Source organism: Zingiber officinale, chromosome 3B, assembly GCF_018446385.1.
Source record: "Zingiber officinale cultivar Zhangliang chromosome 3B, Zo_v1.1, whole genome shotgun sequence".
Lineage (NCBI taxonomy): Eukaryota > Viridiplantae > Streptophyta > Magnoliopsida > Zingiberales > Zingiberaceae > Zingiber > Zingiber officinale.
The window spans coordinates 91,889,680-91,961,768 of NC_055991.1; the positions used below are offsets into that span (position 1 = coordinate 91,889,680).

General features: G+C 37.9%; 3 protein-coding genes and 1 long non-coding RNA gene across 7 annotated transcripts; 2 read left to right on the forward strand and 2 right to left on the reverse strand.

Moving 5' to 3' along the window:
* Positions 1-15,917: 15,917 nt before the first annotated feature.
* LOC121967089 (benzyl alcohol O-benzoyltransferase-like) lies at positions 15,918-17,442 on the forward strand. 2 transcript variants are annotated; one of them, XM_042517102.1, is made up of 2 exons: positions 15,918-16,433; positions 16,515-17,442. In XM_042517102.1, the coding sequence occupies exons 1-2, from the start codon at positions 16,014-16,016 to the stop codon at positions 17,337-17,339; spliced, it is 1,245 nt and encodes a 414-aa protein (XP_042373036.1). In that variant the 5' UTR covers positions 15,918-16,013; the 3' UTR covers positions 17,340-17,442. The 2 variants fall into 2 exon arrangements, with proteins under 2 accessions (XP_042373036.1, XP_042373035.1); XM_042517101.1 differs by having other exon boundaries at positions 15,920-17,442.
* A 2,218-nt stretch (positions 17,443-19,660) lies between these two features.
* On the reverse strand, positions 19,661-48,185 carry LOC121967090 (THO complex subunit 1-like). Of its 3 annotated transcripts, none has more exons than XM_042517104.1 (23): positions 47,686-48,185; positions 45,694-45,839; positions 44,313-44,396; positions 41,858-41,932; positions 37,567-37,660; positions 37,327-37,472; positions 37,156-37,227; positions 32,186-32,258; positions 32,039-32,104; positions 31,892-31,938; positions 28,385-28,456; positions 28,170-28,301; positions 27,878-27,943; positions 24,430-24,471; positions 24,061-24,102; positions 23,751-23,867; positions 23,559-23,641; positions 22,177-22,243; positions 20,975-21,046; positions 20,746-20,796; positions 20,536-20,595; positions 20,290-20,439; positions 19,661-20,103 (listed from the first exon to the last, which is right to left on the reverse strand). In XM_042517104.1, exons 2-23 carry the CDS (start codon positions 45,796-45,798, stop codon positions 19,840-19,842), a joined length of 1,980 nt encoding a protein of 659 aa, XP_042373038.1. In that variant the 5' UTR covers positions 45,799-45,839; positions 47,686-48,185; the 3' UTR covers positions 19,661-19,839. The 3 variants fall into 3 exon arrangements, with proteins under 3 accessions (XP_042373038.1, XP_042373037.1, XP_042373039.1); XM_042517103.1 differs by having other exon boundaries at positions 47,709-48,184; XM_042517105.1 differs by lacking the exon at positions 24,061-24,102 and having other exon boundaries at positions 47,709-48,183.
* A 15,891-nt stretch (positions 48,186-64,076) lies between these two features.
* Positions 64,077-65,535, forward strand: LOC121968444. Its single transcript, XR_006108145.1, has 3 exons — positions 64,077-64,119; positions 64,200-64,237; positions 65,427-65,535. It is a non-coding gene; the product is annotated as an uncharacterized LOC121968444 (long non-coding RNA).
* Positions 65,536-65,739: 204 nt separating this feature from the next.
* LOC122055030 (glyceraldehyde-3-phosphate dehydrogenase B, chloroplastic-like) lies at positions 65,740-66,460 on the reverse strand. The gene is made up of 3 exons (XM_042616429.1): positions 66,210-66,460; positions 65,993-66,106; positions 65,740-65,916 (listed from the first exon to the last, which is right to left on the reverse strand). Exons 1-3 carry the CDS (start codon positions 66,294-66,296, stop codon positions 65,740-65,742), a joined length of 378 nt encoding a protein of 125 aa, XP_042472363.1. The 5' UTR covers positions 66,297-66,460.
* Between the last annotated feature and the right edge of the window lie 5,629 nt (positions 66,461-72,089).

A 72,089-nucleotide genomic window follows, 5' to 3' on the forward strand; every position in this document is an offset into this window, starting at 1 on the left:
GGAGGTGGAAGCATCTTCCTCCTCTTCTTCTCTTGACCCGGATGTAGAAGCTTCTCCTTCTTCTTGATCCGGCGTCACCAAGGATTGCTCCCCCTCAATCCTAGAGGTGGAGGCTTCATCAACTTGTACATGGAACAAGGAGTATGCTCCCTCCTTGTTCCTTCATTGCATTCCCTCGAAGATGAAGCTTCTTCTTGGACTTCTTCTTCTTCAGAAGTTGAGCATCTCTCAACTTGGGAATCCTCCTCTTGGTCTTGCTCCAATGAGTCGCCCTCTTTGGATTCCTCTTGATTCGGTATAGTGGAGGGGATCTCATGAATAGTTGCCAACTTGCTCCAAAGCTCCTTGGCATCTTCAAATTGTCCAATTTGAGCCAAAATGTGGCTAGGCAATAAGTTGACCAAAAGCTTAATCACTTTATCATTTGTCTTGCTCCTTTGAATTTTCTCCGAGCTCCATTTGCTTTTCTTAAGGACTTTTCCCTTGGAGTTCTTTTGAGCTTCGAAACCTTCCATAAGAGCAAACCATTGCTCTATCTCCACCATCAAGAAATTCTCGATCCTTGATCTCCAAAGATCGAAGCTTGTAGATGTGTATGGTGGAGCCACCCTCGTGTCAAATCCAAGTCCATCTTGGAATTGCATCTTGAAGTTGAGCTTCTTGAATTCTTTGACTTTTGATGAGTTTGCTCCAACTTCTTCACCCTCTAGCTTTGCTTGTTTTGTTTACCCCTTCCGGCGATGATTCCGGTGAAGAGCGACCTCGCTCTGATACCACTTGTTGGGACCGAAAAGTAGCTAGAGGGGGGGTGAATAGCTCATCGCGTGCCAGGTGCTCGTCGTTGCTTGTTTCTTCAGAGATATGCAGCGGAATACAAGAAACAAAAACACGCAACGCTAACAAGGATGGTTTACTTGGTATCCACCTCACAAGAGGTGACTAGTCCAAGGATCCACACCTACTCACGCACCCTCCATTATGAAACACTCCTTTATGGTAACTACCAAAGGCGGAGAAGCCCTACAAGACTCTCAATACAAGAAGAAAGGGAAAGGTAATGAAATACAAGCACAAGCTTACAATGAGTACAAAAGCCCTAACCCTAGCTTCTTCTTCTTGCTTTTGATCCGCCTCTTGACTTGGAAGAACCTCCAAGAACCTTCAAGAACTGGCGATCTGGAGCTTAGTGAGAGCTGTGGAGTTGCTGGTGAAGATCGTGATTGAACAGTAGAAGTTCTGCCGAAGAAGACGCACGCCAACGGCCTTTATCTGCGCCAACGGTCAGATCCCGATCGATTGGATTGCTCCCAATCGATCGGGGAGGCTTTGGATCGATCCACGGATCGATCCAGAGCGCCTCTGTGCTCTGGAAATTCGCCTGGATCGATCGGCTGATCGATCCAAGGCTTATCGCGACATACAACACCTTCCCAATCGATCCACTGATCGATTAGGACCTCTGGATCGATCGGCTGATCGGTCCAGAGGCACTCTGTGCGCTCGCGACTTCCTCCCAATCGATCCACTGATCGATTGGGACGAAGGCTTCTCGCAGGGACACCCCAATCGATCGACCGATCGATTGGGCTCCAGCCAATCGATCGGCTGATCGATTCGGCTTCTGGTTTTTGCCCAAAACCAAGTCCCAAGCCTCCCAAACAAACATCCGGTCAACTTTGACATGTTGGTTCATCATGCCTAGCATCCGGTCACCCTTGACCTGCTAGGACTCTCTCACCAAGTGTCCGGTCACTCCCTTTGACCCACTTGGACTTTTCTTCATCTTGCCAAGTATTCGGTCACTACCTTGACCTACTTGGACTTTCACCAGATGTCTGGTCAACCTTGACCCATCTGGATCTCTCCGTGCCAAGTATCCAGTCAATCCTTTGACCTACTTGGACTTTCACCAGATGTCTGGTCAACCTTGACCCATCTGGATTTCCCCGTGCCTGGCTTCACTCACCAGGACTTCCAATCTGCCTAGCTTCACTCACTAGGACTTCCAATCTGCCTAGCTTCACTCACTAGGACTTCCAATCTGCCTAGCTTCACTCACTAGGATTTTCACCTGGCTTCACTCACCAGGATTTTCTTCTGCCTGGCTTCACTCACCAGGACTTTCACCTAGCTTCACTTACTAGGATTTTCCTCACTGCCTAGCTTCACTCTCTAGGTCTTTCCTTCTGCCTAACATCCCAGTTAGGACTTCCCAGTCAAGTATCTGGTCATCCTTGACCTACTTGACTCTTCTTCAATCAACCTTGTATTGTCAAACATCGAAACCCAAACCAAGACTCAAGCTTGGTCAACCAGGTCAACCTTGACCTGAGGGATGTTGCACCAACAATTGGATCTCAATATTCTTGTAACTTGGGTAGTAATGATGTGTTGCTAGATACCGCTCATTACTTATGCTTCTAAATGAGTTTAGGAGCATTGCCAACGTTATAAGAACTTATAGGGTCACACACAAAGGGCAATTAGATGGAGATTAGGTTCATTTGATGAACCTAAAGGATTAGGTTCATGTGATGAACCAAATTGGATTAAGAGTAATCCAAATTGAGCTAATTGAGTTGGACTCAATTTGGTTCATGTGTTAAGTGAGTTTAATTTGGACTTAGATTCATTTAATTAATTTAATTCAATGAATAGAGATTCATTAAATTAAAATTGACTTGACCAATGGTTAGATTAGATCAACCAAGTGAGAGAAGTGGTCAAGTTTGACTTGACTTAAGTAGGAAGATGAAGAGTCAAGTTTTGACTTGACTTTGACTTGACCAATGCCACATCATCAAGGCTTCTTCATTTGGTCAAGTTTGACTTGACCAAATGCCACCTCATGGAGGAGATCAAGAGACTTGACTCTTGATATTCCATGGGGGTTACAAACCTCATGAAGTGGCCGACCACTTTTAGTGTGGAATGAGTTGTTTTCATTCAAGTGAATTCATTTCTTCTTCTTCCTCTCTAGGTTTCTTCTCTCCCTCTCCTCTCCATTGTCGAGACCTTGCATGAGTGCTAGCACACTCTAAGGTTTCTTCTCCATCTCTTGCTTGTGTGGATACACATAGAGGAGTATCTACTTTGATACTCTCGAGATCCGGCGAATCTTGGACAAGCGGAATACGCGAAAGGCTTCGCTTCAAAGGTATACCCTCTGATCTTGTAGATCTAGTGTAGATCTAGGAGTAGAAAACATGTATATGAAATTTTAATACTTTGCACGGATCCGGTGGCATGAGTTTCAGGGTTTCCGCAACGCAAAAAGCGATTTTTGCGGCCCAAAAAATCCAACACTTACACATCTATCCAACTTAGATCCATTTCGAAAATCAAAGTTGAGATCGTGACTAGATTCTGGTCTCGAGGAGATGGAATCTAATTACTACTCCATTTTACTGTAATTGTGTTAACTTTTGTTTTGCAGTGTAGTTTAGCTATCATTATCATTTTACCTCGGACTAACTCTTTCTTGCAGGAGAAAGACTTTATGGAAAAAGGTGGTCCGACGCCCGGAAGGCAAATTTTATCCCCGCAAGTCATCACAATGTGGAGCTTACTGGTTGACTGGGCTACATCACAGTCCAGGCGCCCGGAAGGGATTCGGGCGCCCGGAGCCTCCTATATAAGGAGGGTGAGCCCTGAAGCAAAGAACAACAACGACATCTGCTCTACTGCGCTGTGCTCCTGCGTCGCTGCAAAGCTCCTCTGACAACGTGCTGCAAAGAGTTTTTTCTTCCTTTATTTTGTTGTCGATATTTCTTTTTAAAGTTTGTGTACTTGCATTTGTAATCTTTTGCGAACTGTTAGTGAATTGCCCAACGAAAGCACTCAACGAGTACGAGCCTTGGAGTAGGAGTCGACTAAGGCTCCGAACCAAGTAAATTGGTTTGTGTTAGCGTTTGTGCTCTCTTTTATTTTTCCGCTGCTTACTCTTACTTAGCTATGAATAATTTTAAATCGATATTCACCCCCCCTCTATCAACTTTCACGATCTAACATGATGTACCTGATGAGTTATATACGACAAGAGTTAGCCTACACAGTTAGTAAACTGAGTAGATACACGAGTAATCCCGATGTTGAGCACTAGAAAGGGATAACAAGAGTACTGAGATACTTGAGGTATACTCATGAAGATGAACTGCACTATACAAGATATCATACTATGATCGAAGGATACAATGATGCGAGTTGGATATCTGACATAAAAGGCTTTAAGTCTATGAGTGGATATGTATTCACTTTGCGAGGTATAGTCATTTCGTGGAAATCTTCTAAGCAAACCGTAATAACCAGATCAACAATGAAATCTGAGTTTATAGCTCTTGACAAATGTGGTGAAGAGGCTGAAGGACTATGATAGTCAAAACCTATGCCGGTAATTTACATACATTATAATAGTCAATCAACAGTTAGTCGGGCACAGAGTCATCTGTATAATGGTAAGTCTAGACATATATGTCATATACATAATATCATTAAATAACTACTCTCCACGGGAGTTATCACTGTTGATTATGTGAAGTCAAAGAATAACCTAGCGGATCCACTAACCAAAGGGTTAAATCAAGAGTTAGTTGCAAGCTCATCACGAGGAATAAGTTTGATACCATTGTCAACGATTAGTACAGAGGACACCCAACCTATGCTGATTAGAGATCTCAAGAACTAGATTTAAAGGGACAACTAATTTGCATTGACTAGACATACTGTGGGGGATGCCCCAATAAAACAATGACCGAACCAAAGTAAGCCGATGGATTTTTAATGATCAAGAAGAGTAGATGAATACTTTTGAGAGATTATCTATGTGAGAAAGAAGTGAGGTCGTTTCGAAGAGAATTGGAGGCATAATTCTTAAAGTTTCTCACAGAACTAGAAGTGTTCATAGTCAAGAACAAATACACTCATGAGAACTAAGTTGTATCACAGAGAGTCATGGATGAGATTTACTAATACTTACACAGACGATAGAACATTCAAAGACATCATGTCTACTGTCAGCCAGTATACAATAGATCTTCACAAGGGAAGGTTTAAAGGGTAAAACTGTTAGTTAGATCCCTAGAGCCAATCATTTGATGATTGTATGGACTCATTGTATCATATTCTTGTATTTTAATAAAGGCATTTGTTTGGTTATTATACTTGTTTGTATTAGTGCCAAATAGACTAAGTATAATAGTGTCCTTGAGTAGAAGGTTCATACCTATATCAATCGATTAGTTGAATCGATAGTGAGATGATATAGGGAACACTACTCTAAATCATTCCTAGTCGAGTATTAACATTCAGGGACAATGTTAATGCAATAAGACTAGCATGTAGGTCAGCTCGATGACTTGATCTCACAAGTTATGGATATAGAGATATCAAGCTGACACATGTGTATACATTGGAGAATGTATACTGAATGACCCGCTATGAGAAAGTATCATGGATCGTTATATGAGTGTCATATACTTTCTCATGTGGCTATTAGTATGACTATTAGTCCTTAGACCTGAAGTCACCATGGATCCCTACATAAGGAGTTATGTACTTTGATTTCGTCAAACGTCACCCGTAACTGGGTGGACTATAAAGGCGATTACCGGGTATGTAACAAATTATGCAGAGGGATGTGAGTGATGTAGATGAGATCTATCCCTCTCATATGACGGGAGCGACATCAATATTCTTGATAGAGTGAGATCACTAAGTGCATGACCATGCCCAAATGAGTCAACATGAGATGTTGAGCTCATTTGATTGAGTGAGTCTACTTGGGGTTCAAGATTTAGATTGATTAGAGGATGACACGGTCTATGCCTCATATTGATCAATCTAGATGTCTAGGATAGAAGGACACTTGTCATTATTTTGTGAGGAGTCACAATTGGTAGTCACAAGGTGATGTCGGATCTCGACATTCTTGTAACTTGGGTAGTAATGATGTGTTGCTAGATACCGCTCATTACTTATGCTCCTAAATGAGTTTAGGGCATTGCCAATGTTACAAGAACCTATAGGGTCACACACTTAGGACAATTAGATGGAGATTAGGTTCATATGATGAACCAAGAGGATTAGATTCATTTGATGAATCAAATTGGATTAAGAGTAATCCTAATTGGGCTAACTTGAGTTCGACTCAAGTTGATTCATGTGTTCAATGAGTCTAATTTAGATTTTGACTCATTGAATCAATTTAATTTAATGAATTAGATTCATTATATTAAGTTGGCTCGAATCAAATGGTTAGATTAGATCAACCATGGTAGAGATTGAGTCAAGTTTGACTTGACTTGAGAAGGAAGACCAAAGGTCAATTTTGACTTGACCTTTTGCCACCTCATTGGTGAGTTGGCATTAGGTGGACCAATAATGATGTTCCACATCATCATGGGTGCCACCTCATGGAAGTTACAAAGTCATTCTCTTTAATAGCTTCATATTAATTGCAATTAATGCAATTAATTTGGGTGTTTTTTGAGAGTGGCCGGCCACTTTGTGTTTGTGTGGGAATTCATTTTTGATTCAAGTGGTGTAACTCCTTCTTCCTTGTGTTCTCTCCTTGCTCTCCCTCCTCTTCCTTGCCGTGACCTATCAAGGTGCTAGCACACCTTTGTTTAGGTTTTCTCCATCAAGAATTGTTCGTGTGGATACTTCTAGAGGACCGACGCTTGACGGTCTAGAGATCCGGCAACTTCTTGGACGAGCGGGAACGCGAAGGGCTTCGCTACAAGGGTAATGATCTTAACTTTAGTGTAGATCTAAAGTTTTACAAACTCGTACAAGAAAAAGTTTTTCGAAAAGTTTTTGTTTACGAATCTTTGCACGAGATCCATGGCTTTGGGTGACTCGGGGTTTCCGCGACGCGAAAAAGCGGTTTTCGCGGCCCGACGAACCTAACAGTGGTATCAGAGCCACGTGCAAAGACTTGTATGAGTTCGTTTGTATTTTTATGAAAAATATACCTTCTGTGGTTTTCTGTAAAAATTGAGTTTTTAGAGTTTTTATGAGTAATTTTTCCGTAGAAGCGAAGCACAAGTGTCTCGGCACTTTTCCCAAAACGACTTCGTTTTGCCCCAAATCCGTTTGGGACAGCGGGGTCGGGTGCCATTAGATCGCAAAGGAGCAACTCACGATGGTTAGATCGTGGGTAGGGGCATTGCCCCTAACCCCGCAAGGGAATTTGCTTCGCGATTGCACCCGAAATCGCTAAAAACGAACCCGCCGGGAAGATTTTTCCGAAACGGCAATATCTCGACCCAAATCATTTTGGGACAGCGGGTTTAGGCGCTGTTGGATCGCAAAGGAACACTCGCGATGGTTAGATCGCGGGTAGGGTTGCTGCCCCTGGGCCCCGCAAGGGGATCCGTTCCACGATTGCGCCCGAAACAGCTAAACGGGACCGCCGGGAAATTTTACTCATAAAAATTGTAAAAATTATTTTTAAATTACAGAAAAATTATGAAAAATATATAATTTTGAATTATATATTAATTTGTGATAGTCATGGCCCAAAATACCCAATAAGATTGGATTTGTGTTGTAATTCATAATACGGCCTGCGTGTCGTCATATGATTGTGTGTGCTGTATTTTTTTTTCCACGGCCTGCGCGTCGTGCCTTTCTCTTATTCTGGTTGTAAATTAGATTTAGACTCGAATGTAACTCGAGTTTCAAATTGTAATGTACAAATTGGAGAGGTGGAGGGTCCACACGAGACGGAGTTCCGAGGCGGGCACGAGCAACACAAGGTGGTCAAAGGGAGAAGCTTGGAGAAGCTATTGACCCTAGGTTGACCAATCGATCTTCTCATTGGCTTGAGAAGATCGTAGTAGGGACATGACTAAATTACAAATAGATTAATTAATTGCTTGTGTATGTAATGCATATTTAATAAGTAGTTAATTAGTTAGTGCCTTACGATTAGATTAGATCTAAGTCGTGCACTTGATGCACCCTTGCGATTAGATTAGATCTAAGTCGTGCAAAAGATGCATCCTTTTTCGATTAGATTAGATCTCAATCGAACCAACTCTAAATGCCTAACCGTGTCGTGATACCTATCACTACCTCGATCACATGTATTGTTGAATCTGCCAAAGCAGAGCAATATATATTATCTTGGTAGGGTACGGAGGGACAATCTTGGTCCCGCCTATCAACGCATGGGTGAATACAAACTCAATTAGATTGAGTATTCCTAGATACTCGGTTGGATCGAGTCAACTATAGGCATTATTCCAACGGTTGGAAAAGATAGGTCAAAATCACATCTATATTAACTCTCGGGCGTATTAGCCAAAGCTAACTCGAGTTTTAATATAAATGCGGATATTGATTCTATAAACAAGAGTTGCATAGAGATGTAATTGGTAATCGTTACCTATCGATCATACTAAGCCTTGGGCGTATTAGCCAAAGCTAACTCAAGGGTTAGTATGATGTGGATCTTGTCCCACATGAATTATAGTATTCAGTGGGAGCATCATTTAGTTAAATACCTAATTAAATGATTTTTTAAAGAATATGATATTTATTTCTGCAAATTTTTCTGTTGTAGATAACCATGACGTCGAACACGAATTTCTTCTCCCTGCGATCTGTCCTTGAGAAGGACAAGCTCAATGGAGCGAATTGGACCGGTACGGGAACTTGAGAATAGTTCTCACCGAGGAGCGTAAGCTGTAGGCAGCCCATTCCGGAGGCTCCTCCCGCCAATGCCCCGCGGCAGACAAAGATGCTTACAAGAAGCATCAAGGCGACGCATTAGATGTGTCTGTCTAATGCTCGCGACCATGAACTCGAGCTTCAGAAACATGAGTTAATGGCGCTACGATATGGTTGAGCATCTTCGCCAACTATATCGAGACAAGCGAGCATGAGAGATTTGAGATATCTAAAACATTGTTTCAATGCAAGATGTCGACGGGGCTTCTGTAGGTCCTTATGTACTCAAGATGATTGGGTACATAGAGAACCTACAAAGACTGGGGTTCCCACTTGGCCAAGAGCTCCTTGCCGGATAGCTATAGTCAATTCGTTCTCAACTATAACATGAGCGAGATTGACAAGCCACTGCCGAGCTACTTAGTATGTTCTGACTGAGATTAACCTTGAAGGTTAAGCCCATTCGATGGTCCGAAGCACAAGGGCAAGGGCAAGCCCAAAGGTAAGGAAAGTCCCAAACCAAGGGCAAAGGCAAGGCACTGAAGCCTAAAGGAGGGTTGCCAAGGATGCTACTTGCTTCCACTGCGGTCATTTGGAAGAGGAACCGCAAGGTATACTTGGAGGATCTTAAGAAGAAGCAGAGTGAGACTTACTTGGTATATATGTTATAGAAGTCAATCTATCTATTTCTACATCATGGGTATTAGATACTGGATGTGCTTCTCACATTTGTACTGATGTGCAGGCGCTGAGAAATAGCAGAGCATTGGCAAAGGGCGAGGTGGACCTACGAGTAGGCAATGGAGCACGGGTTGTTGCTGTTGCTGTAGGAACTTATCAGCTATCTCTGCCCTCTGGGCTTGTACTAGATTTAGATGATTGTTGTTATGTGCCTGCTCTTACTAAGAACATAGTTTCAGTTTCTTGTTTAGACAAGAAAGGATACTCTTTTATAATAAAAGACAAATGTTGTTCTGTTTATTTGAAAGATATGTTCTATTGTAGTGCACCACTAATAAACGGACTCTATATTCTAGACCTTGAGAGCCCTATCTATAACATTAGTACCAAGAGGTTTAAGTCAAATGACATGAACCAAACCTACCTCTGGCACTGTCGCTTAGGTCATATAAATGACAAGCGCTTATCCCAGCTCCATAAGGATGGTTTGCTGGACTCATTTGATCTAAAATCATATGAGATATACGAGTCATGCCTACGAGGCAAGATGACCAAGACCCCTTTAGTGGGCATAGCGAGAGAGCAACTGATTTGTTAGGACTCATACATGGTGATGTATGTGGCCCTTTCAATGTTGCTGCTAGAGGCGGTTATAGATACTTCATCACATTTACTGATGACTTCAGTAGATATGGTTATGTGTACTTGATGACACATAAGTCTGAATCCTTTGAAAAGTTCAAAGAATTCAAGAATGAAGTACAGAACCAGCTTGGCAAGAGTATTAAGATACTTTGATCAGATCGAGGTGGAGAATACCTTAGCCATGAGTTTTGTGACTACCTAGCTGAGTGTGGGATTCTATCCCAACTCACTCCTCCTGGAACACCACAGTGGAATGGTGTATCCGAAAGGAGGAATCGTACCCTATTAGATATGGTACGATCTATGATGAGTCACACAGATCTTTCGACATATCTATGGGGATATGCTCTAGACACGACAGCTTTTATACTCAACCGAGTTCCATCAAAGGCCGTGATAAAGACACCATATAGGATATGGACTAAGAGAGATGCCCAGGTGTCTTTCATGAGGATTTGGGGCTGTGAGGCTTACGTACGACGTCAAGTCTCAGACAAATTAGGACACAAATCCGACAAGTGCTATTTCATCAGATATCCCAAGGAAACTAAGGGATATTACTTCTACATTCCCAGTCAGCATAAGGTAGTTGTGGCAAAGACTGGGGTCTTTCTAGAAAGGGACTTTGTTTCTAGAAAGACTAGTGGGAGCGCGTTCAATCTTGAAGAAGTTCAAGATGCGAACAATAGCACTAATGCCACGATGGAAATTGAACTGGAACCACAAAGTGTTGTGGATGATGCTGTTCCACAAGGAGTTGAGGAACAACAACCGGTTCAAGTAGACATACCTCTTCGCAGGTCTGATAGGGTACGTCGTCAGCCTGAGAGATACTCTTTTCTCTTGTCTGACCATGATGACATTGTGCTCATAGAGGATGAGCCTACCACCTATCAGGAAGCTGTGATGAGACCAGATTCCGAGAAATGGCTAGAAGCCATGAGATCCGAGATGGAATCCATGTACACCAACCAAGTATGGACTTTGGTTGATCCACCTGAAGGGGTAAAACCCATTGGGTGTAAGTGGGTCTTTAAGAGAAAGACTGACATGGATGGACTTATCTATAAGGGTCGCTTGGTAGCTAAAGGTTTCAAGCAGATTCATGGTATTGACTATGATGAAACCTTTTCTCCAGTAGCGATGTTTAAGTCCATTCGGATCATGCTTGCTATTGCAGCCTACCATGACTATGAGATATGGCAAATGGATGTCAAAACCGCGTTTCTGAATGGAAACCTACTCGAGGATGTGTACATGACACAACCTGAGGGTTTTGTAGATCCACAGCATACTAGTAGAGTATGCAAGCTGCATAGGTCCATTTATGGACTAAAGCAAGCTTCTCGGAGCTGGAATCTTCGATTCGATGATGCGATCAAACAGTTTGGTTTCATCAAGAACGAAGATGAGCCTTGTGTCTACAAGAAGGTTGTAGGGGACATAGTTGTTTTCCTCATATTGTATGTGGATGACATACTACTCATTCGGAAGGACATCCCTATGCTTCAGTCTGTCAAGACCTGGCTAGGGAGTTGCTTCTCAATGAAAGACTTAGGTGAGGCATCTCGCATTCTAGGGATACAGATCTATAGAGATAGATCTAAGAGATTGCTTGGCCTAAGTCAGAGTACATACATTGACAAGGTACTCCTTCGGTTTGCCATGCAGAATTCCAAGAAGGGATTTCTGCCGATGTCACATGGCGTGAGTCTTTCGAAGACTCAAGGTCCCTCTTCTAGAGAGGAGAGAGATCGCATGGATCAGATCCCTTATGCCTCAGCCATAAGATCGATCATGTACGCCATGCTATGTACTCGACCTGATGTCTCGTATGCTTTGAGCATGACGAGCAGATACCAGTCAGATCCAGGTCAAAGTCACTGGATAGCGGTCAAGAATATTCTTAAGTACTTACGAAGGACTAAAGAATATTTCTTGATATATGGAGGCAATGAGCTAACCGTAAAGGGTTATAGTGATGCGACTTCGACCGATCGGGATGATTACCGATCGCAGTCGAGTTCGTGTTTTGCTTAAATGGTGGTCTTGTGAGTGACAGTAGCTGATTCTACAACAGAGGTCGAGTATATTGCGCATCGGAGGCAGCAAAGGAGGCGATTTGGATCCGCAAGTTCATCATCGAACTTGGGGTGGTTCCTGCATCGCTGATCCGGTTGAGCTCTATTGTGACAACAATGGAGCTATAGCACGAAGGAACCTCGCTCACACCAGCGGACCAAGCACATACTACGGCGCTTCCATCTCATTCGAGAGATTATCGACAGAGGAGATGTGAAGATTTGCAGAGTACCTACAGAGGCTAACATCGCAGATCCCTTGACCAAGGCTTTGGCACAGAGGAAGCATGATGGTCACACTAGGTCATTAGGCCTTAGAGCCTATACTAATTGGCACTAGTGCTAGTGGGAGATTGTTAGTTAGAGCCCTAGAGCCAATCATTTGATGATTGTATGGACTCATTGTATCATATTCTTGTATTTTAATAAAGGCATTTGTTTGGTTATTATACTTGTTTGTATTAGTGCCAAATAGACTAAGTATAATAGCGTCCTTGAGTAGAAGGTTCATACCTATATCAATCGATTAGTTGAATCGATAGTGAGATGATATAGGGAACACTACTCTAAATCATTCCTAGTCGAGTATTAACATTCAGGGACAATGTTAATGCAATAAGACTAGCATGTAGGTCAGCTCGATGACTTGATCTCACAAGTCATGGATATAGAGATATCAAGCTGACACATGGGTATACATTGGAGAATGTATACTGAATGACCCGCCATGAGAAAGTATCATGGATCGTTATATGAGTGTCATATACTTTCTCATGTGGCTATTAGTATGACTATTAGTCCTTAGACCTGAAGTCACCATGGATCCCTACATAAGGAGTTATGTACTTTGATTTCGTCAAACGTCACCCGTAACTGGGTGGACTATAAAGGCGATTACCGGGTATGTAACAAATTATGCAGAGGGATGTGAGTGATGTAGATGGGATCTATCCCTCTCATATGACGGGAGCGACATCAATATTCTTGATAGAGTGAGATCACTAAGTGCATGACCATGCCCAAATGAGTCAACATGAGATGTTGAGCTCATTTGATTGAGTGAGTCTACTTGGGGTTCAAGGTTTAGATTGATTAGAGGATGACACGGTCTATACCTCATATTGATCAATCTAGATGTCTAGGATATAAGGACACTTGTCATTATTTTGTGAGGAGTCACAATTGGTAGTCACAAGGTGATGTCGGATCTCGACATTCTTGTAACTTGGGTAGTAATGATGTGTTGCTAGATCCGCTCATTACTTATGCTCCTAAATGAGTTTAGGGCATTGCCAATGTTACAAGAACCTATAGGGTCACACACTTAGGACAATTAGATGGAGATTAGGCTCATATGATGAACCAAGAGGATTAAATTCATTTGATGAATCAAATTGGATTAAGAGTAATCCTAATTGGGCTAACTTGAGTTCGACTCAAGTTGATTCATGTGTTCAATGAGTCTAATTTAGATTTTGACTCATTGAATCAATTTAATTTAATGAATTAGATTCATTATATTAAGTTGGCTCGAATCAAATGGTTAGATTAGATCAACCATGGTAGAGATTGAGTCAAGTTTGACTTGACTTGAGAAGGAAGACCAAAGGTCAATTTTAACTTGACCTTTTGCCACCTCATTGGTGAGTTGGCATTAGGTGGACCAATAATGATGTTCCACATCATCATGGGTGTCACCTCATGAAAGTTACAAAGTCATTCTCTTTAATGGCTTCATATTAACTGCAATTAATGCAATTAATTTGGGTGTTTTTTGAGAGTGGCCGGCCACTTTGTGTTTGTGTGGGAATTCATTTTTGATTCAAGTGGTGTAACTCCTTCTTCTTCCTTGTGTTCTCTCCTTGCTCTCCCTCCTCTTCCTTGCCGTGACCTATCAAGGTGCTAGCACACCTTTGTTTAGGTTTTCTCCATCAAGAATTGTTCGTGTGGATACTTCTAGAGGACCGACGCTTGACGGTCTAGAGATCCGGCAACTTCTTGGACGAGCGGGAACGCGAAGGGCTTCGCTACAAGGGTAATGATCTTAACTTTAGTGTAGATCTAAAGTTTTACAAACTCGTACAAGAAAAAGTTTTTCGAAAAGTTTTTGTTTACGAATCTTTGCACGAGATCCATGGCTTTGGGTGACTCGGGGTTTCCGCGATGCGAAAAAATGGTTTTCACGGCCCGACGAACCTAACAAAGACTCACCTATCCTATACTTGACTCAACTACTGAATGTTATTACATACCCTGTATTCCATTCATGTGGGGGATTGTTGGAAATGTGAATGGAATAAAGAGGTGGAGACGAAGAAACTCTATTGTGCATAGGTTTTTAGTTCTACATTGGAAGTCTCTTGGTTTTATTGTTGGTTTAAATTATCGCACATGCATTGATGTTGTAAACATATGTATGGGGAGAGACTCTCTCATGCGTGGGTGCGTAAGAGTGGGTGCAAATCTAGGGCCCGGATTTGAACTGAACTAAGTTGACTCGTGTACAAACACAACCTGCGTACGTCAAATATCAGATTGGGCAAAGAATGAATCAACGTTTTGTCACCTAAATCTACTTTTGCTACATGCTCAAGAGTGTATCAATATAAAATTAATGACGATTCCATAACGTTTCGACATTAATGACAACATTAAACTCATTAATGGTGATTTTGTAATGTCTTGACATTAATAACGATATTAAACTCATTAATAATAATTCCGTAACGTCTCGACATTAATGAAGAAATTAAATCCATTAATGGCGATATTAAACCTAGCATTAAATGTCCATAATTTGATCATTCATTGCAGGTAATGTGAGAGCTCCTATATAAGGAGGCTGGATCTTAAGAAAAGGAAAGAATAACGGAAGATAATAGAAAGAGAGAGCGAGAGGAAGAGCAGGAAGTGAACCTTTGTCCACCCGTGCTCTCCCATAAAAACTCTCTTAGTCGTGCACTCGCTTGACAAAACTACTCATGATAGCACTTAGGTGCATATTCAATTCGCCGTGATCAACCCGTGCTTAGTGGTGATCATGATTTTATTGTTCTATCCTCTAAAACAGACTATCCAAGATAGTCTCAAAGCACAGCTAGAGATGAGACGAATCTATTTCAAGAAAATTACATTGAACGCAAACCTCAACTTCGTCTTCTAGACTGGCTTCATCACGACTTGACTTCTCGACTCGGACATCCAAACCAGTTAGAATTAATTTTGTATAATTTCAATTCAATAATTTTTTTCTCAATATCTCCCGTAATAAATTGTCCAATGCATTTTAGTAAGAATTTAAATTTATTATAATCATATGATATTATTAAGGGATTTAATTTAAAGGGCTAAACGACACTAATTTATTATGTAATAATAAAATTTCATCCTATTTTTTATTAAATAATATTTGTTGACTGGACTAATCCTAAAAAAACTACCGATTCCAAAAGCAGATAAAAAAGATTGATGGTTCCATTAGGTTATTAGGTAGCGCCCAATACAAACTAATATTCTATAAATGAATTCATTAAGCTAGATTAATTCTGTAATAGCTTTAGGTAAAATTGTTTAAAACTACTTAATATTAATTAAGATTGCTTTAGCATGGATCAAACTTGCTTTACAGCTTTAGTATTCTAAAAATATTACTAATTTAAACCTAAACTATAGTTTTGATTAAAATTAGTAGTGGAGCATTTTTATATTAGAGTAATTTTGATTAATATTATTTTATATTATAGTAATTTTGTTTTTAAAAAATTAGTGGAGTAAAAAAGAATACTTTGGAAAAAGATAAGGGATTTATTTATTTATTTTGAGATGTGGGAGGATAAGGAGGAAGAAAAAACGTGCTTACTTTGGATTCCGAACCATCGCCGACCCGTGGGCCGTGGCAGGTATAGCGCTGAGTAGTGGACTCTCTGTTCTTCCATGGCGGCGCTTAGCTTCACGGTCCGGCGGAAAGCACCCTTGCTTGTGCCTCCCGCCGCCCCCACGCCGTACGAGTTCAAGCGCCTCTCCGACATCGACGATCAAGACGGCATCCGCACCCAAATTCCCATCATCCAGTACTACCGCGGCAGCGGCGACGATCGCGACCCGGTCGTGGTGATCCGCCACGCTCTCTCCCGGGCGCTGGTCTTCTTCTACCCCCTGGCCGGCCGAATCCAAGAAATCGCCGGGCGGAAGCTGGTGGTGGAGTGCACGGGCGAGGGGGTCCTCTTCGTGGAGGCCGATGCAGACGTCCGCCTCGATCAGATCGGCGATGCTCTGCACCCTCCGATTCCCTTCTTTGACGAGGTCTTCCCTGAATCCTCCGGGATCCTCCATCGCCCCTTGATTCACATCCAGGTGACGCGATTACGGTGCGGAGGTTTCATATTCGCCCTCCGTGGTAACCACACAATGACTGACGGTGCAGGTTTGGGCCAGTTCTTGACCGCCATCGGCGAGCTGGCTCGGGGCGCGTCGGCTCCATCCACACTCCCTGTTTGGGCGCGTGAGCTCCTCGAGGCCCGCACTCCTCCCCGCATCACTTGTCTCCACCCTGCGTTCGATCACGCAGCGGCTCGACCGCCTAACGCCGGCAATGGCCCGCCCCTCGACATGGAGCACCGCTCCTTCCTCTTCCGGAGATCCGACATCGGCGCTCTGAGGATGCTCGTGCCGCCCCACCTCCGCACCTGCTCCACCTTCGAGATTCTGACCGCCTGCCTCTGGCGCTGCCGCACCGTCGCCATCGGCTACGACGACCCTGACGAGGAGATCCGCGTCATTTTCACCGTGGGCGCCCGCGGAGGGCGCTGCGCCGGCCTAGGCCTCCCGCGGGGGTACTACGGGAACGCGTTCGCCTACGCGGCGGCGGTCACGAGCGCCGGCGAGCTGTGCAGCAGGCCGATGAGCTATCCCCTGGAGCTGATGAGGAATGTCAAGGCGTCGGTGACGACAGAGCACATGCGGTCGCTCGCGGACCTTATGGTGCTGCGGGGGCGGCCGCATTACGCCACGGAAGGGGTGTATCTGGTGTCCGACGCGACTCGCACGGGAATGGAAGAAGTAGATTACGGGTGGGGGAAGGCCGCGTACGCCGGGCCGGCGTGGGGACGGGTGGCGAGCTTCCACATCCTGTTCAGGAACAGCAAGGGGGAGGAGGGCATCCTGGTTCCTCACTACCTACCCCGCTCCATCATGGACAAGTTCGCCGGCGAAGTGGCGAGCCTCATCAAGAAAGACCCTTCCCTGAGAAGCTCTCTGTAGAAATCATACAGAGCGTATAAATCATCTATCTTCGCACCTTTCAGTCCTTTGTCGCTGTTTACTTGGGACGATGATGGAAATAAAAATTGCAGACTTCCCATTATTTACTTTTTAATATATATATATACAGAAGTGATATGCTGCGGACAAAGCCGTGTGAACAGCTGCGGACATGCCTCCCTGATCGGTCTGTAGACCGATCAGGGAACCGATCATTTTCTGATCGGTCTACAGACCGATCAGGAGGTTCCCTGATCGGTCTGTAGACTGATTAGGGAGGCATGTCCGCAGCGGTCCGCTCGGCTTTGTCCGCAGCATATCACTTATATATATATATATATATATATAGTGCTATGCTGCATTTCCTGATCGGTCACCAGTCCGATCAGGGAACCGATCAGGAGGTTCCCTGATCGAACTGGTGACCGATCAGGAAGGCATGTTCGCAGCGGTCCGCACGGCTTTGTCCGCATCATAGCACTTCTGTATATATATATATATATAAATATATATATATATATATATATATATATATATATATAAATGATATTCATCTAGAAAATTCATCTAGATATTCACTTTTTGTGGGTCCCATCATTTATGTGTCTATCTAGATGAATTTTCTAGATGAAATTTCTAGATGAATATCATAGCTATATATATATATATATATATATATATATATATATATATACACACACAGCACCGCTATGCTGCGGACTACCCTCGTGGCAAAGTCCGCGTCACACCGTTTTTAATATCTTTTCGCCACGAGACCCTGCACAAGCCCTCATCTTGCCTCCCGACGCTATGCCCTAGCTCCTGCCCCAACTCGCCGCATCTTCTTCCTGCCGACGATGATAAAGGATAGGCAGCTGATTGTAAAGCTCCTAAAGGGACAACAGGAACATTAAGAGCCTGCGCAGGATCAGCCTGTGTAATAAATAAACAAAATTAGGTTCCTCCATTAAATTGTAAAAAAAAATTTAAAAATAAAAATCAAAGTGTCAAATTTAATGCACACAAAAATAAACATGTAACTTACAAGTGGTAGTAACAATTTCAGTGATGATTTAGAGGTTGTGTAGTCGACAGAAGATGCCAAAGTGATGATTTAGAGGTTGGTTTGATCATAAGAAGAGGGCTTCTGCAGGGACTCGGCGAGAGGGGTCTCTTCGGCGAGTCTGGGCATCGTCGGAAGAAAAAGGAAGAGGCGATTTGGAGCAGCGCCGGGAGGAAGAAGATGCGGCGAGTTGGGGCAGGAGCTAGGGCACAGGTCGGGAGGAAGAGGCGCCTGTAGGGGCACAGTGCCAGGAGAAAAAGGAAGAGGCGATTTGGGGCAGCGTCGGGAGGAAGAAGATGCGGCGAGTTGGGGCAGGAGCTAGGGCACAGCGTCGGGAGGAAGAGGCGCCTGTAGGGGCACAGCGCCAGGAGAAAAAGGAGAGGCGATTTGGTGCAGCGTCGGGAGGAAGAAGATGCGGCGAGTTGGGGCAGGAGCTAGGGCACAGCGTCGAGAGGCAAGATGAGGGCTTGTGCAGGGTCTCGTGGCGAAAAGATATTAAAAACGGTGTGACGCGAACTTTGCCACGAGGGCAGTCCGCAGCGATCCGCAAATTCCAATCCGCAGCATAGCGGTGCTGTATATATATTCTTTCATATATATATATATATATATATATATATATATATATATATATATATATATATATATATTCTTTTTTTTTTTATTGAATCGACAGGTAAATTTATAAATTCACGGATATTTTTTCATCTTTCCAAATTAGACAAAAAATAATTTCATCTCTACCATTGAAGTATAAGTCAAATTTCTTCCATTCCCGATCTGCCTAACGTGACCGCGAACGACGGTACCGTGTGACCGTGACATTTTTACTCTCTCAAATACACAAGTCCTTGATCTATATTATCTTTAGTTAATCACCTCCGGGCCCCCAGGGCGTAGCACAGACGGTGGGCGCATGGTATCTCTGGCGTAATGGCCAGGGGTCGATTCTCAAGAACTGACGACCTGGGGTTTACCCCGCCATGCGCCTATGGCCTGTGTACCTGCATGAACCTCCCTCCATATCCGTGGGGCCGGCACTAGGGGGGCCGCTAAGGTAGCGGATCTACCTTTTTTTTTTTTAGTTAATCACCTCCGGATCACCTTATTCTACACTAGAAGCCGTTAAGCATATCTATCTAACTTGAGCTATATAAACTGCATATGCAACCTACCAAACATCTTGTTGAACTCAATCACTTGGGCATTATTTCACTTCATCCAGTTGAGGACAATATTAAAATCTAGTGCCTGAAAATAAGTTAAAACATTTTCATTTGATACAAATTTAGTTAAGTAGCAACAAACCGCACGCTAAGTGTACAAATACAAGCTATCAGATGGTCTATTTCGCCAAGAGTAAAAATAAATAAATTGTATTACAAGGCCACTAATAACATCAAGCACATCAATTGTGCATCAAAAATAAGATTGCCCTTAGTCATTACTATCTCTATTTCTGCTTGTTGGGTTGGCTTCTTTTGAATTTATATCAGAGGCGTCAACTTCCATTTTGGTATCAGTTTTTGTATCGTTATCTACTCCATCAGCTTCAGACTGCCCAGCCTCATGAATGGAATCTGTATCAGGGCTTTGTTTTTGGACTTCTCCAGCTAAAGCATCTGAATCCATGGGTGCCACACCATCTTCAAGTTCAGCTCCACTTCCAATGCCGTCGTTCTCAACTGTTGCCGATGCAACCTTTAAAGAAAGATGTTCATCGTTAAAGAAAATGAGTCGAACATTTCAGTATCGAGTGTAATTATACGACCAAATAGCAAAGGTGATTTCAAACTTAAAGAGTCTGAAATTCTTCATTGGGGAAATGGATGAAAACAATTCCAAGAATAAGGAGTTTGAAGGAGGCTATAAGGTATTTGCAACTACCTGGTTATCTTCAGGATGTGTAGCAACACCTTTAACTTCCTCCTTTTTTGTTCTTTTTGACCTGTCACCAGCTTTTGTATGAAACTTCGAACGAACCTCTGGTGGCAGAAGTTCTGGAGGTACAACTCCTTCAATGCCATGATCAGTGAACTACATGGAAGATAATCATTGCAGCAGTACCAAGTTAACAGACAGATAAGCTTGATACTCCAATGGAAATCCACACGGTATGTATAATGATGATACCCGTGAAAAGCCTTCCAAATCTTGCCGTGCTGAAAACCGTAGGCCTTTCCAGCAATAGACCTAAACATCAACAACACCATCACATACGTATACAGGAAAGGATCATCAAAAAATTGGCAATGAGGATAGTCCATCACTTATGCTCCAGGTTGAAAAGGCAGCTATTAGTTTAAGTTTAAATAAAAATAATACAGTGAGAATGCTACTTACACGGTTGTTCTTGTGGTTATATTCAGCTTCTATTCCAGCAGAAACATCCATCTGCAAGCATTCAAGACAAATAATGCAATTATGCAATGACTAAAGTAAAGGAACCAAATGTTTTCTAAAAGAAGAAATTCTTTTATTTATCACACAAAAGTATCTATAATTGCCTCATTACATAGAGAAAGGAGAATATAATATTGAACTCATGAAATTAGGTGATTATGATACTTACATCTTCTCCAAGAGGTTTCCAATATTCGGTGACCGATGGCATTCGCACGCGTCGTGGGTCAGTCAAAGCATTCTATGATTGAGATGACACTAAAGTTAGAAAAGTCTTAGAAATCAAAATGAGAAAAAATGATAGCAATATCAAACATCCGTAAAGATGTGTGCTACATGAACATATTAATAGCAGGCTGATAGGATGCTCACTAAGGTATGGATTGTGCTCCAATCATTTAGTAACAGTGTCAGATAAACATCTGTAAAGTTTTGATGTACTATTAAATAATCATCTATAGTAACTAGTGTTGGATAAAGAGAAGATGAGAAGTAAATGTAGGGCTGTAAATGAACCAAGCGTTCGTGAACAAGCTTAGTGTTCGGCTTGGTAAGAGCTTGTTTATGTTCGTTCACTATACATAAGATTAATTAAACAAACAAGCTTGAACAGCTCGTTAAGCTAAACAAACAAGCTTGAACACATATGTATTCAGCTCGTTAACGTTCGTGAACAATGTTCGTGAACAACGTTCGTGAACAATGTTCACGAATCATATTTATTAATAAAACCCTTTTCAATATGCTAAATAAATAATAAAATAAAATAAAATAAATAAATAAATTTAAATTATCAATCTTAATAACCAATCAAATAATTAAAAGTTTCAAACAATCAAACAAGCTTAAATTGAGAGTTTGATAACATCTAAACGAACCAAGCTCAAACCAAGCTCAAGTCAAGCTCGAACCAAGCTCAAGCCAAGCTTGAATTGAGAACTTGATAACATCTAAACGAACAAGCTCAAGCCAAGCTTCAAACAAGCTCAAGCTTATAAAAAATAAACCAAGCCAAGCTTGAACACTCATTTCAAAAGCTTGGTTCATTTTAAGCTCGGCTCGGCTCGGCTCGGTTATCTTATCAAACAAGCTTGAACACCCCAAAGCTCAGCTCGGCTTGTTTACATCCCTAAGTAAATGGAAGAAGGAATAAATAATTGCCAGGTACATCCCAAACTGAAATGCGAACCTTCTAGCTTAAAAATCAGCTTAACTTTTTCAGGGAGTGAAATTGACAAACAGAGAAAAAAAAGTAACCATAAACTGAATTTGTGATCTGAAACAGATAATAGCCAAGTCTGTGATAGATTCTGGAAATTGATTACTTTTGACAAAATAATCAAATGCAGTGAAAGGATGTATATTCCATACAGGATTTTGGTCAGCCCATTTCCATAGCTGAGATAGTTCTTTGTTACCCAACCTCCATCTTGCCTTACTACAAAATGAAGTGAATGAAATCAACATTAGCAAGTTTAAATAAGTAAAATATCAAATAGTTAGCTTTGTATCTATGTGAAGTTAAGTGGACCTTACCATTGAGATCTTTATAACAACAATTCCCATTTTTATATAATGCAATCATAGCAATGAATTGTGACCGAAAGTAATGTGTTGTATTAAGTACGTATCAGGCAAGCATTGCTCATTTTACCTGGATTTCATCAGGATTAGGTGTTGGGACAAGGGTTCTTAATTTGTAGTTAGGTCTAACCACGATGTTTTGATAATAATACAATTTAAGTTAGGTGTGTATCTGATCATTTGCATGAATTGTCCATCATGTCATGCAAACTGGAAATTGAAGTTATCAAGCTTTGGTGAAGTGGCTACGCCATTGGGTGAATCACTTCATGGATCAAGTGTAAAACTTGTTGGTCAAAAGCTTGAAGACTGGACTAGAAAGACCATGTATTGTATTGACCACGTTTGTATCTTAGGTTTATTTCGGGCATAGATTGACTGAATATATAGGATTTAGCATCTATTTGTTATCCAGGAAGCTTTATCCTGAGCCCTAAAGGGTATGTCGTTGTCAACAGCTAAGGTCTTGATTGTCACGGCAGCATACAGGGCTTGTAAGTTGGCTTAAGAAAGGATTTCCAATTGTGAGAAGGTATGTCAACCATCTTTTAAGGTTAGTTGACATACTTTTGCTTCTATTCAAAAGTGTGTCGAACAACGTAAAACTATGTTGACTAAGTTGATCCAAATTTGGGCGTCGAGGTCTCCAACAATTATATTTTGTAGGTTGGTTGACACAAGTTCAAAATTGGCCAAGAGCAATTCGGACATCCTTTAAAGACTTTGTTGGTGGTTCCTTTGGCATAGAATGCTTACACTAAACAAATGTATTTATTTCTCTCAAGTACAAAAGGAAACACCAAGAAACTTTAGGATGCCAAAGATCTTGACTCAGAATTACAGAAGCATTTGGTGAGAATATGCAAAATATAGCATGCCAAAAACAAATAATAACAAGCAAATACTAACAGATATCTAATATTTGAAGCAAGCAAACCAACTACATGTAACCAAGATGTAGTGCAAATAATGCAAACCAAAATACCAGGAGAAAAGTACATTGAAGGTATGTGTGAGGAATAAAAGTGAAAAAAATATGAACAAAACAAAAATGACAAAGACAGGGTAACCAAACAGGCACAAGTAGTAATTTATGTTAGCAATGCATGTTGCTGTATGCATGCTTCTTGTAAACCAAGACCATTAGTTGTAAATATCATAATGTTTACCGCTTCTTTACTCCTTCTTGGCCAATCTTTCTCTCAATGGGTTGTTTCTCAAATGCTGGGCAGCCATCTCGTTTCCACCATACCTAAGTACAGATCCAGAAAACGCGTATGGATCAAAATACAATTTCAAACAGCATCATATTGAAAATAGTTTCCTCAGAGAAACTAAAATAGATATAGGTTACTGCACACCCAATTTTTTTCACGTTCCAATATATGCTCTATGCTTTGAAGAAACTCCTTCCCTTTTGGAGGAATGACCTCTAGTAGTTTCTTTACACGCTCCTCAAAAGACTTAATTTCTTCTTTCTGAATTGAAAAACTGTGTTATCTTGGTAAAATAAAAAAGGTATGTGCATTATAGCTAATTTATGAAACTCACAAAGCATACATGAAGTTTTAATATGACAATATTTAATTCACAACACAAATCACTATCCTTTTGACATGATTTAGCAAGGTAATAATCTTAAACTTTTAGCAAAAGTCAATTTCTACCCACCATCACTTTTACTTCTAAGTCTTTAGTGTTGGGGTTGCAAGGCTGCAAATAAAGTCCCATATTAAAAATACATAAGAAAGATCAAGGGCTTATAAGGGAAAGATATTTTATTGGTATGAGGTCTTTTGGATAAAACCCAAAAATAAAACCATGAGGGCTTAGGCCCAAAGCGGACAATAAACTATTGTGAAGATATCTAAATTCATTCGGTCATAACATCTAACATATAGTGTTATAGATGGATATTCTTCACATGTAATTGTGCTAGATAATGTGAGACAGGGTTGTGAATCTATGAATTGTGTTATTATGTAATACCTAATAATATAGGGAGTCAGAACAAGGACTTGAAATAATGGAGGTTCTCACCATGCTTTCGGATGATCCATCTTTGTCATTCTTTCCAGGTGTCTACATAGTGAGAAGAAAACACATAATAAGAAAGTGATACACAAACTTAATGCAGGGAGCATAAACAATTCTTTTCTGATGTCTAATGAAAACCATAAAATATACATAGAGAGAGAGAGTCTGATGGTGGAACCATGGTGGTATCAAGATGATCTTGGCTCAAAGTAGAGCCAACTTTTTCTCAGACTAAGGTAGGAAAGGGTCAATTCAAATTGGAGGACTGGTAGTACACAATCATAGAATTTATTGCAATATAAATTTTATATTAGTAATGTAGGGCATAAAAAAATGTACAACGGGAAAATACATATTTGGTTCCAAATGAAAATATATTGTGATAAATATAGAAAGAAATCAAAGATATTTGATGAAACAATCGGAGGTGAATTGGGCAAGAATCAGTTTAATATCCATTCACACCTGAACTTACTGCAAGTAACTTCAATTTGCATCAATGACATGATTTATAATTATAAGGTGTACAAAGTTTCATATTACCAAAAGTCGGTTCATAGGCATACCTAGCCCAGGAATGATTAGCTTAAAAATTACAAGATGTTTGCAACATATCCACCGATTGAAGAGCCAATTACAGCACAACTTTATATTGAACACTTGGCCTAAAGATGATTTACACATTAGACTCTCCTAGCCTAAAGGCAATATGCAGACTATGCAGTTTTGACAAATTTACTAGAAAAAATGTGAACCATGATGATTGGTCACTTCAAAGCTTCAATTTGAGAAAAGAGTAACTCTTGAAAGTTGAAAGAATGACCCAAGTGACATGGTAGTTGAAGATGCAATGAAGGATAATTGGAGTGACGACAAGTAAGGCACGAACTAGAGGATCAGAAGAGGACCATAAACTCTATCCATCATGTAAGCAACTTTCAATTTTAATAAGCTTTTCCCTTTTCATGAAATTTCTCTATTGAGATTAGTTCCTGATACTGCATCAATTGGTGTCAAAACTGAACCTGACCTAGTCTCTTTGATACACTGGCCTCACCTCTCACAACCCTTCTTCCAAGAACAACAAACATCCTTCCTCGCTGCAGAATAGGAGTCAATTCTTCATTGTTGCCCAAGAAGTCTATGTGCCACACGCTTGAAACCTCTGTGATTGCCTCATGACTCTTTCCAATGCCCACCTCTAATGTGAGAAATACGAGGCTTTCGTCCCTATCAACCCTCTATTCTGAGTGGATTCACATCCACATAAAGAATGGATTTGAGTTAGGTGTTGATCTCCGCCCCATTAGTTGCTTTCTTTCTTGTTACCTCTAGCAAGAGCTAAACGACTCTCCTTAGCTGACTGCACCACCTCCTCCTCCGCCTCACCACAACATTGTGCACCTCATGATTTGTCCTATTGATTCTATACTAGGTCTATAACACAGCCCCACGAATTACCTCATTCCAAGCTATATCTCACACAAGCGCCAAATATTCACTTCAGAAGCAGCCACACTACCACTCTGTGGCTTGTTACCTCACATGATCCTAAACACCAGGTGATTTCATGCATGCTATCCCCCAAGCGAATATAACCAAGTTCATGGCGAGGTCTCGATCTTGAGAACAAGCCATATTTTTTTTTAAAGAACCATTAAGTATCATGCCTACTTTTAGTAGTTACTATTGTACCAAGCCCATTTTGGACCAAGTTGGATTCAGTTCAACACCTATAACGATTAATTCCAACAACAGTGATTGAGATACCACACAAGATTTTCAAATTCAGTACAAGTTCTAATTGATCAAGGGATAGACCACACAACAACTCTAGTAGCAGAAAGGCTAGTATCACCCCAGTATATAGCCATTCCTCTCTATTCCGTTCTTTGACAACTACTTTTCATTCAATGCTCGTCTTAGTCAACTTCCTACATTGACAATTTTTTCCCACAACCATTTGATTCCACACGCATATCTTATTATTTTCATTTTTTAGAAAAAAAAAGAGAATACTTATTTCTTACTTGTTACCTGGTTTACTGTTCTTTACTTGTCAATTAAGTGAAATGTCTAAAGGAAATACCATTATAAGAGAAACCTAGATTCTAAATGTGATGATCTTGACTCAAAATTTACTTGCATGGTCAATATGCTTAAATACCTAAGGGCTCGAGTGGACAGCCTAAAACAATTTAACAGTATGTTATGCAAGTATTCAATAGGCTGACAAAAAAAAAAAGATTTTGACATCCTAGGTGAAACTTCCAATGTAAGCTCATAAATGTCACTTAGGTAAAACATGGATCATAATCATCATTCCTTCTATAAGTGAGGAGGATTACTTCTTGAAACAATAACCAACTAAGGTCCAAGTACAAGTTAAGAGATGCCACTAGTTTTGACGGTTAGCTAGATCAAAAACCTATATTCCAAAGCCTAAATTTTTAATTTGGCATACACTTTGGATAATGAGATGCCTAAAGTTCAACAATTACAATGTTTGAAAGTTTAGAAAGTCGGAGAAGCAGTCCAAAGTTTTGTATCTTTAATTCAGTCCAGGAGTTTTTGATTTAGTTAAGGGTCTTTATTGTTGCAAGATATCCTACGAGTTAGTTAAATATGGATCCTTTTTGCTCTCTTTCCTATGTTCCAAGAGTCAGGCTACTAGTATAAATATGTGTGTTTGTTCTACTGCTGCGATATGAAATAGAAGAGTGCGATTTTAAGTATATTTTTCAAGATTGTGTGGCATAATCTCCCTACAATATGATCTGTATGGTCTTTAGGTGTGCCTAAGTTTCTACATCCATTCAATAGTTTTTAAAACTATATTTCAATTTCCTACCCCACCTATCTTCAAACAATCAAACCCTCTTGTTGTGTTGCATAAATTGACCTACAAGAAAATGTGCTTTAGAAGTTGTTTATGAATCAAGAGCTCATCCTCCAGTAGATTTGATTTCCATTATTTTCTATTTTCCCAAATTTTGATTCAATTAGAGACAATAGCAAGATTCATTCCAATCTTAAGAGAAAAATCACAAAGTAATGGAACTTATAAAATTCATGTTGAAGCACATTATAGACTAAGAAATTACAATGAATAGTGTAGGAGATTATGTTTTCATTCACATTCGCCTTTACAAAAGGAAACTCCATGCATGCTACATTAGTCTCTTTCATATTGTGAGAAAAATTGATGCTCACATATGCTATTGAATTATCAAATGAATCAACCATTAAAAATGTATAGGATATATCCCTAAGTCGTTACAATTAAAAATTATAATAAGCTCATTAATATGTTAGATGCCAACTTGAAATGACATATTGCTACATTAAATGCAACTGAAACAAAAAACAAATCACTGAAAGTTGTGCAAAATGAAGATAAAAAGAAATGAAGCTTACATCATTAAAAAATGCAGCAGGCTAAACAGCATACCTTTAGAAAATCAAACAAGATGAGACATTGCAGTAGAATATGACGGCGAAAACTGGGATCTTTCAACTGTAGAAGAAAAATTTTACTTATGTAAATAAATCAAAAAGATGTCTAACAATAAAGAATTCAAAATTCAGGATAATTTATTGACACGATTTGATCAAACAGCCATCAGAATGCATTATAATGCCCTTCCAAACAAATCACAGTATTCATAGGCTTTTGACAAGATGTTTGATCAAATGATTGTTGAATAAGAAGAGCTAATATAAAACTTGTTATCTCTGCTCACCTCTAATCCCATTAAGTTACTGCTTGTCAAGTACTTTGTGTTAAAAGCAGCATCCTCCTCTTCTTGGTGAAGATGGTTAGTGTTTCCATCATCATCACTCAGAGGCTGAGCTTCAAAGGTGTCCAACACAACCTACAAATTCAACATCAAACACTAACAATACATCATTGCACTCTTATAAAATATAAATAAGTACTGGTATTCCAAAAGTATACCGTCAAGTTTGATCCAAATTTTTTCCATTGTGGTGGTGGAAGGGTTGTTGGAATTGGATTATTAAAATGATCCTGATTAGAATGAAAGAGAAAAAAATTACAATTGATGCAGTTAATAATTTTCAAAAGAAGACTAGAAAATAAGAAACTTAACTCACAACAGAGATAGTTATTAGTGCATCATTGAGAAGCTTGAAGAAATATTACAGGGAAATTGGTGATGATTTTTAAAATAGATTTAGGGTGTGTTTGACTAACGGAAAGTATTGTTCCAGCAAATCTTTTCCTAGTTTTTCATGGTTGCATGCAATAGAAATCATGGCCAATGGGAAATTTGTTCTTGGTCGACAACAAATGTGGGCATTTGGGCAAAAATGGCTTCTGCTCGTTTCAAGTGAGAGTCAGCTGAAGTCGTCTTCCCGCACATGAGCCATCAGCACCCCACCTTTCCTACAAGCCCTTAAACAGCCCTCCGCTCCTAACCTGTCAGGCAGCCCCTCAGTAGCCCTCTATCATCCCCTTGACCCCTCCAGCAGCCCCTCTGGATCCATCCAGTGTAGCCCCTTGTGCCCTCTTGAGGAACAGGCTTTCATAGAACTCCCAGTTCCTTATCGCAATCCCATAATGGAAAGCTCCATCAGATTAGCGCTCTTGGTGCCCTCTCCTGAGCCCACTAGAGGAGCTTGATCCAAACAGCAAGCAAGTATCAAGCAAACAGAGCTTGCTGAGACAAACCAAAATGAGAATTTAGGCAAAGCTCGATCCCATAGAGCAGGTGCAAATTGAGCAGGCAGGGATTGTTCTGTGGAATGAGATGAAGATCAAGGTAGAGCTCAATCCAATAGAAATCAATTAGGAAAGGAATGGAAAGGAAAATATTTTCCTTTGTCTCACAGCCAAACAAGAAAAATATTTAATTTCCAGTAAAAAAATTCTCCAGAAAATATTATACAAATGAAAGTTATTTTCCACAAAAGAAACTGACCCTTGATATAATCTACTTACACTTCTCAAACAAAGATATCATGCGATTAGTATGCAAGGATTGACTCACAACATGCTGAAAAACACAAAGTGAAAGAAATAGACTAGAATTTAAATATCTGCTCTTGAGATGAGAACTTAATGTGAGAAGTGGCAAACTACTAGGATAAAGTATGCAATCAAATGTTGAAAGCATTACACGTATACCTGAAATGGGTTTAATTCAAGAGGGGAAGAAATGCCAAGAGGAAATCAGCAAATAGAGTTCCAAAAATCACTAGAACCTCCTAAAAATCATTAGCACCACCTAACCCCTCCCCTACGGTTTCTCTATTTTCCATGCACACTTCCGCTGTTGCTGAAACATTATATGAAAGGATAACTCAAATGGTACAGTTTTAAGAGGGTGGATGCCCTTGCACCTAGAATAGGTTGACGGGATACATTTACTACTTAGCTAGGGGGAGATCCCCATGGGATAACTTGTCCAAGGAATTAAGCCAATTTGAGGATAGGTTTATTGAAGGGTGTCCATTGAGATCTAATGAGTGGATTTCCTTGCCTAAAAATACTTTTGTCTCGAATTATTAGGCAATGTCTTATGCTGTGGATCAATGCCACTTAGAGACGTTCAGTTGGAAGGCACTGAGACTTTCAATGCTACACCTACATGGGAAGCAGACCCAATATGAAACTTCAAAGAATACCCCACCAACGACTTATGATGCTAACCCAACACCCTACTTGAACTTGCACTACTAACCACTCCACCTACACCATAGCATTGCCCCCACGGAAGTTTCCAGAAGCATCAACTGCCCCTGACCTCTAGCACACCTTAGTAGGTGATCTGCAGCAGCAAGACACTGACGATGTTGGCAAAACACTGAGGAAACAATCCTCTTTAAACAGTAGCATTTGTGGGAGAAATGGATTTGGATACGTTTTTATTTTGGCTCAAATTCATTCCTAATTCACATTTACTCTGAGGAGTTCTCTGTGCTTATCACCTCAAACGGAGTCTTAACGTAGCAGACCCTACTAAATCATTTGTGATCCTTAGGTCTGTTGCTTCATAGGGACAGAGGATCCTGCTTTCTGCCAATATCTTCATTCGCACTGCGTAAAAGTAGGAATACAGCTAATGCATTTATAAACTCCAGAATAACTAACCTAGAGATTGAGGAATTTGACAATATAAATACAAGATTAATTACTTTATTCTTATTCCTGTTACATGGAAAGAGAAAACGAGCTGCTAGAAGTGGCTTTGTAAAAATATCGACAATATAAGCCTATGTAACTGGTGATCATTGGAAACTATCCCAACATAGAGCAAAAAGTGATATCGCTCACCTCAAGCACCCAGTATCTCTGACCCCACAACAAGATACAGACAGATAAATCACGGGGCTTATTTTGCCCTAGCGCAACAATCCTTTGCAAGGGGAGGTCGGACACTCAACGAGGCATTTTGCATCCCCTGAAAATTGACCCAAAACCTATTAGAGCAAACACTCATGCAAGCGAAACTATCCAGTAATGAACACCTGGTGAGTATGAAGGCTGGCTACTTCCATGACACCATCATTAGCAGCAAGAACCATAGGGATAGCACAGAAGAAACAGAGCAAGGCATTTAATAGGGATGACACCGCAACATCAGCAAGTCTTTATAACTGAATTGTGTTGTATCAATCGAATAGGCTGACTAGGAATTTGGCCACTTGGAATGCGGAGATAGAATGATATTTTGCCAATTCATCTCACTTAACACGAGGAACAAATATATTAAAAATTATTATTAAAAAAACATGGAGAATGCTCCTCGTAGAGGATGCCACGATGTTGCGGCTGCCTTCGTGACCTTACAGAGGATCGTACCGGTGCCCGTCCCCAGGCAGAATAAAAATTCTACCCGTGCCAACTGGCACAACACGGTATTTTATACCATGCATTTATCTTCGATAAGCTTTTGTAGTATTTCTTTCCTTTTAGATTTGAGTAGAAAGAGGTAATGCATTTACACATTTACCAAAGAGAATTTAATTTTGCACCCTACTAGATTAGACACTTTTCTTACTAGATTGAATTGATGCACAAGTAAATACATATTATGTTTACGCACCAAAGTACAATATAATATATCCTTCACTTTACATCTAGTGAAAATGACATGTGACATTAAGTATAACAAATTTACTACTATTAGACAATTTAGATATTTCTAGATCGTGTAGGACTTTACACTTCCTCAGAAAAGTGATTATTTCCATTACTAAAACTTTTGTCTCCCAAGTGATACATTTTTACAGAAGAAAATATATACTTTTCTAGTTTCTCTACAAGTCATCCATTTTTCTAATATGCTTTATTTTTACATGTAAGATTAGTCTATATCATTAGTCATAATGTTTAGACGGCACTAGAAAATAACACACAGCAGAGTAAGAGCATTAAAGGTAGAATAATAGGCAGTTAAAATTCAGGATATAATCAATAGAGGGAAAATATAGCATTAACCTGTAAACTCCAAAAGGTTTTGTAAAAGTTGAAATCGACTGAAATTCCTGGCACATTGAGATAAAAATTATGTAGGATAGAAGTGTCATCAAAAGTGGAAACACATCTTAGGTTACAAAAGGAGCATTACAATCAACAACTGCATACCATCTGGAGCATCTTTCTCATATTTGGTTTCGATCGTTGTGTTGAAAACTCCCTTTATATTCACAGCTGTAAGATGTCCAAATGAAAAAATGTCCAGAGAAAACAATGGTGTAAATAACTACCAGCATTTTAAACATAAGCAATTACCTGAACGCTCTGAAAGAGGGAAAAAATGTGCAAGAAACATAAGAATGCGTCCGCAGAATACCACATCGTTTGCCTGAAATGTTTAATAATTAAAACATGGTACCGAAGATGGTGCAACAATATATAGTCATGGCAAAACATAACAAAAGCATTTGAAGGTTGAAGGCATTAAAATGGGGAAGATGATCTTTAATATTTACAAGATTTAAATATTTCATACAATATCCTTGACTTGATGGAAAGTGAGTCACAGGCTTCACTTTCCATTTACTTTTAAAAATTTGCCCAAAAATCTTGAGTAAATCATATATGTCAGTGTCTGCAATGAGTTCTTTGGTGTTTTCCTTTGTGAATTTGATCTCAGCAAGTTTGATTCTAGGTCTTTCTCCATCAAAATTAAAAGTGTAGCTGGGGTATCCTTGGAAACAACTTACTTTAAAGCTTACACTTTCATATTTTCCTAAGTGTAGTAGTCTTAAATTGCTACAGCTGGTTATATGATTGTATAGCATGTTTATAGTCAAAAGAGGGATTTTTGAGATTTAATTGAGGCCTTGAAACTGCATCTTCCTGTCCTATGTTGATATTAGCACTGTCCAGGGGTTGTTTCCCTTCTCTTAAGTATCCTTGAATAAATTAACAAGATCCTCAAATTTTTTAAACCAAATCCTCATGTGACATCTTTCGATGGATGGCATCCATGGTTTATAGAGAGAATGGCACAGAGAACCAGCGTCTATGCTTCTAGAAAGTAAGGCTTAAGTTTTTAAGGGTTATCTTGTTATGTTTTTACCCCCAAATGACTGGTATTTATAAATGGACAGCAGGGAATAGGATTTGAAGCCTTAATATCTGTGGCTATTGTAGTGATCAATAAGATCCTACGACCTCCTGCTGGCAACCAGAATTAACTTTCTTAATTGAGTATTAAAGGTTGATATTGTTTAAAATTTCGACCCGTGTTGAGATTTCGGTCCCAACCGGAACAATACGATTTCGGTATCGTCTCGTGCCGTGCCGATACGGTTTCGGTATTTTTTTATTTATATATAGTAATTATTAGATAAATATATTTATTGTGCATAATTTAAAAATAAGTTGTATATTAATTTTATATAAGTTATCTATTATTAAACAACTTAATATTGTTAGAAAAAATAATTAAATATAATTTTCTAAAGAAAATTGATCTATCAATAATTCGAATTAAAATTAGTACATCATAATATATGTTATCTTACTAATACTAAAAGGAGTAGCGTGAATTAGATGAAAACATTGGTTCTTGTACCATTTTGCTTAGGAAACCTCTATAGTTCTCCAATACCCAGATTAAATAATCATAATTATATAAATTAATACAAAGATGCTATTTTATATATAATAATTTTATAAATTAATTATTTATTCATTTAATTAATTATTAATTTAAATAATATATATTTAAAATAATAAAAAATATTAAAATATCAATAAATATTAAAACAAAAAAAAATACAAAATAACTAAAAACTATCAGAATATAAATTTAATTTATTAGAATTTTTATAAATTTTTTTAGAATTTTTATAAAAAATTTAAGGATTTTTTAGAATTTTTAAATAAAATTTAAAACAGTAAAAATAATTTCATAATATCATTTAATAAAATTTATTATTTTTAAAAAAATTTAAAATATTTTTTTTTATATTTTATTGAGATAATTTAATTATGGTTTATAAAAGCCTCTTCAAAATATCACACTTGAGAATTGTTTGAATTACAATTCATTTTGCACAGTACGCCCGTGACGCACGCCCGCGGCGCTTGCTTGCTATGCCTCCAGCGCCCTGCACGCCTTCGGCGGCGCTGGAGGCGTCCGACGACGCTTCTAGCAGCACCGGAAGTGTCGCATCGCGACTCCTCCAACACCTGCGACACATTAGGCGCCGCTGGAGGCGTCCAACGGCATCGAAATCGTCCAGCGACATATTCCGGACGCTCTCCCGATGCGTGCTCAAAATGGTTGCGCGTAGGGTGCCGATTTCGGTTCCCAGCAAAACGGTAAAAACCGTCCGTGCCACCCGACACAAAACGAAATTTCAATCCTTGGCGGATATGAAGTGCAAATTTCCCTTTTGACATCGTGTTAGGTTACAATGTGTTTACTTTTGTGGATTACGATATGTTGGAGGACCTTGATTGGGAACCCTATTTGATGAAGAACCTTTGACCTTATTACTATTAGTTGTTTGATTTTATTTGCCTTAGCAGTTGACTCCTTCCATGTTTCCTTTGCACATATACATTATGCTCACTACTTGTGGTATCAAGTTTCGATAATTTACCAGACTGATATGTTTTGACCATTTTGCCCAACATGATACAAGATTTAAAATTATATTCAGCACAGACAATGTCTTCTTCCTATGCTTTATCTCCTTCCTTTTTTTAACTCCAATCATTATAGGCACCATGCATCAAAACATTGGCACGATACCGAAACAATACAAAGATCAAAACTTCAACAAGATTCGAGATTTTGAACCTTGGCGTGGATAGTGCACCTCTTCGTTGGTCTGAAATGTACGGGTTAAAAGTCAAAACACACAATCCTTGATGCTCGGCTTACTTAAAAGATAAAACTAGCTATAATGATATAACATGGTGCATCTCATTCGTAGAGGCAGTTGTTGGATATTATTCTAATCATGTTGCTAACCGTTTATGCTAAATAAATTACATATATACAAATGAGAGTTGTTGACTCTAGAGAGAGGGATCAAGAAGGAAAGGCCACAAGTTCTCATGTGGGTGCAGGAAGTGTCGACTTTAGGGGAGACATTAATCTCGGGCAATCAAGATGACCTCAAAGAGATTTCCTATTATAACAGAATTTTCTTCAAATAATGCAATATCTGCTCCATTATCACAATTAGAGTATCACTAATTTCTACTTGAAATTTTCACAATTATAATACCTGTTAATTTCTACTCATCATCCTTTTTCATAATTTAAGATTATAGTAATTATTTTCTACCATTTCCAACATCCCACTTCTCTCAAAATCAATATCCTCACACCTTTCTAAGTAAAATAACCAACAACTTAACCTCACCTCTCAGCATTTCCCCCTTCTTAAAAACGATGATTGACTCTCACAAACATGTGAAATGCTTTTATTAGTCTCTTTGTGAGTTGCAACATCAAAAAATAGACTACACTTTATCCTCTTCTATTATCTTCTTTCTCTTCTCTATTACATCCTCATCTCTCCAAGTAATATTGGCCTTACTCAATCTCCCTCAAAATTAACTCCTCTCTAAAGAATGGAGATTAAAACCCTTAATTTACAATTCACTCTGTAACCTCTCACATGTTACATCTATCCTTGCAAACTCTAGAATCTAATGGTATCTTCAAGATGGGGGGAGGTAATGAAGAAAATACCATCACCGTTCATCCCTTGATGATATATCTCTTAAAGATGCCATGATCATAGTTAAGTGACCAATTCTTTGACAATCAATTTAGAGACTCGAACCTTCAAGCCACTTCACTAATATTGTACTTTTGTTTTTATCATCATAAAGCATATTGGGATTTACTTATAGGATTTTATGTATGAGTCAATGAAGCATGACTGTGAGCATATTAGCATAGTATATCCTTCCTATGTACCAATGCCAGCTCTCCTGAAAGTGATAACCAACCCTGCATTGTCTTTCATGTTTTAGGTCGTGAATACCACACACATCAAAGTGAGGCCCATGTGTCATGATGTACAGGATAATTGAGACATTTTTCCTACAAGGTATTTGAGACGTTGAGCCGAATACTATTGTTATGATTAAACATGATTTATAGTTAGATTGTTAGTTTATGAGATATGAGGTGAAAGTGAAGTTATAGTATTTGATGCTAAAATTCTGTGCATGGTGTCTTGTAATTTTTTTTATAAATTGTCTACTAAGCATTGTCTTCCAGAGAATTTCAACATTTATGAAGGTATCTCATATTAAATATTAAGATTTTTCTAACAAGTTTTACTTATTAAAAAACTGCAATGTTACTATTCGTATGTGTTTCACTCAGAGAGAGATGAAAAATTATTTGAGACTTTCTTACTAGTTATGAATTGATTGATATATAGAATTTACTGGGCATGCTGGATAGGAGTGGCTTCACATTCTTCTAGTTGGAATAAGTTCAACCACTTAGTAATTATTTTATTTTACAAATAAAATGGATAGCATACAGCAGCATCTTCCATATGCCTGCGACACTTGCCTAGATTACTGAGGGCAAAGAAAAAGAAAGAAATGAAAACATGATAAAAAGCAAGATTACACACTTAATTAAAGGCATCAACCCACAAGAAAGGTATGAAGATTTTTAAAATAAATATTGTCAACAATCTTCAAGAAAGGTAAAGTTTTTCTGATGACCTGAATTTGGAATCACTTGAACCTAATTATAGCCTTAACTCAGATGTAAGTTCAAAATCTAATAACTTGCTTTGTTTTATTTTATTTCCACCAAATGGAATGGATAGAAAGCATTAATAAAACCATGATAACAAGGGAATGAAAACTTCCACATTTAATAAGTGAGCAGTGGACCACATTTTCATATGGTGTTGATGCTATCTTCTGTAACTGAGGTACTTCATCCCTACCGTAATGCTATAAAGGGGCAATACCAAGAAAATCTAGTGATTCTGCAATTACACCTTCCAGAAAACAATACATAAATAAATTTGAGGTTCCAATTTGGTCAAAACTTTAAATTGAACTTGAACTGAAATATTGTTATGTTTGAAACAACTCGAATAATCTGAATGAGTAAAATAACTGAAAACCCAAAATTTTTGGTTGAACTAGTTTCAGTTTTCCAGTTTGAACAGAACAAGGAAAACTCCAAGTTCCACATATCTGGGACGGTATAAAATATTCAATTCAAAAGAGTAAATTGTTATCCAATTCTAAACCTTTGATAGTCTCCTAAGAAGTTGATTGCACGTCCTCAACATCACAAGCTTTCCTCTACCAAAGAGCTCTTGCTGCAGCAAAATAAACAGAATCCTTAAAGGTTAAAAAGCACTAGATTGTTTAAAAATAAATACCCCTCAGGTTTATAAAATTCCCAACTGGCAACTCACCTTTCCCAAGATATCTTGTTTGCTCTCAATATACCCAAAAATTTCTTTACAGTCCTTCATGGTTGACATCTCAGTCAAATCTTCTAACAGCTGGAAAATCATCCCACCTTCAATATGTCCTCTTTCGCAGAGATGAAGCACAATATCTACAACCCCACAAAAAGAAGGGCTCAGCAAAACAAAGTGCAGGAGCATATGCAGTGCAGACTAATGAAGAAACTATAAGAACCAACTACAGACCAAGAAACTGTGGTATCTGTCCACGAATACTTTCATCTTCGTCAACTGATTGGCCATATTGCATCATTCTTTCACCTGATCTGACTGCAGATGACTGAGCATGAAAATTATGGAAAGGTGTCATTATCTAATAATGAATGCTATTACAAACTATATTAAATAACAAAAGATAGCTGATTAATTCTGTAGAATCTAATCTACTTATTTCTCCCATTAGGTTGCGCTTAGTGGATGGCAAAGTAAAGGGAGATGAAGGGTTGGATAAAAAATTGAAAGGAAAAGTAAAGAATCAATTTTCTTTATGGCGTGTCCATGGTTCGAAATCTCGAGCATGCCAAAGTTTCAGTTTTTGGGTAAAACGATTCTCTTCTGTTTCGATATCAAGTCAACGTCGGTAGAGACTTGGAGGCGGAAGAAGAAAAAGAAGATTAGACAAGTATATGATCATATACTTAAGTTCAAAATTTTGACAGCGAAAAAAAATAACAATTTTGTTTATGACTACATATGGACCATGAAAGTTAAATCAATCCCAAGGAGGGGTATCATTCATTAGATTAAAAGCAATTTTGATAAATAGACAAACATGAAGCATGTCAATGTTCAACATATATTCAAGTTATCATTCATTAGATTAAACCCAACCAGCTCATTGACCCACCAAGACCACCTGACATGATTGACCTACCCAACCTAATTAGCCTTCGACTCAGCCTGACTAGACTGGTAAGCCTAACCTAGAGAAGGGGGAAATATTTTCCCCTCTGTGCATCAATCGTAGAAAAATATTTTCCAACACATAAGTATTTTTCACGCATTTTAGTATCACATTCAAATAAAAATAATGATTTACTTTCCTTAAAATATTTTTTAGAAGATATTTTTTAAAAAAAAATAAGTTACTTTCCAACAAACAAATAAATAGTGGCTTAATCTCTTAGTGAAATAACTTTAAGTGGAAACCCTCCAACATACAGTAAGGACATTCACGGTTAGAGGATGTCCAACACTAGTAAGTTGGTCTCATTGAGGTTTGAAGCAACCACCTCAACACATTAGAAAAGTGGCATCAGAAGATGAAGCTAGGCCTGATTGTGAGGAAGGATAGTGTACTGCCTTGGAGAGAATAAATGAGAGGAAAACCTGATATGAGGCAATAACCTGATACCATATAGTCATTAGTTACAGCAGAAAAACAACAAGATAGCATCTTTACCATGCTAGTTATATACCAACGTCAATGCTTGGTTGGACATGCACAAATAGATTGTGTCAAGTGATTCGAAACTTTAAATATTGGTCATTACCATTGAATTTCATGAGAGTACACATTATTGGACTACAAGTAAGATTTGATTAACTAAATAGAGTAAACATTCCTGTTAAAAGAGTCCTGTGTCGTTATCACTAAATGTATACCCTCTAAAACCATCCTACGCTATCATCACGTGAAGTTTTAAAAGCTCAACTCTGGACAATAGACAACAATGACTAGTAACCTACATAAACAATTTTAACTTTGTATAGTTATCTCAAATAAAGAAGCAGAAGTTGTTGCACAGAAATAAACAAAAAGAAAGTTATAATTTTTCCAAAACTTAATATGAGTCTTTCTAAATGTGAAACATGACTCAACATGGCTGTTGGAATGTATACTAAAAGCCTAGTTTTTTGTATAAACATTTACTTAGAAATAAGAATCATATTGGTCCAATATCTACATTTATAAGATAAGTGTAGTTGTTCAATTAATTTATATTGTAGATAACATAGTGTGTGGTGTCACACACAGAAGATCATATTATCAGTTCTTTATAAATTATAAACAGTTGCTCACGACTAAGATGGATAGGAACAAACCATTGGAATAGTCGTAGTGTAATTTGGTATTAGTTTATCTTGACTATAAAATTACACTAGTACACTCAGAGTGTATTGAGCTGGACCATTTAAGTTAAGTTCTTTTTATACTGACTTAATAAAAGAACAAGACTTTTGTTATTATGGAAGTGTGTGCTCTTAATCATGATATAATAACAAGCACATATACTTAATATTCATTTCTTTGATTTATCAAAGGGTGCGATTTAGTTCGATAAATCAATAGACCCGCTAAGTTGAGAAATGATATTATTTATATGGTGTGTTGTTGATTATAGAATGAAACTGTGTCCTAGTAATCTAGGTTGATGATGCCCCTAAGAGGAGCTCATAAGGATTGTCATATAAACTCTGCAGGTGGACTTAGTCCGACATGACGATAAGGTTGAGTGGTACTACTCTTGGAGCTAGATATTAATTAAATGAGTTGTCAGTAACTCATTTAATTAGTGGACATTCTATATCTTAAACACAGGGAGACTAACACATTCATGATAAGAAGGAGCCCATATAGTAATATGGGATTGGTGCGGTAGTTCAATAATAACTCTTTAGTAGAATGAGATATTATTGATGAACTCGAGTTAGCTCAAGTTCATCGGGAGACCAAAACCAATTTCTCCTCTCGGTCCCTGTCGTAGCCTCTTATTTATAAAGTGTTATACCCACTCATACCCACCTTCTTACCCACCTTAAGGTGGCCGGCCAAGCCTAGCTTGGAGCCCAAGCTAGGGCCGGCCAAACAAGCTTAATTGGCCGGCCACATTAAAATAAAAGGATTTTATTTTTTAAAATATTTTCTTATGTGGAAGCTATGATTTTAAAAGAGAATTTAAAATTTAAATCTTTCCTTTTATAGTTTTCTACAAAAGACTAAGAGAAAGGTTTGATATCTTTCCTTATTTGTAGTTAAAAGGAAGATTTTAATTTTTTTTATAAAACTTTCCTTTTTTGTAACCATCCTCATGATTTTAAAAAGAGAGTTTTTAAATTAAATCTTTCCTTTTATAATTTCTACAAAAGATTAAGAGAAAAGATTTGATATCTTTCCTTATTTGTAGATTGAAAGGAAGACTTTAATTTTGAGAAAACTTTCCTTTTTGTAAATCATCCACATGTTTTAATAGAAAAATTTTAATTTAAAAGAGTTTCCTTTTATGACCAACCATGAAGGGAATTTTTAAAAGAGAAATTTTTATTTAAAAATTTCCGGAAACAAATAAGGAAGTTTTAATTTTGTGTTTAAAACTTTTCTTCGTTGGAGGATTAGATATGGCCGGCCACATTAATAGAGAAAAGGATTTTTAATTAGTTAAATTTTCCTTTTCAATGGCAAGGAAAATAAGGAAGTTTTTTATTAAAACTTTCCTTATTTGCCAAGACCAAGGAATATAAAAGAGAGGGTAGAGGTGCCTTACCTCATAAGGATATATCATCTATTCCTCTCTCTTTTCTTCCTTGGTGTGGCCGGCCCTCTTCCTTTCCTTTCTCTTCTTCTTGTGGCCGAACCTCATCTTCTCTTGGAGTTCTTGTGGTGGCCGGATCTTGCTTGGAGAAGAAGGAGAGAAAGGAGGCTTTGTTTCTAGCATCCCTTGGAGCTTGGTGGTGGTGGCTGAACCTCATCTTCTCTTGGAGTTCTTGTGATGGCCGAAACTTGCTTAGAGAAGAAGGAAGGTTGGGTGGATTCTCGTCTCGGTAGATCGTCGCTCACACGACGTCCGAGATAAGAAGAGGAATGCGACAAAAGATCGTGAGGTCTATAAGTTATAAAAGGTATAACTAGTTATTAGTTTCCGCATCATAACTAGTTCATCCTTTTATTTAGATCTTGAAATACCAAACACAAGAGGCTAATGAATCTAGGTTATCGAATTTATGTTTTCGATTTTGTGTTTCTTTTATTTTTCGAATTTGTGATTCGATTGTTCTTTTTGGTTAAACCTAGGGTTACTATAAGGAAATTAAATATTAAATTTCGTTGAAAGACTTTGTCTAGGAAGTGGTGGATGCTCTCATACCCAAGAAGGCCTAGTGCCTCGCCATGTTTAACCTAGAAGCCAATCTCTGAAATTAATATTTAATTGAATTTGTAGCATGGGTGGATTTGGATCAATAATGTTAAGCATCGTTTGCGATCCAAGTCTAAACCACTAAGAACAGATAAGTTGAATTTGGAATCAATAATGTTAAGTTCTGTTTGCAATTCCAAATTTAATTTCTAAAGAACATAATAGGTTGTTAGGAATGGTTCAGGTCTTGTACAAAATTTTTGTACAGGGAACCAGTACGATATTCCCAGTAGCTACCAACAATGGCAACACCCTGCAGAATGTTTTGTTCACACATCTATTAAGAAATGACACTGGACAAAAAAATACATCTGAAATACTAATATAGTAAAAAAGCTCACCACTAATTCTTGAAGCAATGTCCGAAGCGCATTTTCCAGGGATTGATTTTCATCTTGGACCAGAACAGTTTGTTTCTGTTGTAGGATTTGCATATTAGTTCAAATCAAAGAGAAGTTACAAGAGAGCAATATGGAACAAACTCTGCACTATAACAAGATAAAAATACATGAGCCAAATTGTCTTGAATACAGGTTCTTTACATTGTAAAGAAGCTATATAATTTTCAAACAAATAAACACCTAGAAAGTAGTATCAATGGAATGTCAGACAAAGATTTTTGCAGCACAACAAAACCATTAATAAACAGATAAAAGAGTCAAAGGTGAACCGTTGAGCAGTTCAGGTTTGCATTTATTCTTGCAAATAATGACGCTTATACTTTTTAGATCAAACTTTAGTAGAAACTTCAAGCATAGGTTGTTTTGAATAGGCAAACAGCTATATTCAATAAAAAAACATCAGAAGCTTTCAAATTTTACCAGATAACAATTTGTATTTACTTCCTATAAAGTGAAATATGGTTGGAAGCATCAGCAAAAATACTCTATTTCATAAATAATTAAGCATATCTACCATATGAACACTCTTTTGTTGACACCTTTTCATGCAGATACATTTCAAGCTCAAGGGTCTGTCCATGTAAAAAAACATATCATGTATAATGTAACATCAAGATGGAGGGATAAAATTCTGTTTTGTTGAATCTAAGTAATTGGGATAAATATAGCTCAGTGATAATGATCATATAATAGCAAATGGTGTAGAAGAAGCAGCAGCGTGCAATTGGACAAGAGAAAGGAGAGGAAGGGTGAAAGAGAGGATAGGAGAAGGTGAGGCTAAGGAAGTGTGTGGTACAAGTTAGCCAGAGAGCGTTCCTGAGAGAGAGATGAGAAGGAATTGTTGATACCAAGTTGTGAGGAAAAAGAAAATAACATTATTCAATTATAAGTTGTGTCAGGGTGCACCTCCTACAGTCTACCTATACATGTCAGCAAACCCAAGTGAGAGATACTATTATTTCGGGTAGGGTTTGTCATTATATTTGCATTCAAAGGAACATTTTGAAAAAACACTTTAAGACTAAGTGTGTTATCTAAACAAGTAATTAGTGTTTCATAACTTATCTTTCAAAAGTGCTTTGTGATGCAATTATCACCCAGTTTTTGGTAAAAGTACTTACAAATCATGAATCAATAAACCTAAAATAATCATAATAAAATAAAGCACACATTTTAACTAAAACAAAATAAATGAGCATTGTCATCTTAAAATATTTATCTAAAAACATAATACATTTTTTAAAATAATTTAGTACTTCTATATAAATTACATTGTTTCAGTATTAACAACAGTATCTATCATCATTATAACTTAAAGAATTTGCTAAAAATTATAAATAACAATAGGAATCAATAATGTATTATTAAAAAGGCCAGCAAAATATTGTAAAAGATTGATACTATAAAAACCACACAAAAAAAACAAATGTAAATATAATAATACCATTAATCAGTAAAATAACATATGAAAAGACTGAAATATATTTGCTGAAGTGCCATGAAGAGATCTCAACATTCTTTGTTATCTCATTCAAATATAGTGTAATGAGATCTGCATACTTGTAAACACAGGTCATCCAAATGTATCTCCTGAACTTTTGAAAGTATTCTTTCTTTTCAATGGAAACTTAGGGATAGAATAAAGGGGGTTTAGTGATCCAGTTGTTTGATTCAAGAGGAATGATGCTGTGAACATGGAGATCATAATGTGTTGCATGTATACCATTTGGTAGATCAAGTCGCTCTTGTTATATGATTTTTCTGACACAGCTATAAAGAAGACTAAGGAAGGATGAATAGAGAGAGAGACACAAAAAAGGAAAAAAAAAAGAGTCATAATCTAGCAAACTTATTTTGTGTCCTACTGAAAAAAAGAAACTTATCTGAGAAACATCCTCTGAAGGTGATGACAACTGTGGATCAAATATTGCCAGTAGAAATGGTTTGTGTATTCCACAAGTAGGTAATGTTTGGGGAAATAAAAAATGGTACTTGAAAATTGCACTAAATATCAAATTTTTATGGCAACTAAAAAATCTCACATTCACTTCTCCAATTAGATAACACAAAGAAAAGAGGTGGAAAAAAAGACACGTGTAGCCACCTAGCACCATGTTGGATGATAACTTGACAAATTATTCCTAATCAGCATCTGAACATTCACTTTATTCCAAATCAGTACCCGGCCCAAATAGACATAAACAATAAGTATCCTCTAGTTACAGTTTTGCAACAAATTAATAAAATCAACATACAAGCATATAAACTTAAAATTAATAATATTTAATTGATTTCTTTACATAACTCGTTATTCAGCATATACAACAGAGGGAATGCATAGATAATTAGCAAGATTTTTAGTTCAAATTAATAACCAAGAATTTGTTTTAGATACCTGAGGTTTTATTGCTTCTTGCACAGCTTGAAGTGCAAAGCTTTCAGGTGGGCCAGTTTTTAATAACGCATGCCTAAACACTTCCTGCCAAACCAAACATGTGAAGTTAACTAACTAAAGCAGCAAGAAGATGAAATAAAAATGATACAATGGAATAAAAAAATATATAATATTAAAATTGAGAGTTTTTATTTTCTAACAGGGAGGTAATAAATAAGTCATTAAAAACATCCTGACAACTTTAGCCTCGTATGATAATACTGGACATGCAAAGATCAGTAATGATTTGCGCCAAAAAACAATTGTTGAAAACAGACAAACTGATAGGTTTCAATTAAGGTTGTTCCTTGAAGTCAGTTTGTGATAATTTGCATTGGATGTTCTGACAACAACAACAACGATCAAGAAAGAATGAAAAATAAAAATGTGGTTGTTGAAATATTTCTACTAAGTTTTCAATAAGGTTGTGCCCCCTCAATTCTCAGTATAAGGGAAAGGCCCCCAAATATGTCACAGAAACCTATCACCACTAGCTAGCCCCTTTTTCCCAGACTTTAAAATGACAAAAGGCCATAAATATTTCTTAATAAAGGTAATTTGCTCTAAATAAACTAGCCACATAGTTCAAAAGGCATAACGCCATAAAATAGACAACTTTTTACTATAACTATACAGTCAGGAAAAAGTACAATTGTTGTTTTTTTATTTTGTGAGAACAAACATCTTTAATTCTAAGGAAATCATGAACACCTTCACTTGTTCTTATTCATTGCTCCTACATTTCGTTATAAATGACAAAATATCAACTTTTTCAGGTGTTTTAACCTTCTGGCCTCCATTCCCAGTAAAAACTTCTCTATTTAACCTAAGATTTAATGATTTTCCCCTTCTATTATCTACCCTAAAGGATTCTTGAAGTCAAAGAACCCATGACCTGACAGGAAGAAAGGGTGAGGAGAGGGCTTGAGTTCGCTGCGATAACTCAGTCAGCAGCGTGGCTGGAAACCAGTGTGGGAGTGCACTCTTTGACCAAGAATGCATTCCCCAGTAAAAACTTCTCCATTTTATCCTAGGCTATAATGATATTCCCCTTATATTATCAACCCTATTCTTGAAGGCAAAGAAGCCTCAGGGAGGAGGAGAGACCTTGGGTTAGTTTACAATAACTCAGTTATGGTCAGCATGGCTAAAGACCAGTGTAGTAGCACACTCTCTGACCATGAGTCCATTCCCAAATAAAAGCTTCTCTTTTAAACCTAAGCTATAATGATATTCCCCTTCTATTATCAACCCTAAAGGACTCTCAAAATCAAGGAACCTGCAACCTCACGAGCAAAAAAAGAGTTTCTGTCACCATGTGGTAGTGCTTGAGTTCACTTACGATAACTCGGTCACGGTCAGCATGGCTGGAGATCAGTGTGGGAGTGTGCTCTTTGACTTGCTGGTGCAGAAGAATATGAAGGCCTGGTGGAGTTTCCGCCGCCATGACTAGCCCAGTCTGCCTATCTCTCGCAGGACCAGAGAAATCTAGCAGAAAGAAACAAGAACAAAACAATTTCAACATCTTGCTTAATCAAAAGGTACTACCAATTTTTTATTCAAATAAAAGAACAACACAAGAGAATGACATGCCCCAAGTGAGTCTCCACAGCCATACATGGCATGGCACCTATGACTATCACATGAAAATTTTCCCTAGGGGCACCTATTTTCTCAACCAAACATTTAAAAGAGAATTTCATGTATTGGTTTTATATATATTGTTTCTGAAACTTTTCACAATCAAAAGACACAAGATAATTCCAATTTGTATAACTAAGTAGAAGTTTTTTTACATTACTTATGACAAATGAACCAATAAAATAAGTGAATGATTAATCATAATATTCTTACTCTACTAGCAACAAGTGAAATTGGCATGAACAATAGAAATAATATAAAAGAAACTCTAATTGATAAGTTTCAACATCTGGCCTAATCAAAAGGTGCTAGCAAATTTTTTATTCAAAAAAGAGAGAGAGAATATCATGTCTCAAGTGGATCTCCACAGTCATAGGCATAGCATGGCATCCAAGAGGCCGTCAAGCAATTTGCCTCGGCACCTATTTGGTTAACCAACAATTTCAAAAAAGAACCACATACAAGGATTTTCAATATATTATGTTTAAACCTTTTCAAAACAAGAAGCCATAACAAAATTCCAATTTGCATAATTAATTCGAAGTTCTTACACTACTTATGACAAATGAATCAATAAAAAAACAATTAAGCATAAAGTTCTTAATCTACTAGCAATAAGTGAAAGTGATACGAATTGTTGAAACATATAAAAGAAACTCTAAGAATAAAATTACATAGATAAGAAATAAATGGTAGAAGAAAACAAAAAAAAAAGTATCCTCAAACTAGAAATAATCAAATCTTAACCCAGTCAAGCCAAAAAAATCTTCCATTTGCAGTCCTTGAATGGAAAGGGAAGAAGTCGACAAAGAACATTATGTATATTAAGTAATATGATGAAGGATAATGAGATAAACATCATGTAATGTACTGCCAAATATGTAACTACTAGCAATAATAGATGACCTCATGATAACTTGCAAATTACCAGCTGTTGAGCAAGTTAGGACTCGTCCAATAGGTGTAAAACTCTACACTCTCTCATTTTGCAATAGAGATTGATGCATGTGTGTGTTTCAACACGTGCATGACAAGCAAAGATAGCTCGAGCATACATCCAACATATTGCTCTCGCCAACAGGCCATGCACAATCAATGAAGGAATCAGTATAAGTACTAAATTATCCAAAATCATCCTACTGGGCCAAAGGCGTCATGCAATAAAACTTCTGCTATATAATAAGCACCAAGAAAGAATTCATTTGATTATAATGTTATGCCTTAGGTTTGTCATATTCTACCCTATGGTAACCTTCTGTTCTACATCAATTGGCGACAAAATAAAATTGCGTACTACACTTAAGACACAACATCAACATTGACATGTTAAAAGCAAACAATGCATGCATTAAATAACAAATATAGATAAACAACTTATAAACCTATCTAATATAGTGCACATGATCAACGGAAATGAACAATAGATAATATTAAGTTGGGACTTCCAGCAAGATTAAATATATCGATGCACAATGCCCCTTTCTTGTTCCGACTTAATGAGAGAGAAATAAGAAACTACCTTATGCTATGATTTACCAAAATAGTCAATAATATAAGCTGAAATTAGATGGAAAGATGCTCCATTTTTGCTATAATAGATATTTGAACACCACGGGACTGTTCAAGATGAAGAATTGCGAAGGAACACTTTCATTCATTAATAATACACACAAAACCCTGAAATTACAGCAACCTTGAAGAACTCATGCAGCTCACCACAGGAAATATGAAGGATCGACAGTCCTGGCTGTTCGTCAAAAGATAAGAACAAGAGGTGTTGCTGATCCACAAGATAGAAGAAGGCGTCTTGCTTCTTCGAGAAGCAGGAACCAGGGCCTCTTAAGTTGCTTGCGGAGGAGTAAGGCTGAATCCCGAGCAGCTGTACGAGATCGGGAAAAAGGGATGAGAAGCTCGCGAGATATTGTTGGTAGTCGTAGTTGTCGCGAGGGAGATCAGCGGCGGAGTCGTAGGCTGCGTGTAAGCAAACGAGTGGCGATGCCGGGGTTGCGTGCGGACGCGCGATGCTGCGTCGGCCTGCGCCCTTGGACGACCGGCGCAGGCTGGTGGGAGGGCAGCGACGGCGGGGCGACTGAACGGCGAGCGACGGCGAGGTTGCGGGAGAGAGGCGGAATGGAGCGGTCGAGTTGCGCCGCAGGGATAGGGAGAAAAATAAAGCGGCCTTTTACCGCACCGCTTAGGAAAAAAACGTACGTGAATTTGGATATTATCAAAAATCATGTATGTGATAAGTTTTTTACCCTTCACGTTTTTTTCTTGTGCATTCAACCCGAAAGAAAAATATACATCACATTCGATTTTTCTTTGCTACGTGCGTCCGAACCAAGGTGATCAATATAGTGTAGCTTCTTCGTAAAAAAAAACAAAGATGAATAAGAAAATCTAAATCTAAACCTTAATATCAGGTCATTTCCAACAATGACATATTTCCAATGGTCTATAGATAATGTAATAATTTAATAAAAACAAACGACTCTCCCCTTCCAACTAATGAAGTCATAACCGTTGAAATGCAACCTTCCTCTCAGCTAACTCCAACTATAAGGGTGCGTTTGGTTCGGGATTATTCTTGATAATCTTAGTTATCCATCCAAGATTATCAACAAAAACCTTGTTTGGTTTAGGTATTCGATAATTCCCAAGTAATGTTCCATGCCCGACACGTCAGCAAAAGGGTCATGCAGCCCGGAATCGGAAAACCTCAGAAAACTAAGGTTTTTCTTGATTCCGGGGTTAACGAATTTTTTTTACCAAAAATACCCTCCGATAAGAAAAAACATGAAAAAAAGAGAAAAAATGTAAAAAAAAATATTGAAAAATGTAAAAAAATAAAAAAAAAATGTTTTAAAAAATTTAAATTTAAAATTTATAAATTTAATTTTTTTTAAATAAATAATTTTAAAAAAATAAAAAAAATAAATTTTAAAAATAAAAATTTAAAAAATTTAAAAAATGTTAAATTTTTTTTAAAATTATAAAAATTTTAAAAAAATAAAAAAAAATTATAAAATTTTTAAAAATAAAAAAAATTATAAATAAAATAAATAAATAAAAATTAAAATTTAAAAAATGTAAAAAAATAAAAAATATAAATAATATAAAAATATAAAAATATAAAAACATTAAAAAATAAAAAAACACATAAAAAAGTAAAAAAATATACAGGAAAAAGAAAAGTAAAAAAACATTAAAAAATAAATAATAATAATAATAATAATATTATGTATAGTTGGTTTTGTAATTGAGGGTAATACGGTAAAATATTAAACTAGGGTATTCATTAAAACCTTCAAACAAACAAGTTTTTGTTGCATTACCTAAGTTGAACCAAACAACATTTGGTTATGTTTTATTCCCTATAACCTTGGTTATGTGATTACCTGGTAATCACATAACCAAGGTTATACATGATGACTTGAACCAAACGCACCCTAAGAGTTGGGTGAAACTCAACTCTAGTTTTTGTTTTAGTCGATGCTCAAATTTTTCAGTAGGGTGAAGCATTTTTAAAACTGAAGTGTCGTACTTGGTTTGGTGCAAATCATTGTTCTGACAGTTCCAAAACTCACAATACAAAAAAAGTACTTCAAATTTCAAGTATTCTAGAAAAACTCCAAAGCACCAGCCGCAACATATAAAATCCTATCAAGGACGAAGCTTTTCATTGGAATCAATTAAAGACATAAATATTTTCTTCTACTAGGTATTAGTTGTCTTTTCCCCTTTTTTATAGATTAGCATTGTCAATTTGTAGGAAGGTTAACATTTTTAATTTTTTAGATATATTTATTTAACTCTTTAAATCAAAACCCTAATTTTGTTATTATCTAAAAGATTATTGTTTTAAAAAGATAAATCCTAAAAGGTTTATAGTACAATTTTAACAAGATACACATTTAATAATCTATTGACTTCCTCTATTCACTGTTGTGTTTTTTAAATATTCATAATTTTAATAGAATTTTTGTTCACAATAGGGTTAATTCCTGATTGTATCAATGCAAGAAATATCAAATTTCTGATTAGGTGTTCACAGTTACAATGCAATATATAGATCCACAAATAGAGAATTGAAACAAATTCATTACTCTAAATATAAATATGAATACCGATAATATGGCACCTTCAACTTCCTCTAGTGTTGTGACCAATACTGGAGAGACTATTAATTACAGTTTCAATTTGAATGAACAAACTCCTAGTTTTGATGATGACTTAGTACATATGACTACAAGATTGGAAGATCCTTTTGAGAATACATGGACATAATAAGAATATAATGACAATTGAATGGAAGCGAAAATTGAAATAGATATCTCTGAGGATGAATTCGTAGTAAATGATATGCACTATTCATTAGATGAGCACTGAACACTAATGAATATAGTGACCTTGAAGAGTAGTTTCTATTAGCTAAAGATACATATAAAATGAACACAAAACTTGTTCCATTACTAATGGAAGAATGAGATGACTCTGTTAAAGGATTTTGTGTTGGTCAAGTAACATATTTTTTTAACTTTCATAAAGTTAACTCAACTCAATTTCAGTAGTACTAATATAAATATATATCAATTCTTATTGTCGGTTTATATATCGCAAAAATATTTTAGAGATACACTTGCTAAATATACTATAAACAAACATTTCACATACAAAATAAAGGACACCAAGAAAAATGGAATTAAAGTAATATATGATGAAGAACATTACACATGGACAATAATTACAACGAAGATATTGAGTTAATGGTTACAAAATATTTAGAGTGTCATCAATGCGATCTTAGTATGACAACAATTGATCATCATGTATGCATATCTTCATTTATAGCTTCTCAGATTGAAAGTCATTTTGTAACATCACAAGACTTTATAGATCCATAAATATTCAGAATGAGATAAAATCACGATTTCAAGTGAATATATCATATTGAAAGACATACTATGCACATGTAAAAGCTATAAATAAGGTGGTAGATGATTTCAATAAGGATTATGGTGATTTCCCAAGACTATTTCGTGAGCTAAAATATAGAGACTCAAATACATACGCTGCATTGAAAAAAAAATAGTGATAAATTTCAACGTTGTTTTTGGGCTTTTGATGCATGTAGAAGATTTTTTGAATACATTTTCGTAAATTAATTGGAATTGATATAACACACCTGAGGGGCAAGTATTCTGGTGTATTATTGATGGTCACAATAGTATATGGTAATGGAAATCTTCTTCCAATTGGCTTTGTAATTGCTGAAGTTGAATGTGACTCTACATGGGAATGGTTTTTAAAATCATCTAAAGACATTTCTTGCAGTTGATCCATCAAATATGACAATTATATCTAATAGACACCATGGATATTATCTGTAATGAGTAAAATTTATCCTACTGATTACCATGTATTATGTTGTCATCGCCTGTCTTATAATATAGTTATAGATGCTCATGATAGACCTGCATTTAGATTGCTTTGGACTGCAACTAGAACAAATACAATTTCACAATATGATTAAATCATGCAGACTATGTCAATGACACATGTAGATGCTTATAAATGATTTCAAATATAGAACATACAAAATGGGTAAATGTACATTTCCCTAGTAGGATACTCAATCTTAACCATGAATTATTTTGAAAATGTGAATGCATTGTTCAAGACTTGAGAACTCCCAATTATAGTACTAATAAACAACACAAGAAGGAAGGTTGTTCAATGATTTTATAATCATAGGGAGCAAGTGTTTAATTCTACAGGAGTATTGATGTCATTAGCTATGAAGGAGATTGACACTAAGAGATAAAAAAATTGGGTACTATACGGTTCATCCATATAGCAGGACAGAAATGGAGATACTAATTTTATCATCATTTTATATAGTTGACATAGAGTTTTGTAAATGTAATTACGGTGAGTTCTAGATTTCAGGGCTTCCTTGCTCACATGCTATTGCAGTGTGTTTGTACAAGAGCATGGACCACATAAGTATTATGAGCATTATTTCTTATTTGAAACATAGAAAAGTACTTACATGGATCATATTTATCCATATAGAAGTAAATAATATTGTCTAATGGTGGACACGAATGTATTGTTTTACCACCTAGTAGCCTTGTGCAACTTGGAAGAAGGAAGAAGGTGAGGATCTCATCCAAGCACATGGGAAAAGTAAAAAACAAGTGTAGTAAGTGCAAACAATTATGTCATAATAAAAGATCATATAGAATGCCTCCAATAAGTTGATACATGTATTGATGTTCTTTTGTGATAGTACTCAATTTATGTATGCATTTGGCACACAAGATTATCATTGTGATGAATGAACATATAAGTGTATTTTGCTAAATATATTTAGATGTGTATTTTGATTAACATAGCATTAATTTTAAAACAGTTGATTGACATTTAAATATCTCAATGTAGTGTTGTGTTATGTTTCTATATTCATATTATGTAAAGATATAAATTATGTGTGTTGGCATATGTAATTAGAATGTTTTGGATGCAACTAGAATGTTTGAAAAATGGATGATAGATAGGGGTGTAAATGAGCCAAGTCGCTCGTGAACTATTCGAAACTCGATTCGATAAAAGCTCGTTTGAGCTCGTTTAATGAGGCTCGTTAAGATAAACAAACCAAGCTCAAGCTTCATAATATTCGGCTCGTTAGCACGTGAACATGTTCGTTAAGCTCATGAATCAACTTTTAAATAAAAAAAATAATAGTTTTGATATTGAATTTATAAATTTTACACTCTACTTATGAAAAACATAGATAAATATATTAAATTTATTTATTAGAATAAAATTATAAATTTTAACAAGAATATTATATTTTTTAAAAAATATATAATTCAGTTTTTAATGAATATTTAAATTTATAATTTATATTTATTAAGCTCGTTTAGGCTCGATAAAAGCTCAAATAAGCTCGTGAGCCATGAATATATTCGTTAAATAAAGCTCGAGCTCGACTCGATTATAAACGAGTCAAACTCAAACATCTAAGAGTTCGGCTTGGCTCAGCTCGATTACACCCCTAATGATAAGCATTCACCATTCAAACAATCTAATGGATTGCTATTGGATTGTGTAAAATTATTGAGTTATGTTGTTCTAAATTATTCTTGTATTGGATTGTGTAAACTATTGTATAAAATTTTTGTGTTGTCTTGTATTGTTCTTGTATCAATGAGTACTTTTGTAAAATGATCTTCGTATTTTATTAAAATGATACATCTATATAGTCAGAAAGAGGGAAAATCAAAGATCTCAAATATGGTGTGTATGATTGATCATCATCACCATATAATTTATATCTAGCCCGACATCATTTCTCGTGCCTGAATCATGTTCAAAAAATTGTCGCTCTTGATTTGGTGTATCACAATGATGTTTGAAGGCATGAATACATTCAAGACACTAGCCTGAGCGCATGGACCTGGTCCTATGTCAATATGATGTTGTTTGGTCTATCAATCAATTTTGGTAAAAATTAGCTGATGGACCTTAGAAACTCTAAATATTGAATATTTCATATCGTAAGATAGAGAGGAGGCACTACAAGAAAAACCCTCATAGACATCGGTGGAACAACATCGGTTTTAAGCAAAAATCGATGTCTTTGAGTATTTTACACCGGTTTTTCCAAAAACCAGTGTCTATAAGCGCAGATTTTCGCTCATAGACATCGGTTTTTTAAGCCGATGTCTATGAGCGCATTTTTTTTGTTAATAGACACCGATTTTAACAGCGGTTTTTAAAACCCGGTGTCTATGATAAAATAAAATAATTTAATTTTCCCATCAATACTTAGCTGAAATTTGCAACACTTCACTCTTCTCTCCAAACTTAAACCTATATCGCGCCGTGCACCGTATACCATCGCGACACCACCACCACTTTCCTCCTCCTCCCTCTTCCCCTTCTTAGTTCGACGCCTCTTTCTCTCCCGATCAGGATTCACTCACGATGCATCTCCTCCACCTCCTCCCTTTGGGGTAAGAAGAGGAACCCTTCTTCGCATTTCGAGAAAGGAGAGGTGACGAGTTAGTCTTGTTTTCTAGGGTTTCAGAATAGTAGCGGTGGAGGGAGGCAAGATGAAGATGACATCGGGGGAGACACTCAGAAGAAGAACATGGATTCCCCTGGGAACCCACCACCTACCTTGATTCTAGCACAACAATATTTATCTCGGAATTCTAGAAGCCAAAGCAAAGGGTTGTCTTTATCTTTTTGTTCTTTTAACTGTTGCTTCCTTTTGCTATGGTAAGTCTCTCCTCCACGGAGAAGTGTACGTCAAGTTGACCTAGGACAGGGGCATATGCCAATTTTTCTTCTATTTATATATTTTTGTTATTGTTTTTGTAATAGTTTAGTGCATTTCCCTGTTTGGGTTAGCCTTGGATTTGGTCCGAAGATCGCCTAGAAAAGGAAGAACGCAAGGCACAATTTTTGCACTTTATTCTCTCTCTCGCTTGCTCACTCGCAAATGGATGCATTCTTTGCTGCGTTGTGAGATGGGTTGATGGTTTATAGCTTGAAGACGAGAGAGTGTCGTCCCGTACATGCTGCTGCTGTTGCTGTTGCCTTCTCTTCCGCTCGTATTCTACTGCTGCTGCTATTTTGGCCCTTTAGCCTGCATTGTTCCATTGCCTTCCTCGTCGGATTTTGAGCTTATTTAACTTGGCTTTGGATCGAACCCCAGATTCTGGATTGCTTTGCTTCAGGCTCACGGTTTTAGATCCCAACCCTTGTGAAGAAGGGTCAAAAGTTCCCTTTGTTTCCCTTCTGATTTGAGTAGCCGATGTTAGGACCGAAATGTAGCTAGAGGGGGGGGGGGGTGAATAGCTCGTCGCGTGCTCGTGGTTGGCGTTGCTTGTTTCTTCAGAGATGTGCAGTGGAAATACAAGAAACAACTACAACAATGCTAACAAATGGATTTTACTTTGTATCCACCTCACAAGAGGTGACTAGTCCAAGGATCCATGCACACACACACACCTCCACTAATGAACACTCCTTTTCGGTAACTACCGAAGGCGGAGAAGCCTTACAAGTTCACACTACAAGAAGAAAGGGAAAGGGAAACAAAATACAACACAAGCTTACAAGGAAACCCTAACCCTAGCTTTCTTCTTCAGCTGTAGATCCGCCTCTTGACTTGGAAAACCTCCAAGAACCTTCAAGAACTGGCGATCTAAACTTTAGAGAGATGCTGTGGAGTTGCTGGTGAAGATCGGAAGTAGTGCTCGAAGTTCTACCGAAGAAGACGCACGCCAACGGCCTTTATTTGCGCCAACGGTCGGATCCCGATCAATTGGATTGCTCCCAATCGATCGGGGAGGCTTTGGATCGATCAACCGATCAATCCAGAGCGCCTTTGTGCTCTGGGAATTTGCCTGGATCGATCAGTTGATCGATCCAGGGCTTATCGCGACAAAACGCAGCTTCCCAATCGATCCACTAATCGATTGGGACCTCTGGATCAATCAGCTGATCGATCCAGAGGCGTTCTGTGCACTCTGTGACTTGCCCACTCGAGGCTTGTCGTGGGGAACTTCCCAATAGATCGGTCGATCGATTGGGCATCAGCCAATCGATCGGCTGATCGATCCAGACATTGGTTTTTGCCCAAAACCAAGTCCCAAGCCCCAAAACCAACATCCGGTCAATCCATGACCTGTTGGTTCATCATGCCTAGCATCCGGTCACCCTTGACCTGCTAGGACTCCCTCACCAAGTGTCCGGTCAATCCCTTTGACCCACTTGGACTTTTCCTCATCGTGCCAAGTATCCGGTCACTCCCTTGACCAACTTGGACTTTCACCAGATGTCTGGTCAACCTTGACCCATCTGGATTTCCTCGTGCCAAGTATCCAGTCAATCCTTTGACCTACTTGGACTTTCACCAGATGTCTGGTCAACCTTGACCCATCTGGATTTCCTCGTGCCTGGCTTCACTCACCAGGACTTCCCTTCTGCCTAGCTTCACTCACTAGGACTTCTCTTCTGCCTGGCTTCACTCACCAGGTCTTTCACCTAGCTTCACTCACCAGGACTTTCACCTAGCTTCACTCACTAGGATTTTCTTCTGCCTAGCTTTACTCACTAGGTCTTTCACCTGGCTTCACTCACCAGGATTTTCCTTCTGCCTAACATCCCAGTTAGGACTTCCCAGTCAAGTATCTGGTCAACCTTGACCTACTTGACTCTTCTTCAACCAACCTGATCAAACCCTGATCAGAGGGGAATTACACCAAACAATCTCCCCAAATGAACAACTGCACCTGCACTTGTCCATATCATCGAAGTCTTGTATTGTCAAACATCGAAACCCAAACCAAGACTCAAGCTTGGTCAACCAGGTCAACCTTGACCTTAGGGATATTGCATCAACAATCTCTCCCTTTTTGATGTTTGACAATACCTTCTTTAAGTTAGGCTAATCCCATAGCCTAAACCTCCTTCATGCCACTAGGTAATGAAGGCATAAGTTAAACCCTTCATTCTTCTCCTAAGAGGGCAAACTCCCTCTAGGTAATGAAGTCCTAACTTAAACCCTACATTCTCCCCCTATTGGCACACATCACAAACAATGCCCATCTTTGGGCACACATCAAAACAAACTCTCCCCCTGAAGAGTTACTCAACGTTGTCCACGACTTCACTCGTTGTGATCAACCCGATAATGAAAGTCCCATACCTTTCAATTATCCTTAATCCTACATTCTCCCCAATGTAGATAAATGCCCATCCTTGAGCATTTTTAACTTGAACCACTTGAACAATGAGGATATCCACTCCCCATTAAAGTTCAAACGCTCAACCTTGAGCATGTTCTGAAAAGAAGGTTAACCACCTTCCAAGTTTCATGAAAAATAATTTTCATGTCCTTAAAAAGTACCTCCCCCTAAAGACATGATCGTAACTTATGTCATTGCACCAACAATGACTTGGAATCCCTAAACCTTTAGGAAACCCAAATTTAGAAGTTTGAGGTTCAAATATTCAAAATTTTAAGCAAACCTCAACCTAAACTTCAATTTAGTCTTCCTCAACCAATCCATCCTTGTTTTCAACATGAAAACATCATTTTTATGTATACAAATGTATTTTTAGAGGTTTAGAATGGTTTCCTAGACTAAACAAGGTCCAAAATGCTGAAATCAGACTTTCCCAACCAAAATCAGCATTTTCGATCGATTGGAGTTGGGTTATAATCGATTGAACCAGCTGAATCGATCCACTGATCGATTCAGGAGGGCTGGATCGATCGGTGGATCGATCCAGGAAGTTTCTGTTCACGAGAAGCTTGCTCTCAATCGATCGCCCGATCGATTGAGACCCTTCAATCTATCGGGTGATCGATTGAAGGCCTGATATTTCTGAAATTCACTTTTAGTGAATTTCAGAAACCCCTAGAAAAATCTATAAAATTCCAAAAATCGTGAAAATTTGTATAAACACTATTTAGGGTATACACTATCAAGGAAAAATAGTTTTCTATGAAAATATATCATATTTTCAAAGATTGACACAAACTTGAAAACTTGTAAAAACTTTAGTGTTTTCTTCAAGTTTGTGCTCAACTATTCAATGATGATTACTATCAAAAGATAGTCTTCATCAAGGTTTTCCAAAAGCATTTTAAAATGATTTTCAAAACCAATATCCCACCATGTTCCTTGGGCTTAATGCACATGACTTGTACATTAGCTTTCTCAATGATGGGAAAACACATAACTATATGTTTTGATGAATTTTAAAACTCAAAAGAATGCACTAAATCAACATCTTGAGGTTTGTTCATCATCCTAACATCTCACTTGTATCTAATGTGTACTAAAACACATACAAGTCATCTTATAGGTCTTTGTGAGATGTAAAATTTGGTTTTGCCCTAATCTAGGGATCATGCATATCTATCTAGGCATTTTTGAATTATAGACATCCACAAAGGATGTTATTTGTTGATGAACCTGTTGATAAATGTCATTTGTCCTTAATTTTAAGGAAATAACCATAATGCATGATAATGTTATGGCATACATCAAAAAGAAATAATTTTCTAAAGAAAATTTCCTATAACTACATGATGTATGTATGTCATGACATGGTATTTTTGTATTTTTCATAATAAGTCATGAATGCAAAATACAAAACTAAATATGATGGCATGGCATATGGTGAGCAAACAATCATGGCAAGGTTTAGCATAAATAAAATACCTATATTACCTATCTAAGTATCCTTAATCCTTAGCTAAGTTAAAAGTTAAACCTAGATTGCCCTCTAAATGCTCCAAGAAAATGCCAAAACCTAAATTGGCATTTCTAGTTCTCTTGATTAACTTATGCCAATTGAAATTAAGCATATTCCTCAAGTGTTGGCATATTTCATTTTTCCACAAGAGTAGCACTTTAAATTAAGGCTTAGATTTGCCTTAAATTACTAAGAAAATACCAAAATCCCAACTTGGTATTTCTTATGTTTTCCCAAATTGTACCAATTTAAAATAAAATCAATACTTCTCAAATTTGGCACATTTTACTCTTTTCAAGAGTAAATCATAAATCCATTTCATTTTCAAAGGTTAATAATAACCTTGAAAATGCTCCTTGAGTGTCAATTTCTTCAAAGTTGGGTTAACTACCCTTCTTCTTAGAGTTGACACTCTCTAACCCATCTATGGGGTAGATAAAATGCTCTTAGGAACCCAAAACCTATTGGTGCTCCTTGGATGCTCTAGGTATTCACTAGGGATAACTTCCCTAGATACCTTCCTAGTGACCTTGTTTGACTTCTTAGAAGCCTTGGTCACATTTTCTAGGTCAACCCTAGGGATTGCTTCCCTTGTGATATTCTTTGTGACTTTCTCAGACTTCTTAGAAGTCTTAGTCACATTTGTTGCAAAAATACTCTTAGGGATGACCTCCCTAGTATTTTTGGCTTGCCTACTAGGCCTAGGGTTGGTTCCATAGCTATATGAAACCCTATGGTAAGAAATTACATCCTTCTTGGTTTTAGGTTTGTATCCCAAACCCTTATAACCATTGGATGACTTTGATACTTCTAGATCTAGGTTTTGACTCTTGGACCCTTGTGTCATATTTGTGATTTTTCTAAGAGTCCTCTCTAATTTGTCAAGTCTTGACCTCAAGACTTGATTTTCCTTCCATAATTCTTCAACCTTAGGTTTTTCACTAAAACCTTGATTTTTCTTCTTCTTAGGCAAATACCTAGAATCCTTAGGGTTCTTGCCTAAATTCCTATCTACCTTTCTAAACCTAGGTTGAGAGGTTTTAGCATGATAAGCTACATGATTTTCCTTAACTTTATCATGCCTCATATTTTCATGATAAATAGCATTAAAATGATAAATATTAGATCTAGCATGCTTTTTACCATTATTTAAGGGGATAGACTCAATGAATGATACCTTCTTTTTTACCTTGGAGGCTCCCCCTTGAGTTGAGCTTCCTCCTTGAGCCTTGACCATCTTCTTCCCTTTAGGGCATTGACTTCGGTAATGCCCTTTCTGTTGGCACAAGAAGCACACAATGTGCTCCTTGCTCTTCTTTGGATTGGGGATGGTCTCCTTGGGCTTCTCCTTGCCCTTTTGTGCCACTTGACCCTTCTTCTTGGTCAATTTAGGGCACTTGCTCTTGTAGTGCCCATTCTCCCTACACTCAAAACATATAATATGATTTTTATTATTAATTGACACACTTATACCTTCATGTGTAGGGATGACACATGATCCTCCATTTGATCCGGAGGTAGAAGCTTTCTCTTGATCCGAAGATGATACTCCTCCATTTGATTTTGCTTGACTTGTGGAGGTGGAAGCTTCTTCTCCATTTGACCCGGATGTAGAAGCTCCTCCTTCTTCTTGATCCGGTGTCAATGATCTACACTCCCCCTCAATCCTAGAGGTGGAGGCTTCATCATCTTGTACATGGAACAAGGAGTATGCTCCCTCCTTGTTCCCTTCATTGCATTCCCTCGAAGATGAAGCTTCTTCTTGGACTTCTTCTTTGGAAGTTGAGCATCTCTCAACTTTGGAATCCTCCTCTTGGTCTTGCTCCAATGAGTCACCCTCTTTGGATTCCTCTTGATTCGGTACAGTGGAGGGTTCTTCATGGAGCTTAGCCAACTTGCTCCAAAGCTCTTTGGCATCTCCATATTGTCCAATTTTGCATAGAATTGTGCTAGGCAATAAATTAACCAATAATTTGGTTACCTTATCATTTGCTTCGCACCTTTGGACTTGCTCCGAGCTCCATTTGCTCTTCTTGAGAACTTTGCCCTTTGAATTCGTTGGAGCTTCGAAGCCTTCCATAAGAGCAAACCATTGCTCTATCTCCACAATTAAAAAGTTTTCGATCCTTGATTTCCAAAGATCGAAGATTGTAGATGTGTATGGTGGAGCCACCATTGTGTCAAATCCAAGTCCATCTTGGAATTGCATCTTGAAGTTGAGCTTCTTGAATTTTTTGACTTTGATGAATTTGCTCCAACTTCTTCACCCTCTAGCTTTGCTTGTTTTGTTTACCCCTACCGGCGATGATTCCGGTGAAGAGCGACCTCGCTCTGATACCACTTGTTAGGACCGAAATGTAGCTAGAGGGGGGGGGGGGGGGGGAATAGCTCGTCGCGTGCTCGTGGTCGGCGTTGCTTGTTTCTTCAGAGATGTGCAACGGAAATACAAGAAACAACTACAACAATGCTAACAAATGGATTTTACTTGGTATCCACCTCACAAGAGGTGACTAGTCCAATGATCCACGCACACACACACACCTCCACTAATGAACACTCCTTTTCAGTAACTACCGAAGGCGGAGAAGTCTTACAAGTTCACACTACAAGAAGAAAGGGAAAGGGAAACAAAATACAGCACAAGCTTACAAGGAAACCCTAACCCTAGCTTTCTTCTTCAGCTGTAGACCCGCCTCTTGACTTGGAAAACCTCCAAGAACCTTCAAGAACTGACGATCTGAACTTCAGAGAGATGCTGTGGAGTTGCTGGTGAAGATCGGAAGTAGTGCTCGAAGTTCTACCGAAGAAGACGCACGCCAACGACCTTTATTTGCGCCAACGGTCGGATCCCGATCGATTGGATTTCTCCCAATCGATCGGGGAGGCTTTGGATCGATCAACCGATCGATCCAGAGCGCCTCTGTGCTCTGGGAATTTGCCTGGATCGATCAGCTGATCAATCCAGGGCTTATCGCGACAAAACGCAGCTTCCCAATCGATCCACTGATCGATTGGGACCTCTGGATCGATCAGCTGATCGATTGGGACCTCTGGATCGATCAACTGATCGATCCAGAGGCGTTCTGTGCGCTCTATGACTTGCCCACTCGAGGCTTGTCGTGGAAACCTTCCCAATCGATCGGCTGATCGATCCAGACATTGGTTTTTGCCTAAAACCAAGTCCCAAGCCCCCAAACCAACATCCGATCAATCCATGACCTGTTGGTTCATCATGCCTAGCATCTGGTCACCCTTGACCTGCTAGGACTCCCTCACTAAGTGTCCGGTCAATCCCTTTGACCCACTTGGACTTTTCCTCATCGTGCCAAGTATCCGGTCACTCTCTTGACCAACTTGGACTTTCACCAGATGTCTGGTCAACCTTGACCGATCTGGATTTCCTCGTGCCAAGTATCCAGTCAATCCTTTGACCTACTTGGACTTTCACCAGATGTCTGGTCAACCTTGACCCATCTGGATTTCCTCGTGCCTGGCTTCACTCACCAGGACTTCCCTTCTGCCTAGATTCACTCACTAGGACTTCTCTTCTGCCTGGCTTCACTCATCAGGTCTTTCACCTAGCTTCACTCACCAGAATTTTCACCTGGCTTCACTCACCAGAATTTTCTTCTGCCTGGCTTCACTCACCAGGACTTTCACCTAGCTTCACTCACTAGGATTTTCTTCTGCCTAGCTTTACTCACTAGGTGTTTCACCTGGCTTCACTCACCAGGATTTTTCTTCTGCCTAACATCCCAGTTAGGACTTCCCAGTCAAGTATCTGGTCAACCTTGACCTACTTGACTCTTCTTCAACCAACCTGATCATACCCTGATCAGAGGAGAATTGCACCAAACAATCTCCCCAAATGAACAACTGCACCTGCACTTGTCCATATCATCGAAGTCTTGTATTGTCAAACATCAAAATCCAAACCAAGACTCAAGCTTGGTCAACCAAGTCAACCTTGACCTTAGGGATATTGCACCAACAACCGACTATGTTAATAATGTAGTACGTTCGGAAGATCATAACACAGCTCCTTGTTCTAAGTTTATGCATAGCTTTGTCCTCTTTCTCCTTACAAGTTACTAGTACTTCTCCCTCTTTCGCCCTGTGCCTTTTCAGCAGCAGAGACATTGGAGGAATTTTTTTTCTAGGGAGTTTGTTTGCCTTATTTTGCTTCCACAAGATTCAGATTGCTTCAGATCCTTGGGGAAGTGTTTGTCGAGCTAACTCACCATAGCTGTATGAAGGAGTGCTGCAACGATGAGAGATTATGATTCAAAGAAAAGAAAGGTTTGATTTCTCTCCTAGAGTTCTGCTTTCTTCGTCTTTAAGGTGGCTGATTTGGGTATGTTTTCTTTCCTCACTTTCTTGGGAGCAGCTGTCATGGTCTAAGGCCTTCGTCAAAAAATGGTTCAGCATCAAAATCAAAGGTCAGGAGAGCCATGTCGACGAGATTGATAGCAAAGGTATGCTTGGTTTCTTCTTCTTGTTCAATTCCAGAAACCCTAGTCGACGAGAATAAAGTGCACTTGTTTGCCTGCTTTTCTCCCTAGTCGTCTTCATCTTGTCGATGAGATGATTTATTTGTCTGTTTGCTGGAGAAAATGATACAACAGATGAGGACTCTCATGTAGCTTGTTGGCACTTGTTTGCCTGCTTTTCTCTCATCTTTTTTCTATTCCTAGCTTTCAAAGCATTTGTCTATCTTAGACTTATTTGTTTGATAGAATCAATATGCAATGTAGTCTGTCCATGAATGTGGCAGAAGAAAGCTGTTAGAACACATCTGCCTCACTATTTTTCAAAGAAGAAAAAAATTGCTTTAGAATTTTTACCTTCTATTCTCAAGCAACATATTTGACTCCATTCTAGAATGTGTTCCTGCCCTTTCTTCTTGTTTTCACATCTACTTTTTTGTATCTAATTCTTCTTTCTGTTATCTTCATGTTTACATTATTTCTAATCCTTTTTTATTTGTCTTATTTTTGCTTTGGACTTCTTGTTTTATCTTATTGTAATGAAAATTTCCAAAGTTTGTATAACGTGGTTTACAATTTACACTGCTGATTATGCTACATCTTTTGCAGGTTCTATCTGTTGTTGGAATACTTCAGGATGAAGTGGATCCTATGGTTTCTGTTATGAAAGTTGAAAAGGCTCCTTTGGAGTCTTATGTTGATATTGGTGGCTTAGATGCTCAAATCCAAGAAATTAAAGAAGCTGTTGAACTTCCACTTACTCATCCTGAGTTATATGAGGATATTGGAATTAGGCCTCCCAAGGGTGTAATATTATACGGTGAGCCTGGAACTTCCACACCGCATCTCCTCCAACTCCTCCCTTTGGGTGAGAAGAGGAGCCCTTCTTCGCATTCCGGTAGTTTTTCCTTCATCCATCTCCGGTCCAGCATTCACTGCCACCGCTGGAGTCCTTCTTTGCATTCCGGTAATTTTTCCTTTATCCATCGTCGCTACTAAAGTCCTTCCTCATCTTTGACAGTTTCATCTTCTTGATCTCTTGATTGCAAGTATTAATTGATTTATGCATGCAATGTGTTTGATGAATTTCCTCAAACACTACCCTGAGTTGATTTTATCATTTTTGTTTGCTAGATTGAGGAGTTAGTTATTTCCTGTTGCTAAATTGGTTTTATGTATTCCTTGAACTATCAAGTTTCTTTTATGTCTATGCTATTATGAATGTTTAGGCTTGTTTATTCACTGAGAAACTTATTGACAGCTTGCAGGCTTCGAAATGGAAGTGGTTAAAATAGAATATGTTGGTCATGCAAGAGAACTTGTTTCCACTGTAGAAATCAGCACCTACCCTGATGGTATGCTAGCATAGGTTGTTTGGCTTTGATTTACACTTGAAAATGAAAAGCTTACTGTCTTACTGCTGAAAATGTCTCAGGAATAGTATGTGTTGGAGGAGATGGCATTGTGAATGAGGTACATTGATTTTGCTTTCCGCTATTTACTCATCTTGTTTTGTGCATCGTATTTGTTTGGGTAAGTTAAAGTTGATTAAGAAAATCATTAGATGCAATAATAGAAATTCCTTGATATGTGTGCATAATAACTAGTGCCAAAGGCCAAAAAAGTTTTGCAAAATGTTGGCCATCTTCTTCCACTTCATTCTACCACTTTTTCATCTCCAGCTCCTCATTACTCTACTGTTTGAAGTTGCCAACCTCCTGTTGAATCTGCCTTCTTTGGCCAATGATCTGTTACAGTGAATCAAAATTTAATAATTCAAATGTCAAGCTAGGATAAGTTAAGTTGTATCTTTCTGATTCTTAGTTAAAAAGACTGGCAATTGTACATATATTTCCTTTAACCTGATTGATTATTTCTTTTTAGTGATCACCATCTTATGAGTTTGTCACTAAATTGACCAATTTGAATGGACAACTACTATGGAGAACTAACTTTATGCCTTCTTGGAATCTTATCAACTTTGTGCTAACGCTTTTATCTCATTTGTAGAATTATTGCATCTCCCTTACTCTTTGTAAAATTTTATTTGCTCTCTTCCTTTATAAGTTAGTTTAGGTGGTATGTCTCTCACAGTGATTCTTTTATTCACTTTCTGTACATATTTTATTTTTATAATCTGTACAGTAAGCACAACATGATTTGCTGAAAATTAATATTTTTTATACTTGTCTACCCTGCCAGAACTTTGATAGAAACCATGGAATTACAACATTGCTAAAGGCAATACATTGGGTTGTGAAAATTGACAGATGAATATCTGGTGCATTGATATATCTTTCTTAATTTTTCTGCTGTAGATTTCGAATATTATAGGATAGGAGTTGAACATACATTTTAGCATCTTCCTATGAGCATTTTGAAGCTGATCAATGATGTTGCAATTATTTTGTGACTGCATGATCTATATTAATAGGTCTCCTTTACGTCTCGACTTTTTTTTGGTATTAAATCAATTATGAACTCTATATGAACTTTGACACCAACTCTCAATGATGCCAATAACCTACTGGCTTCCTATGGTTCTTTTTCTTAGTCTGTTTGTCATCTGCCTGATAGTTCACCTTTCTTGTGATGTTATATAATTCTATAGACCAAGCATTAGCTATTTGAATTTTGATAATTAGCTTACATGATCATGCAGGTACTTAATGGTCTTCTGAGCAGAGATAACTAGAAGGAAGCACTTTCTATTCCAATTGGCATCATTCCTGCTGGTTCAGACAATTCACTAGTCTCGACTATTTTGGGGGTCAGGGATCCTATTTCTGCTGTAATTGCAACATTTGCATATATATATTTGTTAGATATTATTTATGTGTTTTTACAGTTTACAAATCTCAAGTACTCCAGAGTTGAAATTGATGAAGTTTATGTGTTTTTACAGTTTAGGTGAGATGCCTGTTACAGAATAACTTGTTCTAACATTGTTTTGTTTCCTAGGAAAGACTTAAACATCATATGTGCCATACATTCTTGACACGGCCACTGTCATTGACGACGATGACCTCCAGTGGTGAGTCCTTCCGGCCGTGCCAACAGCGGAGGAAGTTTCGACCTATTCTCCCGAAACCATTGATTGCAACCTTCAACTTTGCAACAGTCACCCCTTTTGGAGGAACATCTCTAGCTGCCTGGAAGGGATACACAAAAGCATAACTACAAAGCATGGTTTCTACATTTCATGCTGAAAATTGTGGAAGAACTTGCCTTGGTAGATAACTGGTAGGCCAACACATCCGAGAAGGATGCTTCTCTGCTGTGCCCTGCAAAAGTGATGCTCGAGCATGATTTTAGTCTGGAGAATTCAGCAAACTCTAGCCTCTGCAATCATGAAATTGGATTCAGATCCTTCGACATGGCACTCATACACCTGCAAACAGTTAAAATCACTTGTAGAATGAAAGAGAGAGAGAGAGAGAGAGACCTTGGTGAAGCAGGGTGAGTTGGTCTTGGAGTGGAACCCCATGCTGCAAGGGATTCTAGAGGAGGCAAGAGTTGCATGGCTTGCCATGGCTGCAACTGAAGAGCACCAGGGTTGCTGATAAGAGATTTATATGCCAAGTGAGGTACTCAAGAAAAAAAGAAGAAAAGAGAAGCCATTGGAAATGGCATCATCACTCATTTTTTGTATGGTGATGGTGGAATGAAGTGCATGGGGAAGGCCTCAGCTTTCTCATTGTCGAAGAAACAATCTTGTTTAGATAAGGTGGTTGTGTCTTATATCAATCTTCAACGGTAGCCACACATTTTATTTCCCAACCACCGCAAATTCAATACAGGATTATATATTGAGATAATTTATGTGTTTTTACAGTTGTAATATTATTTATGTGTTTTATGTAATTTGTGAATATTTGTGTATTTTTTGGATACTGTTGGAAGAAGAATATTTATGTAATTTGTGAATATTTGTGTATTTTCTTGTAGACTGTCGATTTTTCACTGTTTCGGAAATCGAATGTGTCGTTAAACAATACTGATATTACATCGGTTTTTCACCGCTGCAAAACCGGTGTTATTAACTAATATTACATCGGTCGTATATCGTTGCCAAAACTGGTGCTATTAACATATAATATTACATCGGTTTTACACCGTTGATGAAACAGTGTTGTTAAGTGATACTACACCGGTTAATAATCGATTCGAAAATCGGTGTCATTAAGTGATACTACATCGATTTTAACCCGATGTCTAAAATGACAGACTTTTTACATCGCCTTCATAGACCTCGGTCGAAAATGTAATAGACAGCGGTGGAAAACCGATGTCTATGAGGGTTTTTGTTGTAGTGAGGTCAAGGATCTTAAATATGGTGTAGATGAGTGATCATCATCGCCATATAATTTATATTGAGCTTCCGACATAATTTCTTATGCTTGAATCATGTTCAAACAATTGTTGCTCTCGATATAGTGTATCACAATGATGTTTGAGTTCAGATACATTTAGGACGTCAGCCCGAGCGCATAGGACTTGGTCCCATATCAATCCGAAGTTGTTTGGTCCATTAGTTTATTTTGGTAACTCCAAAAATCTAAAATTTCAAATTCTAAGAAAGAGGAAACATCAAAGATTTAAAATATGGTGTGGATGAGTGATCATCATCATCGTATAATTTATATTGAGCTTTCAACATTATTTCTCGTGCCTAAATCATATTCAAAAAATCGCTGCTCTCAATTTGGTATATCACAATGATGTTTTAGGACACATTCAGGATATCAACCTGAGCACATAGAATTATGTCACATGTTATCGACTGATGGATCTTAATAATTCTAAAAGTTGAAAATTTCATATCATAAGAAAGAGGGGAGATCAAAAATCTCAAATATAGTGTGGATGAATGATCATCATTGTCGTATAATTTATATTGAGCTTTTGACATCATTTCTCATACCCAAATCATGTTCTAAAAATCGTTGCTCTCGATATGGTATATCATAATGATGTTTAAAAGTATGGATATATTCAGAACACCTACCTGAGCACATAGGACATGGTCTCATGTTAATTTGAAGTTGTTTGGTCAATCAACCAATTTTGGTCAAAACCGACTAATGGACGTTGTCAACTCTAAAATTTAAAAGTTCATATCTTAAGAAAGAGGGGAGATCAATGATCTTAAATATGGTATGTTTAAGTGATCATCATCGCCGTATAATTTATATTGAGCTTATGATATTATTTCTCGTTCTTGAATGGTGTTCAAAAAATCGATGCTCTTGACATGCTCAATGTTGTTTGAGGGCATCAATACATTTAGGACACCAGCCTGAGCGCATATGATCTGGTCCCATGTCAATCTGAGATCATTTGGCTCATTAGTCAATTTTGGTCAAAACTGGCTAATGGACTTTGGCAACTCTAAAAATCAAAATTTTCATATCCTAAGAAAGAGAGGAAATCGAAGATCTCAAATATGGTGTGTTTGAGTGGTCATCATCACTGTATAATTTTTATTGAGCTTCCGACATCATTTCTCATGTCTAAATCATGTTCAAAAAATTGCTGCTCTTGATATGGTGTATCAGAATGATGTTTGAAGTATGGATACATTCAAGACACCTACCCGAGCACATAGGATTTAGTCACATGTCAAAACCATCACGGGGGTACTTACACCCTTTATCCCTAGCAATCTTTTTCTATTTTCTTACCCTAAGAAATCAGAACCTGGGTGTTTTTTTTTTCAATCCTGTCCAAAGATGGCCTTCTTCGAAGAAATGCCTTCTTCCAATAAAAGTTGGAAGTCTCACTTTTACTTCATGAGACTGCCTGAGCCTGCCCCTTGGTCCACCAAATGACAATCCTCTTTTTCCCCTCTTCCTGATCTGAACATGCTCAAATAGGATCCTACTTTTCTTACTTATTCCAATAAATTGATCGGTCATTGTTTTTTCATTCACAAATGGATGTGCAAAGATCTCCTACATTTGTTTGGCTTAAGCCCTATTCAAAAGAGGCTGCCTAGTTCCTTAAATAAGTTATGACCCCTTAGCCATTATCTTATTACTAACTAAAGTTTTTTTTATTTTGTATAGTGGATGTTGTTTTTAAGGCCCTAGTCGACAAGGTAATTATTTTGGAGGACAAAGAACTTCTTGCTAAAGAGTAAGAACTTTGAGCTGAGTAGGGCTTGCCACAAAGTGTTCCATTCGGTGAAGCTTCTAGCAATCAGGTAGCCCCCTCTAGCACAACAACTATTTTTGGGGAACCACCATCTGATTTACCTCCCCTACCCAAGAATATTCCCTTAGAGGAGGAGGTCACTATTAAGAAGAAATGAAAAAGATGAAAACTTACTTTAGCCCCCTCTCCCAAGAGGAAAACACCTTCCACGCAAGAAGATCCTACTCAGGAAGACATGGGAGGGCAATCTCCTAAACCAACTTTATCCGTCCATTATCCGACCCTTTCCACTCCACAACTTGCTCAAATTTAGGAGACTATTCTTGTATCAGGCGACACCTCTGACCCCAACTTCCTTATGTCTTTCCAGGGAGAATGCCCCTTGCCTACACATGACTCACCCTTCTATATTTTTTCTTTACCCTCTGTTCAAGCTCCACTATCTTCAACCTCCACTCCTTCCTGTACTTTCTCCATATTATTAGGAGGTCAATTAATAAATACTTGAGAAGAGGCAAGAAAATAACTTGATGAGCTTACTCCCACAGAATTATCAGACAGATTTTTCTATGAACAAACTAAGGTAACGTAACTTTTAATTAACCATTTCTCTTCCATTTTGGTTACTACTAACAACATCTAATTTTCAGCACTGGGTGATGAGTATGAGCGTAACTCAATAGTTGCATGATTTAGCTCAGGCAAACGAGTCATTAAAGCAACAAATTCCGAAGGCATCTTCTACCTATACTTTTGAGCAAATACAAGAATTGTCTGCTCAACTCCAAGAGGCTCAGAAATTAGCACAAATCGAACTTGATAAAGCAACTTAACGGCAAATAACCATAGATAATCTGGAATCTCAACTTCAATCAGAGGCTCATCTCTGATTAGATTTGAAAACTAAGTTAGACGAATAGATTGTAGAGAGTCAACAATTATCCACTCAGTTGCAGACACTAAAAGCTATGCTTTCCTCTGAGTTATCCATCAAAGTTTTTGAGCTAGCAGCTAAAGACACCGAACAAGATTCTTTACGTTCTAGCTTAGCCAAAACCTAGACTATGCTATCTGCCAAAGAGACTGAGCTGACAAACACTAAGGCAGAATTAGAAGCCTACAAGGTGGGAGAAGATGAACGATTTGAAAAAAAAGGAAGGATCTGCTCCTTAAATCTCATGAATTTAATAATCCTATCGCCATATCCATACTAAAGCCTTCAAGCATGGAGCTGAAGGGGCCATAGAATAGTTAAAAGAAGGAGGCTACTTAACATCCTAACACTCTGATCTAAGTATTTGTTAGCAATTTCGAGCCACAAAAATCGCTTTTTACGTTGCGAAAACCTCGAAGCTAGCCACGGATCCGTGCGAAGATAAATAAAAATATTCATGTACATATTTGTCTACACTAGATCTACCTTAGATCTACATGAAAAGGAAGTATTACCCTTGTAGCGATGCCCTTCGCTTATCCCGCTAGTCCAAATGGTTGTCGGATCTCGTAGAGTGTCAAGTGTACACTCCTCTACACGTATCCACACGGACAAAAGGTGGAGAAAAAACCACTTAGAGTGTTCTAGCACTCTTATAGGTCTCGGCAATGGAGGAGAAGGAGAGAAAAACTAGAAGGGAAGAAGAAGATGCCTTGAATGAGCACACAATCATCTTCATTGCTATGGCCGACCACTTAATAGAGGTTTTATACCTCCATGTAATACCAAAAGTCATGGATCTTGGTATTCCTCGTGAGGTGGCACACAATGATGTAGCCTTGATGATGTGGAACATCATCATTGGTCGGCCCATGCCAAGTCATAATGAGGTGGCATTTGGTCAAGTCAAACTTGACCCTTCATCTTCCCTCTCAAGTCAAGTCAAACTTGACCTCTCATCTCCCATGGTTGATCAAATCTACCCTTTGATTCAAATCAATTTAATTTAATGAATCTCTATTCATTGGTTTAAATTGACTCAATGAATCATAGTCTAAAGTAGACTCATTCGACACATGAATCAAATTGAGTCCAACTCAATTAGTCTAATTTGGATTACTCTTAATCCAATTTGGTTCATCATATGAACCTAATCCTCTTGGTCCATCATATGAACCTAATCTCCATCTAACTGCCCTTTGTATGTGACCCTATAGGTTCTTGTAACGTTGGCAATGCTCTTCAACCTATTTAGAAACATAAGTAATGAGCGGTATCTAGCAACATATCATTACTACCCAAGTTACAAGAATGTTGAGATCCAACATCACTATTGTGACTACTAATTGTGACTCTCACAATATGTGACAATGTCCTTCTATCCTTGACATCTAAATTGATCAATTGAGGCATAGACCGTGTCATCCTCTAATCAATCTATGTCTTGAACTCCAAGTAGACTCACTCTAATCAAATGAGCTCAATATCTCATATTGACTTATTTGGGCATGACCATGCACTTAGTGGTCTCACTCTATCAAGAATCATGATGTCACTCCCGTCATATAGGAGGGATAGATCTCATCTACATCACTCACATCCCTCCGCATAATTTATTACATACCCAGTAGTCGCCTTTATAGTCCACCCATTTACGGGTGACGTTTAATGAAGCCAAAGTATGCAACTCCTTATGTAGGGAACCATGGTGACTTCAGGTCCAAGGACTGATAGTCATACTAATAGTCACATGAGAAAGTATATGACACTCATATAACGATCCATGATACTTTCTCATGGCGGGTCATTCAGTATACATTCTCCAATGCATACTCATGTGTCAACTTGATATCTAATATCCATGACTTGTGAGATCAAATCATCGAGTTGACCTACATGCTAGTCTCATCGCATTAACATTATCCCTGAATGTTAATACTTGACTAGGAATGATTAAGAGTAGTGTTCTCTATATCATCTCATTATCAATTCAACCAATCGATTGATATAGATAAGAACCTTCTTCTCAAGGACGCTATTATACTCAGTTATTTGGCACCAATACAAGTATAATAACTATAAAGAAATGCCTTTATAAATAGAAATATGATACATCGAGTCCATACAACAATAATCACATGATCGGCTCTAGGGCTCTCACTAACTGTATTAATATTTTTATATCTGTTGATAATTTATGTTTTTATAGACGAGCTGGCATATAGGCGAGAGAGT

Bases quoted from the DNA above. Each gene is read 5' to 3' on its own strand.
- LOC121967089 (XM_042517101.1), top strand. From the start codon at position 16,014: ATGGCGGCGCTTAGCTTCACGGTCCGGCGGAAAGCACCCTTGCTTGTG.
- LOC121967090 (XM_042517104.1), bottom strand. From the start codon at position 45,798: ATGGCGGCGGAAACTCCACCAGGCCTTCATATTCTTCTGCACCAGCAA. The intron at 37,228-37,326 runs GTGAGTTGCCAG...ATTTTGCTGCAG, and splicing joins AACAAGATATCTTGGGAAAG to CAAGAGCTCTTTGGTAGAGG. The intron at 27,944-28,169 runs GTGAGCAGAGAT...TTTCTTCTACAG, and splicing joins GTAACTTAATGGGATTAGAG to TTGAAAGATCCCAGTTTTCG.
- LOC122055030 (XM_042616429.1), bottom strand. From the start codon at position 66,296: ATGGCAAGCCATGCAACTCTTGCCTCCTCTAGAATCCCTTGCAGCATG. The intron at 66,107-66,209 runs GTCTCTCTCTCT...TCATGATTGCAG, and splicing joins ACTCACCCTGCTTCACCAAG to AGGCTAGAGTTTGCTGAATT. The intron at 65,917-65,992 runs GCAAGTTCTTCC...TATCCCTTCCAG, and splicing joins CCTACCAGTTATCTACCAAG to GCAGCTAGAGATGTTCCTCC.